General features: G+C 34.4%; 1 protein-coding gene and 1 long non-coding RNA gene across 2 annotated transcripts; one reads left to right on the top strand and one right to left on the bottom strand.

Annotated features, from left to right (window-relative positions):
- Positions 1 to 9,008: 9,008 nt before the first annotated feature.
- On the top strand, positions 9,009 to 32,581 carry LOC137391717 (uncharacterized). The gene is made up of 7 exons (XR_010978158.1): positions 9,009 to 9,117; positions 10,444 to 10,500; positions 13,862 to 13,918; positions 17,640 to 17,753; positions 22,274 to 22,424; positions 25,099 to 25,239; positions 32,207 to 32,581. It is a non-coding gene; the product is annotated as an uncharacterized lncRNA (long non-coding RNA).
- A 17,486-nt stretch (positions 32,582 to 50,067) lies between these two features.
- On the bottom strand, positions 50,068 to 51,701 carry LOC137390465 (uncharacterized). The gene is made up of 3 exons (XM_068076793.1): positions 51,393 to 51,701; positions 50,754 to 51,167; positions 50,068 to 50,490 (listed from the first exon to the last, which is right to left on the bottom strand). The coding sequence occupies exons 1-3, from the start codon at positions 51,699 to 51,701 to the stop codon at positions 50,068 to 50,070; spliced, it is 1,146 nt and encodes a 381-aa protein (XP_067932894.1).
- Between the last annotated feature and the right edge of the window lie 9,247 nt (positions 51,702 to 60,948).

Raw genomic sequence — 60,948 nt, 5'->3', positions numbered from 1 at the left:
TTATCTGTAGTAATTGGAGTGATTGAGACATTAATCAGCTAGCTTTTCTCATATCTCTCTGAGGGCAGTGCTCAACAGTTTTTCAAACAACTTAGAAAACAGTGCTGCTAAGAGCTAGATTTCTTATGAATACTGATGAATCTAAAATCAGTTAAAATAGTAGGATTTGCAGAAAGCACTTCTCCATAAGTTGTCACAATTATCTTCTCTTTCCTTAGTTTACAAACAAGAGCCCTCTTTATGTAATGGTCCATATCAGTGACTATACTCATATAGGTATACTTTATAGGAATATTTATGTCAAATTTTAAGGAAGACTCCTCAGTAGAAGGACTCGTTAAAGTCAAATTCCTCAAGCTAAGGCCTTGGCTCACCTACTACCAGCCACTCGGTTGTGAAGACAGTTTTTAGAATGATACTAAAAATATTAATAAAAGCCATGTCTGTCCATCTGTCTAAAGCTAAATATAGAGGTTAGGAAAAACATTGCACGGAGAATTGAACTCAAAATATTTGGCGGAGCAGCTGTGCACCCTAACAATGGCTCAGCTTAACCACCTTGCAGCTATGTGTAATAATTTTGCAAATTCAGCGTGCCAGACTGACAGGGTAGGCTACTAGTTTTCTGGTAATAACAGCCCTGGACCTCCTTGGTTCCAAGCCATGGTTGGAGGTTTGGGATAAACATTGCATAATAGGGAAGTCAAACCTACAACATGCAAACTGATTCCCAAGAATGCCGCTACCAGCGTCGACCATTCAGCTTCAATTGGTTTAAATTGTTTGCCTAGGCATACTCACTATACTTTATTGACACATCTGTTAGTGTAGGCTGTACTGGTATATATAAACAGTTTGGAAAAACTTGTTTGTTGATAATCTACTCATGACACACTTACATCTGCATAACATTACCATGGTTGACAGTTAGTTTTGAAGATAGCTTGCACATTACTTTCATAACAATATCGTTTACCAAAGATAAAGGGCAGATGTGCTTTGCTATTCTCAAGCAATTATCTGTGTCGCTTAAAAAATGATACTACTGAATAAATGGGCTGTTTGCTTAGTTTGTGTGACAAGCATGCAAAATTTAATAAAATTTTCTGTAATAGGTTAAGACTGAAAAGTTGCAACGCAAACATTATTTTTGAAAAATAAATTCCTGCTGTGATAATTTGCTGAGATATAGTTTTTAGAATTTGGCCCATTCATGAAACATTACTGCCAGAGACAGTTAAAAGAAAAACACAAGGATAATGAGAGCTTAGAAGATTAGGTCGTCACACTGACCAAGAACACTCCTAGCAATCTTGTACTATGGCTAGAAAATCAGCAAAGAGCAACAAAAATTTGTAAAAACTATTTAAAAGAACACTACCACTGATTAGTTTACACTCTCATCCATCTACAAATAGAACTGGTTGGAATTTGTATTGGGTGATGAAAAGGCTAATGAAAAGGCTGAGCTAATGAACTGCCTATACAAGCATCTAGGCATCTTGTTTGCAGCTTTTGCATATATGCAGGATGAGAAAACTTGTGCTCAGAGGCCACTTATGATGGATAGTCAAAGCTGCCATGATTTTTCGCAAGCTTTTTAAAAACGTGTGGTTCTCCTTGCTGTCTATTTCACGTTAATATAACTCTCGCTGTGCTTCCCGAAATGTCAGCAATTCTTATATGGTTTAAACAGTAATTAAGATGCTTGTGACATTTTAGTCTCAATTTTTATACATAGTTCATTTGCTTTAATATCTTTAAGGCAATTTTACCTGTCAAGTATTTGAAGAGTTAATCAAAAAGTATTGAAGTTTTTTTATCATATGGAATTTTGCTGGTGGTTTTCGGAGTTCGGACAAGCAGGATATTTTAAGATTAAAATTTGCGAAACTCAATTCCAGTTACAATGCTCACAAGAAAAGAAATGTGCCCAGACCTCAAAAATTACATCAATAGTCATGCTTGTTGTTTATCAAAATACACATACTGTCTCATTATCAATGATTCCTCATGTGTTCATACAGTAGTTAATGGAAAACAATGGGATTAATTCTAATCAACCTATCCTTAGAAAAATTTGAAACAGCTATAGCAATGTGTCTAAGTATAGGCCTATATTTTAATTTTCATTTAAACAACCATAAGCAAACGCAAAATAAGATGTATGTCAATAAAGATGCATAACACTGCAACTTGGCTGCAATAGCCGATGGCATCACGGGAGGAAAAAACAGGAAGTGCAACGATTGACATAATTTTTGGAGAAATCTTTTTCTTCTGAGCCTTATAATTGCACTTAAATGTTAACAATTTTAATTTTGAAACATCCCAGCAACCAAATCACATAAAACCACATGCAGAAATTCAACAAATTGAAAAATGCCAATAGTTTTTTAAAACACTTTTTAAAATTTTATGTAATGGACCCTTTCAAAATATTTGTTTCAAAAAGTTTATGGAAATTATTTGCCAAATAATGACATCAAGATTAGTTATGCGTTATACTCAATAAATAGTAGGTAAAAGTTGCAACAATTTACATGTAGATGATATCAACATTTTAATATTTTCATGAAAAACGCTTTGATAACTTTAATTAGCTCGTGTCATACATTAAACTCTGCTACAGAAAGCTAAATCTGACAAAAAGTGATTATTTTTAACGTCTGTGAATTTTTTTGGTGGACTGCATCACAACTGTTGTGTCATACATGAGAGCACATCACATATTACCCAACATATATAAAAAAGAGTCGTTGTTAGCTCATTTGTTTTTTAGGATATGATGCTACCTCGCAACGCTTGTAGGCTTATACTGTTTTCTGTTGGTAGGATTTTTACTGTTAAAAATGTGGTTGTGTCAAATTTGAGTTGATCCTAAAAGAAAGCATTTTTTTCTCTATCAGTTGATATGTTGTATGTTGTGTTAGGCAATCTCATTGCCAAGATATTTGAAGATTAAAATCGGAAAAATATGGTCGCCGTAAAAACGCTCAGGCCAAAAAAACATGCCCAGACTTGCCCAAAATGATGTCACAAGTGGATTTATCTGTCAATATATCTCGTATTCACATCGGCTATTTGCGATAAAAGTCTAGTCCTACGCGGCTCTATCGGCATATACTTTATTTTGTATTTGCTCATGTTGGTTAGAATAAAATATTAAACCCTACTACAGATACATTATTATGAATGTTTCAAAGGCCTCAAATAACAAAAATTAAAAATTAGTCTTGCTCACTTTTTCTAAATGCTGTGTAAACATTTGAGTACCGACTACCAATTCTACCGGTCTACGGTAATTCTGTCAAGTTAACTGTATAATAAGGTCTTTGTATCAGCACACTTCCGCCGCTACCCACACTAACGATATACAGCCCGTGTCGTATAGGGACATGTCCCTATACGACACTGTATACAGCCTCCCGAAAGCCCCGCCCACATTATGTCCGTCGCCTATCCTTGGTGCGGGGCCGTGTATCATTGCCAACACTGAAAACTAGTTTCTTACTACCTTTGAAAATAATATACATAGGGATAGAGTTTTAAGGATGAGAAGTCTGCTGCAAACTGGATTTGAACTCACATTCTCCAGCTCTGCGGACATCCATATACCGTATCCAATTCAATACAATATTCTGTAAATCATGTTTTGCATTATCGTCAACAATATAATGCTATTGTATAGTTTTTACAAGCAAAATATTTTCATCCCGGCATAAAGCTTTTATTAAAAATATTCATCAATTCGTGGCCACTCACATAGTTTTAGCTGTTACAATAAGACAAATTCATCTACTGCAAGAAACTTAAACAAAACATGGTTTATACAGCACACATTCAAGTCTCTCTTTTCCCTTTATGGCAGTTTCTATACTGACAAAGCTGCTTCGGATGGTGGGACGACATAAACATCCTGTAATCAGTAACACAAAGGCAATAAAAATATGTCATTCATAAATATGTCATTCTAAAGCGTATCTACTGAAAGCTTTCAAATTGGGAGTTTGATAGACTGCGAGTGTAATTTTAAAAACGAATAAACGTTTAACAAAGGCACAAGTATGCCAAGCCAACGATTCGGAGCTTCGGTTCTGGAAATTAAAGATTTGCATTGATCAATCGATTTTCTTCACTTTCTACAAGTGAAAAGTGAACATCTAAAGTCAAATCATGAATCTAATTTACTACATAAAACTGCCACAGAAAATTTGAAGCAAATGTAGCTAGGAGAACCGATAAAAAAACATAAAAAGATAATTAGTGATAGCAAAAATGTATAATTTTATTAATTAGTACATGTATTATTGAGTACTAAAATATTACCTTTAGTATATTCATCAATCTAAGCCATTGTATTGCTAGATGCTAAAGATTAGAAAGAAGCCATCAAAAATTCACTGTACATACGTATCTCGCACGCGCAGGAAATTACATTTCAGCCTCAAACAGGGAAATATAGTCTGAATGTAAACTCAACAGGAAACTTTATAGGAGAATCATAGTAAAAGATAAATTTATCTCCATTTTCCAATCTTCCTCCGTAGAACTTTTACTACCTGATGCCAAGAAAACTCACAGTCACCTTCGCAGCAATTTTTACAATCATGTTGTTCGCCAATAAAACGTGTCGATCGAGTAATTCATTAAAGTAACGATGTTAATTAATTTAGTAAATATCGATGTCCATGCGATTTAATAATATAGTAATATTCCTAAATTTGAGATCACAGCCAACGCGTCTTACGACTGACAACATTTGTTACGGCCTATATAAAAATTCTACGCTGATGATTGACTAAGGAAGCTACCTCATATTTATCGCTCGTGGTTTCTTTTCAGATATATTGCTTGTGACGTCACGAAAGAAGCACCCGCTGGAACGTGAGCTTTTTAAAAGCGGGCCCCACTTAAATGCATATAGGCCTATCTCTGAACAGGGTTGGTCTTCAAAGACAAAAATGGCATCAAATTGTAGCTGATGTTTCAGCCTTTTATGGGTCTTAATTTAATTAAATCAAATTTTTTGACGCAACCACATCTTTAAAGCCTTTGTAAGATATATAATTGGGGTCTGAAAAGTGAAAACATGACAAGCTACATCAAATTTACATACTTGAGCAGTAGCAACTGCTTTGCTTCAAGGAAAGCTTTTAGAAGTTAATTTCTTTTCAGCCTTTGAAGTTTTTCGTGACTCTGAGTTAGGAAAGAAAATTTTAGTTTACCAACGCAAGTGTGTTACTATGCTACATTGTTTTCATGATTGTTTATAAAAATAAAAAATCTCAGTGAGCCGCAGCACTACTAATGTAAGCATTGTTTATAAACTAGCTGAATGCATTTACTTGCCTAGGCATTCTCATTGCGCAAAACTAAAGATTACATTATCTCAAGGAGTATGAACATTGTTCAGAATTTTCTAACAACAGACTTTAAACCTACAGTGAAATGTTGATCACTTGCAACATTTTATTAATTTGCAGTTTTAATAATGTCTATTGAAACAATGCAACTTTTTGTGGTGTATACTTGTACTTTTAGATATAACACTAGACCCATTCAAACCAAGCTCTTGCTGATTAAACTCCGCTAAACAATTGTAATGCAATCAGACTGCTGATTTGTGTGAATGGTTCAGAGTTGTGATGCGTTAAATCTGTACAAACAGTAAACAGTAATTTTTCACCGCATTACAACTTTACAAGGCAAAATGGACATTTTCTGTTACTTAAACCGTGCTCCTACTGTAATTTTCCTACTTTCATCCACTGCCTATTTACTTTCATGACTCATTACCTAAAACCCAGCAATTCATACATAGTACTAATGCACATTCTTAAAAACTTGAAACTGCATGCGTACTGCAATTGTGAATTAGTATGAAAATGATACTGTGAACCAGCTGACACTACTGACTTTCTAAGCATCTGTACTGCTTTGTACAAGATCGTCCAATACTATTGTTAGCACTACTGAACTTGTCTAGTAAGTCCCATATCATATTCCAGATTCCAATCATATAAGCTACAATATGCTAGTGGTGATCAACTTGTTTGCCTAATTACATTCAAATTTTAATACCATCCACATCTTGCAATGGTGTTGCAATTTTCAACACTATACTTGATTTTGGAATGATATTTCATGAAAATGTACTGTGCATGTATGTACAATCAACCGTAATGCAGAGGTTTTTATTGCTTGTAACACTACGAAATGTACCTTAGCAACACTTCCACTGTATCTAGCATTGCACACTGTGCAGAAGGTAATACTGTCACTGAATCAATACTCATTAGTATGCATTATAAAATACTTGTACAGCATGTATAGTGCATACTACCCATAGTAAAAGTTTGTAATGCAATTATCCTGACAGCATCATGGCTGTGACACACTTACTAGTGCTACTGCACGGCTAATGCAAATATATAGATGTCTAGACTGGCAATTGTTGAAATTGCTATGAGTTTTATATCCAAGCACAAGTGAGGGCAGTGCTCATTAATGAGTAGTTATGTTTTCTCATAATGGTGACAACCCTGACCATGGTTTTATCTCAACTGTTAATCCGCTTAATCTGCAAGAATAACGTAATCCCCTACCAAAGCTAAGTGATTAGAATAACATAAAAATGTTTTGTGACCTTGTCTTTAAACCTTGCAGTTACATGATATTGACATGTTGGTATGAAGTTTATTTTACTGGCTAATGGAATAATTGGTAAAAGCAAGTGATGTTGTGTGGAAATAAAAGAAAAGAGCAATTATAATGACTCAAAAACTTAACAACTTTTAATAGCAAACCTTTTGTGAGATCAGGATATTTTGTGGCATCAAAGTTGCGGCATAGTATGCAGGATAGTCTGTTGACGTGCTTTAGACAACAGAGATTAAAAAAACCCGAGGTACATCGAGCCCAATTCTATACCTATCAAACATCATCAATCTGAAACAAAACTTGTGTAGTGTTTCTAGCTTTTCCATAGCTCTATCTAATAAATATGAAAAAAAATTAAATGAAACAGCAAGCAGTTGCAGTGAATAACTTTGTTATATATGCATAGGACATGATATGTTCTCATGATTGGCCTATGATTTACAGACTAGCTAGATAAAAGGGGTAGCGAGAGGGATTTTCTGTGTTATGAGTCATTGGTTTAACATTACATAACCAGGCTTCATAATTGGTAGCTAAATGAAAGCAGTGGATGTCATTTGGAAATGACCTAGATACTGACATTTCAGTAGATGCTGTAATGCTGAGATAGCATTTTACCAAATCTTTTACCTTGTATCAATGGTAGTGACAATTTGCCACTACACTGTGTCATCATAGCGCAGTAGCAAGTGATATTTCAGTGCAATCAAACTTTTAATATGAGTAGGCTTTTACTTTATAGGCTTTAACATATATGTAATAAATTTAAATACTTATATTATTTTTAGCCATTTCTTAAACATATTTCTAGCAAACATCAGCCCCAGACTTCTTTGTTTTCAAGGTGTAATAGATAATTACTTCAACAGATGTGTCCTGACTATATAACAGGTACATTTTTATTAAATACTAATAATCTTTCCAGTCTTTGGTTGTTGGGATGAATAAGATGGAGAGCTGCTGCTGCTTCTGCTGCGATTGGTGTGGCTGAGACTAGGACTATTTTAGGCACAGAGATGTGCACTAATTCTGTTTAGTTTTACGCATTCTCGGCTCATCTTGGTCTACTGTCTCCTCTAGACCTGGTCAGTAAAGCGGCAGTTGTTGTCCTGAGCAATATGGCTTAACAAGCTTACCCTATTGGTGATAAAGCTTTTAAGTTTATAAAGTTTTTTTTTTAAGTTTCAAAGTCTACAATATTTTCAATTTTATTCTACCAATACGAGCCACAGAAGGCAACAAGGCAATTTTTTCTCAATTATTTTGTGTATTTCATTTTTAGCAAACTGTTGAACTTTTACACACATTAATATTTGTTACATTCACTGCCTATTTCTGATTTCATGTTTATTTTACAATTTATGGCTAATTCTATTCACTTGAGCTGCCTCTAAAACATTTGCACCAATATGTATATTTTAATCTGTTAGAAGTATTTGCAACTGTTTTATATTGATTTACATGTCATGTAGTTCACAATGCAGACTTCACCTTGAGCCAGTTGGGTTAAATAGAGTCACATGAACCACAACTTCTCATCATTAAATCTAGCTCTCCATTATGGCTTGTTGCCCTAGATAGGGCATGTTGCTGCAATCACGTAATTAACTTCAAATTGACTGATTTGAAAAAAAAATTCATTGCCGCTTAATGTTAGTGTTTTTTAAACTTCTCTCATTGACAAGCAGTTAGTCATGATGCATTTCGCTTGCCAATAGCTTGTGAAATGTGTGCTGTTTTTTAAGCATTGCAAAAAGCCCTAAGATCTTCAAATAAATCCCATAGGCATACCAGATAGCAGAGATTAATAAAAGGAGTTGGCAAGGCATTAAAATCACTTGTATGGTTCAAACTTGTATGTCCTAGAACATGTTATACAATACAAAAATACTGTTTTTTAAAAATTGTGCTCAAATTTATGCACGCTTTCATCATTGCCTTTTAAACCAATAATTTGGCAAGTCTCTCCCAGCTATTGTTTTAAACATATATGTATATTGTCTATACATATTAGTGTACGTGCTGTAGCGTAGCGTATAAATTAAAACCATCAAAAATGTACAAGCCTGATAGTAAACTCTCTCTGTTATATTGAAATCATCAAAGAGTTACAATACTTTTTCTGCATAGGCTAAGGTAAGGCCTGCTTCAAACCTGCAGACAGCTGTGTAAACCCTGAGTCTTCATTTATCCAACAGCCAAAAATTAAACAAATTACGTAGCTGCGTATGGGCATACACCTAATTTAATTGTGCTGATAACCACATTTCTTTCTGTAGGATTTACTATCGCTTGCGTGAACTCGGAGTGCACTCGGGATCGAATCTAAGCTTCAAATCTAGCTCATTTAACTCATCTCATGTCAGCAACGCTTTTTAGTGCAAGTATTATCAATGGAGGACAACTGAGCTGGCAGAAGATCTATGTGGCTGCAAGTTTCTGATTTAGACCAACGTGAGTAGGATAAAACTGTATTTAAGAAATGAAACAGATAATGAAAGCAGCAGGTATGTGTGCTTTTGCTTAAGATTTTACTTTACCTTGAACTTTGGGGACTACATTGGGCTACAGGATTTGTTGTTGTCGCTCATCCAAAGTAACAAAAATATACGACTTTCAATGAAAGCTTGGATGACTGTAGCTTAACATTTGCTTCATACTCAAGTCAAGTCAAGCTCATATGTCAAGCGATTTTCAGGAATCGAGTGTTGCGATCATTGGTAGACATTGGTAGATATGCATCACTGAATAATTTTCCATTGCTAGCTGGTTGTCGGATGCATGCTTTACGTTATATCCTTAAAATCCCAAATTTTTCCAACTTCTCAAAAATTCAAGTGATTCAAAGATCTATAACAAAAGTTTAATTAAAAATGGTTTACAGAAAGAGTTTTTAATTGAATTCTGAAAGAATATATAATTTATATTGTAATACTCATACAAAAATTAGTTCCGTAGGCCTACTATATGCTAATCAAAGCTGCCGTTTCAAGGCAAAGGTTAGCAGTAGTTAACCTTTCGGTATAGAGATTCAAGACAAAAAAATTCATGTAAAATAAACGTTTTATAATGCTAGAAGCCTAGAACTAAGTGCCAGCAAAGCTTTGCTAGCAAAGCTTTGTGAAGCGTATTAGATACACATGGCATGAGGAAAATCTGTTGCTGCAGATGTTTATATTATTGATTGATATAATTAATGTGGTTATGTAAACATTGACTGTAGCATATATTCTTTAAGGGGAAATATATATTTTGCCATAAGCCTTGTTTTTTTTAAAACATTTTTTGAAGATTGACTAACCAAACATGAAACAGGTACATTAAAAATAATTAAGCTTTTCGTATACCCATTATTATGCTAGTTTGCAACAAATTTGCGTGTAGCCTATCATCAGAAAACTCAATGACCAAAATTTGCTTGATATTTCTCCAGTATCCTGCGGGACATGTACTGCCTCCAGCTAGCTTTAGCTTTCAGAGCCAGACATAGAACCCAGTTCAAGCAATAAAGGTCATAAACTAGTAACAAGCATTAATTAAACATCTCTTTGTATATAGCTTAGTGTATGGCATTATGTAATCTCATACCTGTTGGCTGTTTAGCTCAGAGAAAGAGCTAATCTCATCAATCACTGTCAACAGGGTGTCAACAATCACTGTCTCTGTTGGCTGGCACTGGCTACATGCATTACTTATGTGTCTTTGTGTAACTTGTGATGTACTCTCTAACTTGGTCCACATAAATGCATGCTAATAATCAAATGTCTTTTTTTCTTGTAGAGTGTGACATTGTGTTTCGTAATAATGCTATAATGCCTGGCTTGCTCTTGGTTGCAGGTATGTACTGACAAGATAAAACAATCTGACTTTTTTTAATTTTTTTTCCAGGCTTTCATTTATATGGTCTCTAATTTAGACAACAACTGCGACGACTTAGCCTTTAGCTTTGCACTTTTCTTGTTGTTTTGTTATCGTTACTTATGCCAACAGAAAATTTAATATTCACATTGTTTTTATATAGTAATGATAATAGCAAAAAGAGTACAATTTAAAATAGTTTTTCTCTGTAATTACCAAAAATCATTTAGCAACCGATATAGTTCTAGTCATAACATTGAAATGAATATTTTCATGGTGTAGTATCCTGGTTAGCCTCTGAACCTTGAGTTAAATGTATTCTGTTTTTGTCTAATTTAAAAGTTTTGAGCTATTGAGACATACACTGACCCTCGTATAGAGATAAACCCTGTCTTTAACAATGATGATTTCAGCCAGCTTTCAATAACCTAACCAACAGACCTTACCCATTCTGTGTTGTGCTGTCCTTGTATTGTGGTTGTTTTTTGTTAGTGCAGAGTAGGTGAGAAGTAGGATACTTGAGCCAATAAAAGAGTTACATTTTTAATATGAAATAACTAAGATTTTTTTGCGTTGTATTTATAATTTTGCATGCTCTTAGAGCTTGGTTAAGTGCATCGGTGAACATGGTTTTACTTTTGCTCTCTCAACTGCATTCAAATAATTTCATATAGTAAAGTCAATGGGCCATCTATCTTTGAAGAAAGATGCATGGGTCAGTATGGAGGATTCAGAGGCCACCACTTGAGGAAACTTGGGCATAAGGGCAAATTTCATGATCTTAGGCTATACATATAACTGAAAGCTTTTCATTTAATATCTTATTACAGCACTACCCATAACATTATTTGACGTATAGATTTTTGCTGCTTTCTTTTTATAAAACTATGGTATTGGCTAAAAGCGTAAATTGAATGGGTTATGATAAAATTATACTTGGCCGCTTGACCCATCTATCCGTTTTTGCGCTTGCATTGCAGTAGATTAGTTGGGCCAACTGGTCCAACTACCCTCATCCTTAATGGCCCATGTATACCCAGCTTATAACTTTTGTAAAGTGCCATAACTCTCAAGTTATTTACAGATTAGTTTTAAATCTTGTCTCAAATCGGTTAAAAGATGTTTATTTATGTTAAAAACAAAAATTTGAGTAAACGTCATTCATTTGCTGCATGTTAAACCTGCTAGAATATTAAGTAAATTTACGAAACAGTACTGATGAAAGGTAACTTACCTCCATGCTTGACATTTTCACTTTGACAGAAACTAAGATGGCAGCAGTGACCTATTTTTGGATTGGACAATATTATACAAGCAATAGAAAACTAAAATAAAGTAAACAATTTCTAATAATGGGATACCTATGTATCCCCTGTTTCCATATATCCCACTTCTCCCCTAATATTTGTCCTGAGTAATTATACTCACTGGAAATGTGAGTTTATCTTCTCTCAATTTTTGGCATTAGAAAGTTTGAGTATTTTTATCATGTTTGCTAGAATTTTGACTTCTGAGTTCGAGTTTGGCACATGAATTATTGAAGCACAATGAATAAATGTTGGGATTAGTCGCTTGAAAGATGTGCGATACTCAACAACTATGCCTGCTATGGACTAATGCATCTATGGAAATAATTATAATTGTATTTTAATATCACAATTACTATTCTGGTGTTATGGATTAAATTAGGCTGCTGAAATATAACACTGGATATCTAACATGTTTCAGTCAATGCTATTTGCTAAATTAAGTTTGAGCAGGGTAGTGTTTTTAAAAGTTTACTCTCTATTCTTTGGATTTAAGATTCAATGTTTTTGTAGTTGTACCTGCAAAATGATAGAAAATCATTTTCACCTGTAATTACAATTTAAGTATATGGAACAGTACTTGAATTGTTCCATATACTTGAAGAAAGAGATAGAGATAAAGTTATAGCGACCAAAAAAGGTAATTGACATGGTATGGCTAAATATGACAGGGTTGTTATTCACTGCTGCCACATTAAAGGCAAGGCCAATGTTTTCACTGCGGTTTATCTAGTATTTTGCAATATTATCACAGACTCATTATACACGCATTATGTGGCTCTCGGAGCGAATAAGAGTCAGGCTTATAGGGCAGAGCTAGCTAGAGAGTGGCAAAACACACCTGTGAATAATAAAACTTGATCGGAAACACTTACTAGAACCAACATCTTCGTACATACATAAAGCACTAAGCTGGGACAAGAAAACCTATATGCCAATATAACACGAATAAAACTTCATGAAAATGTTTCAAATAATAAAAATATGTTCAATAACTCTGTTCTTGACTTTTCAGATATCATAGACAGCTCTCAGAACCAATATGATCCTATCGAAACTGAAAGATAACGTCAGTCTGACTACAGCTGGCAGCGTGAAGAATGCATTTTTATTCGAGCATAACGATTCAAATTGGCAAAATTAAAAGTTAATAGAAACTTTGAAACATTAAAAATAATGTTTTAATTTGATTTATGCAGTCTTTCAGTGTCTTACCACTTTTTGATCTGCATATTTACTGCTGAAGTTGAAAAAAGATTATCACAAACGATAAAATTTCAAGTCAGCATGATGATTTCCGGTTTTGGTAGATATTGAGATAGGTGTACTAATCGGGTTATAACTTTTGTCGGAGATGTCACAGAAGCATATTTTAAAGTTTGTCTGATTGGCCAGAAATTTTTCTTTATAGTGAATTAAAAGTATTATTTTATAACTAAAAATAATGATGCAAAGAGTTGGTAAATTTCAGACGCGAGTAAACACGCGTTGAGTGCCTGACAATGTTATAAATACGCATGTTAACTTGCGTTAACTCGCGCATGGGTGCGAATGAGTTTATCTGGTTATGTAAACATTCACAGTAGCAGATATTATTTGAGAGAAAATGACTATTTTGACTTAGCCTTGCTTTTGTTTGTAAACATTTTGTTGAAGATTGTCTAACGAACCATGATACAGGTACATGCAAAATCGTGAAGCTCTTCGTATACACATTAATATGCTAGTTTGCCAGTTTTTGTCTCGAGCTTTAGCTTTCAGAGCCAAACATAGAACCCCGTTCAAGAAATAAACGTCTTAAACTAGTAAGAAGCATTATTTAAACACCCCTTTGTATATAGCTGAGTGTATGGCATTATGTAATCTCATACCTGTTTGCTGTTTAGTTCAGAGAAAGAGCTAATCTCATCAATCGCTGTAAACCACATGCTGGCACTGGTTACACTCATTACTCATGTCTTTGTCTAACTGGTGATGTACTGTCTAACTTGCCAACATAAATTGATGCTAATCAATTGTCGTTTTTCTTGTAGAGTCCGATATTGAGTTTCGTAATAATGCTACAATGCCTGGCTTGCTCTTGATTGCAGGTATGTACTGACCAGATAAAACGATCTAACTTTTTTCCATATTTTCTTTCCAGGTTTGCATTCATATGGTCTCGAATTTAGACAACAACTGCCAGGACTTAGCCATTAGCTGTGCGCCTTTCTTGTTGTTTTTTTTACTGTTACTTATGCCAACAAGAACTTTAAAATGGTATTGTTTCATATAACAATAATAACAACATAGAGTTACTACTTAGAATAGTTTTTCTCTGTTATTACAAAAAATCAAAATTTGCATTCAATATAGTTCTGGTGATAATATTAAAATGAGTATTTTTATGGTTTAGTCTCATGGTTAGCCTCTGAGCCTTGATCTCAATGTATTCTGGTTTTGCTAACTGGAAGGTTTTAAGCTATTGAGACATTCACTGACCCTCCAATGAAAATAAAGACTGGTTTTAACTCTTTCGCTACCGTAAGCCGATATATCAGCTTTAGTGGTAGTTCAAGTACAGGCCGTAAGCCACATATCAGCTTTAGTGGTAGTTCAAGTACAGGCCGTAAGCCATATATCAGCTTTAGTGGTAGTTCAAGTACAGGCCGTAAGCCATATATCAGCTTTAGTGGTAGTTCAAGTACAGGCCGTAAGCCATATATCAGCTTTAGTGGTAGTTCAAGTACAGGCCGTAAGCCATATATCGGCTTTAGTGGTAGTTCAAGTACAGGCCGTAAGCCATATATCAGCTTTAGTGGTAGTTCAAGTACAGGCCGTAAGCCATATATCAGCTTTAGTGGTAGTTCAAGTACAGGCCGTAAGCCATATATCGGCTTTAGTGGTAGTTCAAGTACAGGCCGTAAGCCATATATCGGCTTTAGTGGTAGTTCAAGTACAGGCCGTAAGCCATATATCATCTTTAGTGGTAGTTCAAGTACAGGCCGTAAGCCATATATCGGCTTTAGTGGTAGTTCAAGTACAGGCCGTAAGCCATATATCAGCTTTAGTGGTAGTTCAAGTACAGGCCGTAAGCCATATATCGGCTTTAGTGGTAGTTCAAGTACAGGCCGTAAGCCATATATCGGCTTTAGTGGTAGTTCAAGTACAGGCCGTAAGCCATATATCATCTTTAGTGGTAGTTCAAGTACAGACCGTAAGCCATATATCGGCTTTAGTGGTAGTTCAAGTACAGGCCGTAAGCCATATATCGGCTTTAGTGGTAGTTCAAGTACAGGCCGTAAGCCATATATCGGCTTTAGTGGTAGTTCAAGTACAGGCCGTAAGCCATATATCAGCTTTAGTGGTAGTTCAAGTACAGGCCGTAAGCCATATATCGGCTTTAGTGGTAGTTCAAGTACAGGCCGTAAGCCATATATCGGCTTTAGTGGTAGTTCAAGTACAGGCCGTAAGCCATATATCAGCTTTAGTGGTAGTTCAAGTACAGGCCGTAAGCCATATATCAGCTTTAGTGGTAGTTCAAGTACAGGCCGTAAGCCATATATCAGCTTTAGTGGTAGTTCAAGTACAGGCCGTAAGCCATATATCGGCTTTAGTGGTAGTTCAAGTACAGGCCGTAAGCCATATATCAGCTTTAGTGGTAGTTCAAGTACAGGCCGTAAGCCATATATCGGCTTTAGTGGTAGTTCAAGTACAGGCCGTTAGCCATATATCGGCTTTAGTGGTAGTTCAAGTACAGGCCGTAAGCCATATATCAGCTTTAGTGGTAGTTCAAGTACAGGCCGTAAGCCATATATCGGCTTTAGTGGTAGTTCAAGTACAGGCCGTAAGCCATATATCGGCTTTTCAATATGGTTTCACTTTTCTTTTAATTATGAAGCCTATAGAACAGCTAGACTAATCAAATTTTGTCTCCAGTGAAACAACCTTGTTGCCAACTACTTGCTATCAATGTAAATATTTTTAGCTAAATATTGTCAACAAATCGCGGTGATAAATGTAGTGACCGTAAAACGATATATCGGCTTATCAATAGGGTTTCACTTTTCTTTTCATTGCGAAGCCTACACATTAGCTAGACCAATCAAAATTTGTCTCCAGTGAAACAATTGTGTTGCCAATCACGTGCACCTAAAAAATTTTTGTTTCAACTAATCCATTTCTAATTATTTTTCAAAACGGTGAAACCAGATCGTTATCGTCATAGCAAGAAAAAACACACTGCGTTCGTTCAACACAAATAAAACGTTCGATATTGTACAAGAGTAAAAATCACCTTGTAATTATCTTGTAGAAAATTTTGTTTTGAATAGGATGCATTTTACAGTAAAGTGATATCTGCTTTTATTCTCGAGATATTGCTTAATTACTAGCGGTATATCAGCTTTTCAAAAAGTTGGTTCATTAATTTGGGCAGAATATTCATTCGGTAAGATTTTAATGTGGTAGTGAAAGAGTTAAAGGTTTACTTGAATCAAAATTTATATTACAGTTATTTAGTATGGAAAGATTAACCAAGTCTTACTTTGTTGTGTTGTAGGTGGAAAATATTTTACTAACTATATTTTTCCAGTATATTTTGAGTCATGAAATGATGATGAGCGTGTGCTGGATGGATATGATCTGTAAATTTTTTTACGAGTTTTTAAAATTGTACAAAAGTTTATAGTTTCAGCCCGAACAATGGTGAAATACCATTTTTTTCTGTTTGATGACATCGGTGGTAGGTTTTTTACTAGTGTTTGATCAAATATCGTTATACTATTCTTTGGATCGCTGAAAATATTGCCCAGGTTTACTGACACGCATTGATAAGATCGGCAAGGATCAAAGCGTTAAAACTTGACATATCATCAATTCATGAATTTTTACAAGTTTATATTTATATTTAACGACTATGGTATTATCTTATTGACATGGAATTACTTAATTTATTTGAAAATTTTAGCACTTTAACTACCAGAGGTGCGAACTGTCTACTGACACAGGCTTGGGTAATATTTCATAACAAAGGCTAGTACAAAGCCATTTGCCCAGCTGCTTGCATTGAAAGCTGCTCATCCATAACAGCTCATGTATTGCTTTCCAGTTGGCAAGCACTTTATGTATGCCTATATCAAATTTATCGGCATGTCCACCAACATATCAACTGGTCGTGGATCAGTAGTTTGTTATCTGTTTAGGCCTACGTAGTCATTAAAGTCATCTTTCCTGAGAGATGTTACAATGATGAACATATCTCAAATGCTAGTTCAACGCTTCTTCCCAGTCATTGGATGCGTAACCAACCTGATTTTCAAGGGCTGGTAGGTCATCCTTAACTAGTTCACTTAATAAGCTTTTTACTCAATGACCTCGCATAGACCTTTCAACACATTAGTTTCAACACTTGTTGCCATTTGTCTGTTGCTTTGAATTTATTTGCATAAAGTGAACCTTTTTGCGGTATAATTTTAATTTATTTTAGACTTGATCGATACCCCAAACTTTTTTTTTAACTTTTGATAAACGCGATAATAATACCTCAAAAAAATACTATAACGCATCTATTTTGATGCAACAACACTCTATCTTTCAGTCCTACTCCCATCCTTCAATAAAAAATGGCCCTCAATTTTTCAAACAATTGCTTTAAGTGGTCTCAAATAGCAGTACCATTAAAATAGAGTTAGCATTCAAATATAGGTTTAACGGTAGCCCACTTTCAACATGTCTGCAAATACCAAATTAAAGGTGGTCAGAGGCTCAATGCATAAAGTGGTCATCAACTTTCTTACTTAATATTATGTTACAAACATTTTACTTTTGTAGAAGTTGTTTGATCTGGAGAATAAAGATGAGCTCTCCACACCGAACTATAGTCCCTCGATCATTTCCTCATAGAACCAATCATATCGGTCTACAAGTTTTTAAAAAAGCTAAAGGGTGAGTTTATGAGCCCTTGTTTTTTTAGTCTTGATCTTTTGATGATTATAGTTGGCTCTGGAGACTGCAGTCATTAATTACCTTGGGCAGTTGGCTAAACCAAAATACCATAGCACTGGCAATCAAAAAAATAACTAAAACAATAGTTAGGATGCAAAATACTAATGTATGAAGTTGTATGTACAAATTATCCGTTTTTTATATTTATGTACAGTATTTCAACTATGTATAAATTTAGTATAAAGTTTATTAAAATATTATTATTAAATATTAATATTTAAATGTTAATATAAAAATATTAACCATTTTTGCAAAGTTTGACTGATTTTTTTAATGAGTTTAATTTGGGTTCTCAGAATTGAAACGTTTTAAAACACAAGCAGGTTTGTACGTAGTCCATTAACTGAGTGCATACAACAGGCTGTGCAGTGCAGCTCAGCACAACGTACGCGTTTAGCCAAGATCAATGTTCTATGGCTCTTACAAAGTTTTCCGTACAAAACACTTTTTTTAGTGAGTAGCTGATTAATTGATTAATTGATTAATGGATTACTGATTGCTTCCTATTTTATTAGCAAAAGAGGCCGAGAACACGGCCGAGCTCACACTGCAACACACTTTTAGCTTTTTGTTCGCATCTTTAGATGTAAAATTTTCTGTTGATTGATGTGTATATAAAAAATCTCATAGGCGGCGGGTTCAAAAATAGGGGCCATGCTAACCTGAGGGCACACTTCATTCATTGGTGAAAGTTAGGTCTTTAACAAAAGCCATTACATTTATGAGAATAGCGATTTGTATACCAAAATATGTTGTATTCTAATAAATAGTGTATTACGTTGTTCTATATAGAACGATATGGTAATGATGCTACCATATCACTACCAGGCACACTGGCTTTTTAGCTATAACTAAAAAACAACTTGTATTAACCGTTTTAGGCAACACTCTTGCTCACCTAAATTCTGGAGTTTTCTGTTCATGTAATAATATTATGTTTTCCAAACTATGATACAATTAAAAGTGCTCTTGTGAATCCTGGTCATCAAATGTTTTTAGCATTTTTTTATAACATCAAATGGCAATTAAATTTTCCTATTTAATAATAATAATTTATTGTGTTTTCCAAACTATGATACAATTAAAAGTGCTATTGTGAATTCTGGTCATCAAATACTTTTAGCAATTTTTTTATAACATCAAGTGGCAATTCAAATTTCCTATTTTCCAGCAAGATCAATAAATTTTTAACCCCTCTTAGCATTTTCAACATATTGAAGAGTGAAGTAATAATTTGTGGACATGATCCACAATAATCATGAACTTGTGGTATGACTCTTACTCTGTTTCTTACATCAAGCCTGCTTATAAACATGCTGTCAAAATGCAGTTGCATTTAAAGGTCGACTCGCAACAAAATTTACATTACAGTTATTTGGTATCAAAAAATTCACCATGTCTTACTCTACTGGGTTGTAGGTGCAGAATTTGTAGAATGGTAATTACAAGCTCTTAAAAGCTCAAAAATGAACAGTTAATCGCAGCCATCAGGAAAACATCGTAGGTTAGAATCCCTGTATTTTGATTACGTACTCAACTCAATGTAGTTATTGTTCTGACATGCAGTGTTATCACGTAAAATTAAAGGCCAATCACAGCCTCGGTATAAAACGTCTCGTAGCACTAGTTTATGACAAACACTTCGGGTTCTACCGGGAAGCTCTCATCAAATATACATGCTCAATTATAAATGCTCGCTACTTTACAATTTTTTCAGCTTGGTGTAATTTTTTTGTCGTAATTTGATCATGTGACCCATAATTCCTGTCAAAAAGCATGAACAATTTCTGCAGAATCCTTTGACTATCGCAGGTGACCAACAGGCTTCTCATGTCATCAGAGGATGGTATACATTCCTTCGAACTAAAGTTAAAAAATAAAATAATTTTTAGGCGAGGTTTTGAGATATCAGTGCTCAAAGTGACAGCATTACAATGATCAGGAAATAGTCACCTAAGGACAATAGACATGATTTATTGAATACATGAGGTAAATTTGTAAAAATATTTTGACAAATGAGGTTGCAAAAAAGTTTAAACAGAAGCCATCACTGCGCAACTTACACCCCATTTTAGCCGTTTCGTAAAGGGATTCCAACCTATGACGTTTTTGTGATGGCTGCGATTAACTGTTTGCTTTTGATCTTTTAAGATCTTGTGATCACTTTTCCCCATATTTTGCACTTACAACACAGCAGAGTAAGATACGGTAAATGGTTTGAGACTAAATAACTGTAATGTAAGTTTTGTTGCAAGCTCACCAATAATTTACGCATAAATTGTCTCAGTTATTTTTTTAATCATTTAAGAATTAAATTAGCTATAATAATAATTAGCTCGATTAATATTAAAAGCTTTGAAACCTCTGGTATTGTTTTTTTTTGAATTATACACGTATACAATATGATTCTCAAATACAGCAAAGCATGACGTAAAAGTAATACAAAGCAGATTTTACACTGATTGCTTCCGTTTTCTTTTGACGAAGCTGTTTCAGTGCGAATCAAATTGTTCAACTCCTGAGCTACTGTGAACCTAGTAGGACAGTAAAGATAGTCAAAGTGTTTTCGCATAACCAAGTGCTGCATGATGTGGCTTTGTCAAGCTTTTGTACGAATGGGTCGCAATCTCAAAAACCATGGTCAAGTCGCAAACCATGAAGTTGAGTTATCCGACTATAAAGCTGCACTAACTGAATAAGTAATACATTTTTTTTAGATATACAGCTATTTCTATGACAACCAGCTACAATCTGTTTAGATTTTTAACTTCAGCATAATTTTCAGGATATAAATTCAGAAATCTAGATAAATATCACAACATCTTGATTGATATTGGTTGCTATGACATTTTGAAATGTAAACACAATTGTGCATTAGTTTTTGTTTCTCAAACTTCAACACTTGTTTTCTCGGAACTATGTTTTGGCATTAATGGTTTCAGCATTCAGCATGCATTAATTACATGCATTCAGTTTATTGACCATAAAACCTGCTGTAATTGAGGTAGAATCAAAATTTTGTTTTGCAAAATAGCTGTGAACTCACTCCTTTTGATAGTAGTGTAGATAACTCCCAATCTCAAACCACTGATTTAACCATGGTTTCTGAGATCATGACCCAAATTGTTTATGATTAGTGAGTAATTGACAAATTACTTTACTGTATATATACCTGAATGAAAAAAGCAATTGTTTGTATATGTTGAACCAATAAAAATATGTTTACAACCCAAGTGTAGTTTCGCTTTGCGAATACTTGCTTTATGACAATTTCTTCTTAGAAATGACAGTCATGTCGGAGGCATAACAGCCACAAATTTTTACTAGTTTTAGTTCTATGGACTGGGTAATTTTATTGAGTAATAGTGCTGATGAGAGTAATTATTTTTATCAGTAATAATATATTGTAAACTAATAATATTCATGAATCATCTGACTCGAGTTTTATGCTCACCTCACGGTAATTTCAAAATGAACGAAAAGTGTTCCCTCTCATTCTGCAACACATTTTTTATAGTTATCGCGGCATCAACTAACGTATTATTATACTGATTAATTTGCTATAAAAAGACTGTTAATAGATCATGTGGTTTAAAGTTATAACCATTTATACAGACTCATTTTAGAAATTAGGTGTCACTAATTACTTATGTCGCAGTAAAGAAATTCCTTTCGTAGTAAAGGAGTTGACGTTAGTTTGTTAAATACATCATGTAGTTACCACACTGTTTAGAACAAATAGTGCTAATGTAAAACTACAATAAAAATATGTCATCGCTAACATAAATTTGCTACCAGTTTTAATTTTATATTATACTATATATTTTATATAGGTTTTGCATTTTCTATTAAAGGATTTTAAATGTTCCCAGGACAAAAAGAAGCCACTGCAACAGGCTTTTCATAGAAATGATTTTAAACTCTATCTTAGTATGATAGATATTTCTGTAACAAGTATTGATGTGGCTAATTGTGCCTAATACTTTTATACGCTTTTGACTAAGTCGAACAAATCTAGTTTGTTTCACTCTTACCACCTGCCTCAAGTCGGTGCACATGATCATCAAAAATTTGATTTCTTTGTGCCGCTAAAAATGGCACATTAAAGAAAATTTAGTTTGGTGAACACTCAAATATTGGTTAATTATTTGCCTTGCTAAAAACCGTAATAGACTCATCTGGATTACATGTACAACTTAGCTGCCTAGGTTGCTAACTCGTAGTTCTGTGGCTTGTTATCATTTTGCTTGTTAGGGAGTAGTAATCTTTTTAAAAAAATGAACCCGCTTTTTTTGTTGGAAACATACCATTCAAGCAGCAAATGTATGTCAGTGCTACTGCGCATTATGCTGGTTAATATTCTCAGCTTTGTTAATCATTCTTAGTATTGAATAAGTGTTGCTGCTTTTTGGTTAGTCTCTTTTTCCATATATATGTAACTATTATGTATGACTTTTTAGCTTCATGAAGGTGGTGCAGAGTTCTTACTAACCCTTTAGTGACCGCGGGCTTACGGCTGGAATTCCCCCAGCGCACCAGAGCATTTACTATGGTTATTTGAGCCTTCGATACCACTGCGTAAAAACTGCATCAACTTTCATCAAAATTGAGGTAGATACATAAATTAACATGCACAAGAATGCTGAGAAATTTCTCTACAAGCTGATTTTTTTTATGTAGCTAGCTTGCATTTGCTTTCCTGCAAAACTCTCAATTCGTTGAAGCGACGAGTTTTTTTATTTTTGTCGGTCATTTTCAATTGTTTTTATATTTACTAAAAGCAATTTTGCAATGTTGTATAAATAATTCCTGCATGGATTTATATGTTCACAACAATTTAAAAAAAAATAGTCGTCCAAGAGCATTGAAAGTGGAGTTATGAGCTCCAATGTATAGCGGGAGCGCCACTGGAAATGCTCAAGACGCCTTGTCCATAAGCAGCGCAAGACAGTCACCCGACAAGGTTGCTCCAACTTTTGTGCAAATTGGCACAAAACTGTGAATAAATATGCATCTGGAAGCTGAGAAATTTTCCTGCAGAATGAGATTTTTTCCTCCACACAGCTTGCAAAAACTTGGCAGCTAGACATATATAATTATATGCAGTTACGATTTTTTGCTCTAGTTTTTATGCATTTCTTGAGACTATAGATTTATGTAAAAGTTTTGCATATAAAGTCAATGCACAGGTTCATATTTGCTGCAGCAAACATTAACCGGTTGTGTGCAAGAAGAATTAAGTCGTGAGCCTATATTCACACATTTGGTGAAGCAGCAAAAAACATGAAGTAACATTTATTATGAGCAGAAACAGCAAATCATGGACTACTAGATTGTAAAACAATATGAGAACAGAACTTTTTGATTAGACCGCTGCTCTGAAGATGAAAGTGTGCAACAAATACAGCACACCAATGCACAACTAATACAATAGATTAGCAAATTTATGTAAAAATGCTAGCAATACAAAGCAGTGAAGCATTTGCGGAAACAATAAAATACCATTTGTAAATAAATTTAGTTAGCATGGTAAAGATCAAAACATGACTTGCACAAATATATTCCACTTGTGACTCCGCTGCCAGTGCATTCAGCTTGATCGTCAACAATGTATACAGACAACTGGTGCACATAGCCAGAGACAGCAACGGAAAGCAAATAACTTAATTCCAAATTTAGATCTGTTAGATGGAATATACTGTCTGAAGTTGAGCCATCCTTTCCATGCCAGCAAGCTTTCATCTACAGATATAAATTTATCAGATAGAAAAACAGGATAGAACCAGTCGCATGTCATGGCAAATTTTTTTTCTAACTTGAACATTTTATTGCCAGTAGGGTCTTCAAAATTGTCAATAAAGTGTAAGCTTGCTTCTAATTTTCTTTCAATTTTTAAATTGATTAAAAATCAGCGTAGATAATAAAGGAATGTCACAGTGGACCAGTAAGGCAGCATAGTAGGCTTTTTGAGAATACCTAAATGCAAAACTAAACAAACAACTCGCCAAATCTTTATCATCAACAGGCTCCGACGCATCGCAATGTTTTTGAAGGCCATATTTATTTGTTTCGTTCAAAATAATATTTATAGTGACCGATGTTTAAAAAGCTTTGAATAATAAAAAACACCTACCTGTTTAAGAATTCAAACTTATACTCCTGCCAAACTGTTAGCAAAATGTAATTATTTTGGTTTTAAATCAGCTCCTCTTTGATATCCGTCATTATTAGCCGTTTCAACACCGGCCGTTTCAGTCTCACTTTCGCAATCCCATTCATTTTGTTGATTCTCTTTTTTACTTTCATCGGCTTCCTCACATTTTTTGGTCTAAAATCCCCTTCTTCACTTTCAAACCTGTCGTTATCTTCCTGTAAACAAATCTTTTTAATAGCGCTTCAAATATCGCATCCGTTCATGATGATCAGCTTTCCATAAAGACCGTTCAACTTCTAACAAAGTGTTCTTTTTGCACATGCGTAGAAGGGAGTAATTACAGCCTCAAAACAGTAGTATGATATCTTTTAAATCTCCTTAAAATATTAATGAAAAATGTTAGTGCCATTTTTAAAATAAATAAATGAATTTAAAAATACCTATCGAAGACTCAGATCTGATGGCAATTACGGGTTTGGTGCGCTGAGACTGCGCTCTCAGCCCATAAGATTAACGGGAACGGTGTGGAAAAGGTTAACAATAATTCGGTTGAACGTCAGGTTCTGGTTATTATGTTTTACAAATTGGACTATGCCCTGTGAATAACTGCTTAATTTCAATTATGTACACAGCTCCTATTCACCCTTGCATGTTTATAGTTGTCGTGTTCTTGCATTCCTGTTACCTGTTTACCGGCGATAGCACTTGTACAAACTATAGGTTAGCGTAGCGTCTGAGACAGGAACAGAAACTTGCAGTTAACACCCATGGTGACGAGCTCTAAACTTTACCTTACAATAATATCTAGAAGCCAAGTCCAAATCAAGGTCAGACAACTGACAATCGATTTCATGACTTGGTGATCGCTTTTGAAATTTTGTTCACATTGCTTAAGTCATGCTCTTCTAATGCCTAAAGACTACACCGGTGAGGAATATAAAAGCTGTGATTGAATGTCAGGGCTAGAATACCAAATACACTTCTACTTGCTCAGTTTTTGTTTTTTCTGCAGCAATCAATGAACTTGCAAACGATTTGCTGTAAACGTATGTTGAAAACAGTTAATGTAAATCGGAAAAGGTTATATTAAAAAAAAACTTGTTATTTCTATTTTGTTATGAATCATTGCAGAGTGCTGCCATAACATGTCCTGCATCCTCTTTGATGCTAGTCAAGTTATCTACAGAACTGGCAATTTAAGGTTCAAACAGCTTACATACATCTTTGGGATGTTTCTGGTCAGAAGAGAGTGGACACAAGAACTTAGTGAAGGTAAATCACGGTGTTTATAGACCAAAATATTGAGAAACGTAGAATGAGCTTTAGTGAAAAAAAATTTTTTTTTTAGAGGTATTTTACAATTATAGAGATAAAAAATCACTTCTAGTCTTAAAAATTCAATTATATTATTTTTGGCAAATACATTTAACACTTTCGCTATCACATCAATTTCTGACCAAACAAAATTAATTCAAACAAATTTTCAAAAAACTGATATACAGCTAGTATTTAAGTAATATCACAAAAATCAAAACCTACCGTTTCACTGTTAAATGCATCTTTTTCAAAAAAATTCTACAAAATAACTATGAAACTGTTTAGTGAGTCCCAATCTCACAAATGTTCTGACGCTTTCTTTGCGTTGAATGAACGCTGTGTGTTTCTTATTGCCATGACGATAATGATCTGGTTTTTCTGTTTTGATAATAAGTAGAAATGAAACTGTTAGGCTAAAAATTATTCTATTGGTTGCGGGTGATTGGCAACCAAATTGTTTTGGTAGAGACAGAGTTTGATTTGTCTAGCTAATGTGTGTGCTCCGTAATGAAAAGAAAAGTGAAACCCTCATGATAAGCCAATACATCGGCTTATGGTCTGTACTTATATTACCTCGGAAGCCGTGACATCGGCTTATGGTAGCGAAAGAGTTAATAATTTGCCCCATGCTATACCCTTTATAACTTTCAATGGCATTCATGTTGGTTAATAGATTGACTCGCATATTAGTATTACTTACAATCTGTTTGTGATAAATCCAATTTTTGCTCAAAATCCCGTTCTGCTTGTCATAGCTATCTTTTGCAGTTATCCTTCATTTTTCGTGATACACAGGGACATTGGTTCTTTGTGAAAAGTGAAATCGCAAAATAAAAAGTAGTTTTTTATGTACTATATATACATGTACATGGCTCAAACTTTTTTTGTTAAAACACTTGCATTTTTCTCTAAACATAATGTATTTGTTTCCTGTATGATAAATAAATTGAAGTTCTCTTGATTGACTGTTATGTCGTATTTCAATTTCAATCCCAGTATGGTAATTCAAAGAATGAACTTCAAGTGTATGGGCATAGTTTGGACTTTATCTGGTTGGAATATCTGTCCAGTAAATGCTCTTATAATGCATTCCTCTTATAACGGGAACTCCACCTAAAAATAATTTATGTAAAGCTTTTGTTTGATGCAACATAAATACTTTCACATGAAGTAAAGTGTCAAGTTGGTGCAAATTCTCAAATTCAATGACGAGAATTTTATAGCTGGCTTTAAAAATATAGTTTACATTCTTGCCGAACTGGAGCAATAAGAGTATGTATAGGGTTCGCTATTATAGATTTTAGTACATTGTTAACTCTTTTGCCACCGCAAGCCTATGCATCAGCTTATCAATAGGGTTTCACTTTTTTTATTAGGAAGCCCACACATTAGCTAGACACATCAAATTATGCCTCCAATTAAAGAAATTTGTTTCCAAGCAGGTGCAACCAATATAATTCGTTTGCAGTTCAACCATTCTAACATTTCACAGTAATTTAAGTACAGACAGTAAGCCGGTGTATTGACGTTTCAATAGGGTTTCACTTTGCTTTTCATTACGAAACCTACACATTAGCTAGACTAATAAAGTCTGGTCTCGCACGAGACCACCTTGTTGCTAGTCAGGTGCAACCAATATACATTATTTTTGTTCAACTATTCAATTTCCAATCATTTTTTCAAAACGGCAAAACCAGATCGTTATCGCAAACAAAGCGTCAGAAAAATTGTGAGAGTGAGATTCACCAAACAATTCTAAGCTTACCTTGTAGAGAACATTCTTTTAAATAAGATGCATTTTACAGTAAAATAATATCTGTTTTCATTCTTGAGTTATTGCTTAAATACTAGCGGTATATCGCTTATTTTCGAAAAACCGTTTGAATTAATTTGGGAAGGTTAATCATTCGGTCAGAATTTTATGCAGTAGCAAAAGAGTTAAACTAGTTTGCCATTAGAAGATGTCAGTTGTGTCAAAAAATAGAAAAAATGACTAGCCTTTCATAAACTCCCAAAAATTGGAAAGCTACCTATTGGTGCAAGCATTGGAGTATTGATATACCCAGATGAATGTTATGAGCTCTAGTCTCATCAAAAATATATACTTTTCCTAACTGTATCCCGACGATGGATAAATGAAAAGTCAGACAGACACCGCTTTCACCTTGTTAGTTAGCAACAACAAGTATCAATCAGTCTTTTGTTGCTTTTATTTACTTCACCTTCTTGTTTGTCTCCAAATTCATGTCTACTGCCAATTAACCAGAATGTTTTTAATTGTTTAATCGGTTGATATGAGCATTAAAGTTGAAATTTTAGCTGAGCTAGTAATTATTTCAGTTTTCTTGAATAGTGTTACAAAAACGAACTGTAACAAACAGGCGCAGTGGCACTTGCATGCCAATGGCAGAGTAACTTTATTGTAAAAGCACATGCCATAATCGTGTAAACCAAGGCTGAAAATCTGTTCTACTAGAAACTTCTGAGCTATTTAAAGGACTTTAATAATGTCTATATAATCTCAAATTTTTTGAATTTTTTTAAAGTGCTCGAAAGGGCAACTTCATGTTTTTTTTGTCCCAGCATTGAACCTTCTTCAAATAGATTACAATTTTTGGAGAAAAGCCGTCTGCACAGCAATTGAAGGCTCGTGTTGTTCGTTGGAGCTTAGGACATATTATTTTAGTGTTAATTGTGTTTTAGTTGTATCATGCGTATTTTGGAAGAAAACATTAAACCTAGAAAGAGTAATTCAAAGTGGTCTAAAAACATGCGAGTTATAAAGCAAGCTGACTTATTTTTAATAATCCTAGCTTAGACAACTGAAAAAATTATTTCTGTAAGAAATGACATCTTGAAGCATATTTGTTAAAAAAATTATTTGCTTGCAAAATCTGTTGGTCTAAACTTTTCTTGATTTTGCTGGACTTGCTGGACGTACTATTTTAGTGTTAACCCTTTGGCAGAGAAACGACTAAAATGTCGTTTACCGGTTGCGTGAAGAAACAAAATTTATGTCGCTTTCGGTAGACGTTTATAAAACTGTCGCCTAGTAACGTTAAACAAAGGATATGAACACTAGTAAGTTTTAAATATCATCAACAATATATCGGTTGATGATTTACAATATGAAATGATTATCTGAGAGGCTTTGATTTGTGCTAAAAACTAAACAAATTGCCTCTCCTTGAAAAAGAATAAAATTTGGAAAAAACAGTCAACATCAGCTCGACTTTCAAAACGGTAAAATAAAAGATTATTTGATCCTGCGATCATTAGTGACTTTTTGTTTGATCAGAATCAAAATAATTCAAATAATAGAAGTGATGTAAACTTTTTGGATTTTTAATAAACTTGGAAAATATAGGGAAAACGATCGTTGTGGTGTCAAATGCCTTCCAACGCTAAGTCGGTTAATATGCATCTGCAATGTGAGATTTCAAAATTTGATCACTGGCCATTTAAGAAGAACTAAATAGTTTTAGTGTAATCAGTATTAATAATACAAATAAAATCCGCATTGATCGAAAAGTGTGCGTGAGGATCTTGTCTGTTTGTATTTGCCTCCAGTGTCACCTGCCTACAATAAATGATTTTAGTTTACATAAAACCTGTTGTTATTCAATAAAAGCACTGATTCAACTTATGCTACTTCTATTTCAGCTCATCAAAAATTGGTAAACTTGCAATGAATCTATGTACTTATTTTATATATTTAGCTCTTCATCTTAAGCTTTCTTAAATTGCAATTGAGGTCCGTAAAAGTCGACGATAATTTTTTGCGATAGATGTAAGAAATAGAGTAGTAGTCATACCACAAGTTCATGATTTTTGAACAATTTATTACTTCATTCTTTAATAAGTTGAAAATGCTAAGACGGATTAAAAAAAATATTGATCTTGTTGGAAGAGAGGAAATTTGAATTGCCATTTGATGTTATAAAAAATTGCTAAAACATTTGATGACCAGGATTCACAAGAGCACTTTTAATTGTATCATAGTTTGGAAAACATAATATTATTACAGGAGCAGACAACTCAAGAATTTAAGTGAGCAAGAGTGTTGCCTAAAACGGTTAATACAAATGGTTGTTTAGTTATAGCTAAAAGGCCAATGTGCCTGGTAGTGGTAGCATCATTACCATATCAATCTATATAGAACAACGTAATACACTTTTTATTAGAATACAACATATTTTGTTATACAAATCGCTATTCTCATAAATGTAATGGCTTTTGTTAAAGACCTAACTTTTACCAATGAATGTGTGTGCCCTCAGGTTAGAATGGCCCCTATTTTTGAACCAAACCGCCTATGAGATTTTTATAAACATATCAATCAACAGAACTTATTACATATAATGATGCAAAGAAAAAGCTAAAAGTGTGTTGCAGTGTGAGCTCGGTCGTGTTCTCAGCCTTTTCCGCTAATAACATAGGAAGCAATCAGTAATCCAATTTCAAAAGTCTATTGATTGCCCATTTCTGAAACCTTGGTAACTTTAAAGGTCTGACACGGCTGGTTAAGTAACCAGCCGTGTCAGACCTTTAAAGTTACCAAGGTTTTTTTACTACACTTGTAGTAAAAAACGAAATTGCGAGAACAAAAATATGTGCTCCCAAAAAACGGAAAATCCCAGGTCGGTGAGGGTTGTTAACATGTTTTCTATTGGTTCAATGCAGGCAGATGATTCTTTTCTTTCAAATAGGTACACGTATGACAGGCTAATTAATCAGCTACTCAATAAAAATGTGTTTTGTACAAACATATTTGTAAGAGCCATAGAACATTGATCTTGGCTATATGCGTATGTTGTGCCGAGCTGCACTGCCTGTTGTATGTAAATGTTGTTTCAGCCTGTTGCAAGTAAATATGGTTTCTTTTTTTAGATCAGCTGTCTCAATGAAGTTCTGCTTGGCTTTTAAATTGGCATCCCACTGTGTGGTCATGTTTCAGTCAGTGTTTTTCACCTCCGTGTTTCAGGTCGCAAGCAGAATTTCGCGATAGTAAAAGTACTTAGATGATACACCCTAAGATGCATTCAAAACAGTATTGTACGATAGCTTAGTGCTATAGACTACAACCCTATTCTGGTGTTTCAAACTATTGCCAGTTAGGAGTGTGGTAAGTAGCAGCTAAAGCTAAATGTCTTTATTATATAAAATACCTAAATACTGGCAAGGCAGAAGCGCATGGAAAACATGTAACTATAGAAACTGTTCATAGCAAGATATCCCTTTTGCTGCCATATGCGCATTTATGCAAAGTGTATGGCCAACTGTCATATGCACACTATAGCAAATTTTCAAGCAGTCGCATAGTAACTTAATTTTATTACTTGTTGATAACATAACCAACGACCTTTAGTACTTTTATAGTATTGACAGTGTTGTCTAAATATTTTTCTATGAAAGTTGCATAAATTCGCAAGTCTGTTTTAAGTCTTTGTTTGGAAAATTTCAACTCGGAAACGCTCATCTTTTTTTCAACATTTGAACTATTTAGCGTTATTATGGCCTTCGCAAGTTCCTCGCGACTTAAAAAACAAAGAGTTACATATGTTGATGAAATTGCAGCCAATTCAAAATCTGGCTTAGTAATTAGAAAGATAATGAAAGACGCAGCACTAACTCTGACGGTAATCTGCTAAGTTCTGACGGAAATAATAGTTTTGTAAGTGTAAGTAAAATTGGAGATGATCATTTTAGTTTCATTGCGATCACAGCTTTACATAGGTTTAGTAATGCACAAAGCATAAACATGTCGATTTGGTGCATAGCTCTGGTAACACGTTTGCAAAATAAAATGTTACAAAAATGTTTTAGAGTTTGAAGTTTAAAAAACCCGTGAACATACCATGAAGTAAAATCACGATCTTTCAGTAAAATGACTGACAGTAAGCCGATGCTTAATTGGTACATGGATGGCAGCAATAGGCATATCTAAACACACCAACCTTAGAGTGTTAAAGGCCAACTGAATAATAAGGGATTTTTATACAATTAAATAGTCAATCTGTGCATGAAAAAACATTGACTGTTAGACAGTTAATAATTTTATTCAGCTCAAGAGTTGGACTAAACTTGGTTTGTACTAAAAATACCATGGCAGTCTAGAGTGCGGTAAAATATTGTCAGTTGCAATAATTAAACATTCAATTATTGCAAACTATTGCAAGAAGGTCAATTAGCACAATTGTTATTGTGTCAGTCTAACGCGTTGAATCTTGCAAGTTTAAATCCTATGTGACACAATTTTTTTTTTCTGATTTCCAACTGTGGCTTTAGATGGACATATACTGTTCTCATAATAGTACAGGCTGAATGTGTACAATGTTGTTGATTTTTGTGCGTTTTGCTTAGAAGGGAAAGGAACAGTACCGCTGTAATTGTTGGTTTGTAAAATAGAGCTTTTCTTAATCCAACTATTTATTACATATTATATTTCAATGATACCATTCTTAACTAAGATTTGAACAAAGAAGCATTAGCTTGAAATAAATCACTGATGATAATCATTGTTTTTAATTTTACTGAGCGAAATGATTTGTGTTAACCACAACATTAAAACAAACTTTTTCAAAGAAAAGCTTATTGATTAAAGTTTTATTGTTAGGTGGAACATCAGCATACTTAGAATTGCAATATCTTTAGGAGAAATGTAATTATGCAGTTTCAGTAGGAAGACATCTTCTGTGCCACACCTACATGTAGTAGTGCTGCCAAAGTAACCCGCTGCAAGAGCTTCCTTTTAAAGTTCAGGTCCATTTCCTAAGTATTTTGAAACAACGTGATGGAACACACTTTTTAGTAATTAATGTTAGAAAACCTCCTTGATATTTTGGGAAAGTCTGTAAAATGGGTAGGGTTCAAAATTCTCCTAATTTTTAACTATACAACTTACTAAATGGTTTCTTTGCAGGAAGAGCAGCAACTCTACCCGTTGAAGCATAGTGGTCTAGAATGCCTGACCTTCAAACGACAGGTTGTTGTTCAATTTCCAAAAAGGTCTCCAGTGACAGGAAAGACATCCAAGCTTGAAGTTCTTTCTGCAACTGGGCGTGTCTGCAATCAGCAAAGTTCCCTTGCCAATTACTTTAGAGATGTCTTGCTAGAATATTATTGTAAAAAATTGTGCCTAGCCGTTGGTTACACTAACCATAACATATTGCACTATACTCAACATGCAAGGGACTGCTCACACAAATCGCAGGACAATTATTGTAGCAGCAGTGTTTTGAAGCTCTAAAACTTTATTTGACAGAAATAAATCAGATAATCCATTTTTGTTGACAAAAGGTTTGATGCTATGCTTTGTAAATCTTTCAATTTTCAATATTTTGGTATTGCAACAACTGTTTGGGCTGCTTTTGATGGTTGGTTCCATTTTCACAAAAGACCTTTAGGTTCATACAAACTCATTGTTTGTAATAATATTGTCTTTGTCATTGTTGCACTCAATTAAACTATTTGTTTGACACGCCTATATTAAGCTTATAACATCTCTAAACTCTACTCCCCAAAGGGGCCGCTTATGAATTCATTTTTTTCTTTTGACTAAGAATGATATTTTGAAATGAAAGTGTTGACCAATGTTGATAAATGCGAGATGAATATCTATGTAATCTTCACAGTGTGTTCAAAGTTACTCCTTGGTTTCATCGAAGGCTCCAATCGTAAATTTTTTTATAATTCAAAGGCCACCACATGCTATCTTTTCCAATTTGTCTGCTAGTAGCAATGATTGGATTTGATGAACATGTTTCAGTAACGAAAGTGGTCACAGTTCATGTTTGAAATTTATGTTTTGAACATTTTAGCTCTGTGAATGTAACGGGCATATTTGCAGCATGCTTGAATATATGCGATGCTTTAATATATGATCACAAAGTGTATTTGTTTCTATGTGAAAACTATGATGATCTCGATACCAATCCGATCATTATTGCAACTTGTTTAAAACTAACAAAATGCTAGTTCTTGTGTTGCTTAACACGAACAAGCTATAAAGGGTGAAATAAAATTTTCATGTGGATAAACAATATGACAAACATTTGATCAAAGCACAAAAATATTTGCCAATAAGTCTTTTTTTTGGCATTAGTTGACCAAAGTCCTGAAAACCGAATTAGTTGGCTTTTGCAACCTATTATTAAAACATTTTATCTAATAATCAAGGTTCATTGCAACTAAAATCCTTAAAATTAAATATCATATGGAATTTAGCTAAATTCATATAAAAAGAAGTAATGTAGACCTTGACACTAAGACTATCTAATGCTAGACATAAAAAACCTAATAGGAGTCCATGAAATTAAAGAGAAGATAATTGCTTGTGCAAAAGAGAAAACAACTCCAAATTTTGTATAAAAAAATTCAATTTATGCGCTAATGGGAGGCCCTCCAATTCATACTACAGAGCCTCCCAACCTGCAAAATTTTCCAAAATGTTGCATTCTCCGGCAAAATTTTTGCAAAGTGCAAAATAGATACGTATGCGATCAGCATGACGAGTAGAGTTGTTTTAGCATGTTTTTAGCGAAGCCTCCTATCAGAAGCCTCCTATTATCCAAAAGCCCTATATCGTGGATATATTTTCCAAAGTGGCCTCCTATTCACTACAATTTGACTATATATATATATATTTATATATATATATATAGAACCAGGACAAGGCAGTGGAAAATGGGCTACTGGCTCAAAATGGATGAAATGGACTCGAACTGATAACATGGACCTCATGCGGTGCTACTTTGTGAGTGAACCTCAAAAGTGGGGCTATATGGGAAGGATGCGTCAACTGTGGATAAACATGCGCCCTGAATTGCCACTAACCGCTAAGCAACTTGTAGCCCAGAGAAGTAACATAATCAAGCGGCACCTCATATCAGAACTTGAGGTAGATGAAATTATATAATTTTATATAATTTATATAAAATTTCTTATATATATATATATAAGGTTGGCTGAGAAATATATATATATATATATATATATATATAGAACTATATTTCCCAACTAGGAGGCTTCTATCAATATATAATCCATGTTAGGAGGCTCTGAAAAATTAGGAGGCGTCCAGGGAGCCTCCTAATTCTAGCAGTGTTTATAGTGCTTAACAACCCTATAGAAGTATTTTAAACATGATTCCCATAATCGCCTTATATATCTATATTCATATATATGGAAAAGAGGAGACAACTCCAACAAAAATGTGTAATTTTCTATCAATAAATTATAAACCCTAGGAGGCTCTTATATATGGAACTAGGAGGCATATATCAAATTTAAAACATTCTTACTTTTAACTGTTTTGGTATCGTTTCAGTTAATAGCACAATCTATTTAAAAACATATTGCAATAAGTTTATGACTAAGCATCAGCAAATACAAAGAATTAGCAGCTATGTCGGATACAGTCAGTTTTGCTAATATTCATGATAGCTTTATTAGATTTGAGAAATAAAGTTGTATATTAACAAACTACAATACATTACAATTTATTTGCTGACCCTCTTTATAGTTTTCAAGACTGCCATTTAAGCACTCCCTTTTTTTGCAAGGTTTCTCATTGATCTGCTCTTTTTTGTGAAAATTCACAATAATTGCACATTATGGTTTCAACTGATGTTTAAGCATGGCTGTAGTAAAAGTTTAAATAAGTCTATAATCAGTGCAATTCATATTTTCGATGCCGTTGCATCCAGCCACAAAATAAATCTTTTTTTGAAACTTTGCATCCAAACGCAATACCTGAGAGATGGTTTTTTAGTCGAAGAATTGATTTTTTAAATTTATTGAAGTAAAGTGGCAAAAGTATAACCACAGTATATAACAGCTAGAGAGATGTGGCTGTTATAATGTTGCTGTGGCTGTTAGGACTATTAGTTCTTCACCCATGTAGTCTACTAGAGCTTGGTAGCAGCAGAATGACTACATGTAAGGGAGCAAGTCACATTCGGTAAGTTGTTCATGCTATTTTAGTCAATTTACAGTTTATTTACTTGAAACATACAGTTGTAGAAAAGCAGTATATATTTTATTTAATATTGAAATAGGACTAGCGTGAAAAAAGTATGTTTCAATTATTATAATTTTTAAGGAATGTAGCACAGAACACGTTTGATATATTTTTTACATCCGTTTATGTCATCCAACTGCTGATATTGTTCTGCATAGAAAAGTCAAGAAAGGTCAGCATTATATTACCAAAAAGGAAAAAATCAAAACTTTTTGTAAAGTCCTAATTTTTGACTTTATTAATGTTACACGAATGTTCAGTTTTGTAACATCAACACAGACACGCCAGCTGACAATTAATAGTTATTTTAGTGAATCAGTTAATTCTCCAACTTTAATCTATTTTCAGTTATTATTATTATAATTTTTGATGTTTTTTTATAATGATAAGTAACGTTATTAATTTGGTTCTACCAACAGTCAAAACTGTTATTAGAATAACATGATCATAAAGTAATTGTATTATTGTTATCATGAATAGTGAGAGTTTGCGTATTTCAGTTATGATTTTGTAAGTAATAGTAGTACATGCATAGGCATAAGCAAGTAAGTGGGTATATGCAGCCTTTGAATTTTGAAACTTTTAGTATTTAGTTTGAATCTTGTGTAGTAATTGTGTAGTAATTAAGAGCTTAGCTGTTTTATAGAGCTTCAGTAGTAGGAGGCAGACATTCAAGTTTGCCAAAAAAACCTAACCAGTGAACTAAAATGTGTATTTTGCATTCATTTTGGTTTGTATATCTGTTTATGCTACTTGAATTATCTTTTCACTTTTGTAGAAACTTGGTAAGCATTATTGCCAAGATGGCATATTTATCAGATGGCAGAGAATATTAGACAAAGTTGGATGTTCTTTTCTAGAAAAGGTATGTTGCTAATTACACGTTGGTTTGCATAAAAAATATGTCAAAATAATCAAGGTTTCATCTACCAAAATTTATAATATTTTTTAACATATACATAATTATAGATTACAAACTATAAAACATTATATCAGTAAGGTTGTATTTTGAAATGTAGTAAAGTTTGACGTTTTGGCAAAGTCACTATGATAAGCAAAACTTTAAATTCACCAACACAAAATATACTGTACAAAGTTTTACTGTAACTAGCAAATGTATACCTGACGTAAGAATGTAACAGCATGCCCAAAAGTAGTTTTTCTTTGCATAGTTGCAAATAATCAATGACGCTTTAGTTATAGATAACAGCTGGATGAGAAGCATTGATGGCCCACACCAAAGACTGATTTGCAGACATCAAATTAAAGGTATGCGATATTGCAATAAGTTGCTGTAAAATAGCACATTATACATGCGAGCCAAAAATTAGTGTAATAATTTGATATAGCCATAGCTTCAGTAAGAAAAGTTGTTAATTTTTACAGGCATTGTATTATTTAAACGCTTACATAAACCACTATGCCACTTTTGTGTTCTATTCATCTATTATTGGCAGATTACATAATATAAATAGCGCAAACCAATCAAAGGAATGTAGCATAGCAAAGAGATTTAGTATTGCTCTTTTTAGTATTTATGAGTCATGGTTGCAATTGCTGAGCAATTGCATAATTATATAAAATGAATAGTTTTCCATGGTTACTCATTACCACTTTTAGTTACTCAGTCAACACTGAGAGTAATTATCAGATTTGAGATATCATGTTTAGAGGCAGGAGATTGACAAATATTTTGTTGGTTTTTACTCTTACCCTGCCGTATGCGAATTTATGCTAAATCTATCAGCAACTGCCGTATGCACATTTTTGCGAATTTTCCAACAATTGCGTGGTCACCTAATTTTATTATCCATTAAAAACATAACGGATGATTTTAAAACTTTGATGGTATTGTCAGTGTGGTTCGAATATTTCTCTAATAGATTAGTCTAAGATAACCAAGCAGTTTCAAATTTTTTTTTGAGAATTTCCAAAATAAAAATGGACATTTTTTGTGTAAGTTTTGTTAAGTATCGCGCAAGTCAGAAAACATATAATTACTTACATGTATGTTGATGACACTATAGTCAATTCAAATTCAGATTTTTGTGATTACACAGATAATTAAATTAGCAGCAGTGACTCTGATGATAGTGAAAATAATGGTTTTTTTAAGTGTAAGGGACATTGTAGAGCATCGTTTTAGCTTCGAAGCGATTGTAGCGTCACATAGCTTTAGCAATGCACAAAGTGAAGGTACATTGATTTTTGCATAGCACTATATGTTAACATTTTAGCAAAATAAAATATATTACAAAAAGTTTATAGATAAACTTTGAAGTTGAAACAAAATAGTATACATGCTTCATGTACATATCATGAAGCTAAATTGGCAATTTTCGGTGAAATGGCTGGCGGTAGGCCGGTAGCTTAGTTTGTACATGGGTGGCAGTAAAAGGGTAAAGCTATAAAAGAATTAGAGATACAAGTGTATATATTTCCTTTTGAATGATTTAGTGAACTTTGATGATTCGAGACAATGAGTTTGGCGAATGATATATATATATATATATATAAGATGCTGCTGAAGTTGCGCAATTCAACTCATGGCTTTTAATTATTACCTCAAAATGTTGAAAACACGCGATAGGAAGGGCCAGAACACTACTAAAACTCATAGTTACTCAAACCTGAAATACAGTAGGTTTTATACAAATTGCTGTACAATAACAAAACTGCAAAACTATTGGTTAAAATATAAATAGCAATATATATTATTATTTTTGGCCTTCGGTATCGGGCAGCATGTATGCAGTTTGTTTGCTGATGTTAACAAAAGTTTTACTAATAAGCTACATAATTTGCTCAATTATTTGTGTCAACTTTAAAATTTAAAACAAATGTAGTGTTAGCACTTTTAGAATATACTACAAACAATGCAGAGGAACTTTTTGTGGCATATGACTTGAATTTAAAAGTTCTCTGAAAATGCAACTTGTATTTGGCCATTTTAATACTTTAAAATGTCAAAGGGAGCTCATAATGAAAGCAACTTTAATATAATTTCAAGATGCTCAAAGCGGTACGGATGTTATGTTGACAAACATTAAAAGGTCACTCTGTACTATGGTGCTCGTAGCAAATATAATTTCAGTACAATTTGCATCAATAAAGTTATTATTACTTGTTTGTAAAGTATTTGGAGCAAAACAATATTTTATGTGCACAGCAAACATTTTTGCTGCAAGCTTACCAAAACAAAATAAAACGTTTATTTTTATGTTACATTTTAATTAAACATCATGTTCTATTCAGTTATTGCTGTCAGTACTATGCAGTTATTGCTGTCAATGTTCTTTGTGCATTCTTGGCACACTTTTATGTTAAACTTCCAATGCATTAAACACTTTAGAAATAAAGTGTCCAAACAAGGATGCATAACATGAGATTTGTCACTGGCTTGTTTTGACCTATATCTAGCACTCTTTAGCCAAAGGTGTCTAGCTTTACTAAAATATTTGGTAGTGAAATTGTACATTAATTCATTGCCTGCATACACATCAATCATGATGCCTATGCTCTTATTATGTGTGTTCTACTATTGCCTGCTTAGCTAATTCACTTTCTACTTCTCAATAGCCTCAGCCTCCGAATGAAAGCTATTGTTGTTATTCCTATTCTTTGTAACTTTATAATGAAGGAGGTTGTGGTTGGGCAGCTCATTTGCTTTTCACTCTATTAGAAATATTGCAGCACAAGTATAACTGCAGTAATAAAATCTTCACAGAGTTGCATAATGTGGTCTTATTCTCCAAGGTCTTCTCACTAGCAGAAATGACCTATGTACTTATGCAATTGTGGTTTGTGCTTAAAGTGACTCATTCTCCTAATGTGGCATGGCTTGCTATCTTCTTGCATGCTAGTCAATTGATTAAATAGATTGTAAGAAACAAGCCAACCTCTCATTCCTACACAACCTAAAGACTTATCACATAAGTTCAACCTTCTAGCGAGATTGTAGCCGCTAAACATTTTGCTTTTTTCACGCGTCTAGCCATTTAGGGTTTTGCAGCAGCAGAAGAACAGACTAATCATGTCACAATTGGTATATTTGTTTGTCACAATTGTTTTATATTACTTTTGCCAATTTTGTCATTGAATTAATTGTACCATATTATGGTGAAAAGGCATCATGAAAAAGTATTTTACTTCGCCTCAATACCAATGCGAAAGGTTAGACCGGTAGTGGCCATTTTTGACCTTTAGGGCGAGCCACTTTAAATACTATATCTAAGCAACTTACTCATGTCATCAAATTGCGACGGCAAACAACAATGCATAGGTTTTCGCAGCTAATTTGGATTTGGATTTTACTGCTTTAATTGCAAGATCGTAATATTGTCAAGTTAAAAAGGTCAAGAAACCTCAACTTTATAATGCTAAAAGAATGAAATTATTACTAATTTTCATAAAATGATAACTTTGTAATTATACACAAGGGTAGCTTTGTGAGATTAACCGACACACATTAAAATAGTTATGGTAACATATAGCACAGTAGCCAGCAATTGATGAATATCTGTGACTCTGTCGATGCTCCTAACTTTTGTAACTTTTTAAAAAGCATTAAAATAATTATGGATGCTTTTTATTCTGATTAGTAGTGTTAGCTGATTGATAGCACCAAACAGGCAGAATTATTAGTAGCCTATACTATACGGCCCTGAGCAAGCAAAACGCTGTATCTTGATATTTGTAAATTGTTCAGCACAAGCACAAACGCGTTTTGGTCAAGCCTGGCATCAGTATTAGCAGTATTTTAGTTGTTTTTTTTTATTTATTATGGTGAGATATCCAACAATCTTTACTGAATTTTCTTTTCGTGAAACTTTAAAATCAAAGGAGTTATTTCACTTAGGGCATTTTGTTTGCTTAAATTGACAATTTACTAAGCTGGCACTAGGCAATCAAAACGCCCTATCACTGCAGATAGGGCCTTTTGATTGCTTAATTGGACTGGTTTCTCATTGTTAGTTTGCCACAAGACCATTTGCCATGACTGGATTATCAAAGGATTACAAGTTTAAATTCTGATATTAACCCGCAATTAGTCAACAAAATGATATATGTTGCAATTCCTATTACTCATCCAGTCAACACATGGATTAAAACCCTGTAATAGCCATATTTAGCTCAAAAGTTAAGAGATGCTCAAAGATCTAGGTATCCTTCAAACCAGATGTCATGAAATGAAAGGAATAAGTAAAATAGTAGTTTAAAAAAGATCAAATGCTTTTATTAAAAATAATTTAAAGCAAACAACTGAGTGCAATAATGTCAGTATTTTAAAAAAGCAAAACCTTCCAATGGACATGTAATTAAAACAAATTTTTCATCAAATCTCTGAGTCGGATCTTTAAATCGAGACTTTTGTCACTTAGATATCGTCTTGTCATAATAAATATATTATGATAAAAAATATAGCAATAAGATTGAGCACTCAGAAGTGCACTAGCTTGTATGAGCTGCCTTGAAACAACCAAATATATATGCTTCAGTTTCGCTTCCCTTTGTTTATATACTCTTTGATGACATAATGCTGCTCATAATGTCCAACTTTGTGTATGTTCAGGCCAATCAAAACGCTGTATCTGCAGATAGAGCGCTTTGATTGCCACTTTGTGTGGTAAATGTGGATAGGGCGTTTTGCACATTGTGAAAAGTGCTATTTCTGGTGGTCTCAGATATATGAAATTTCGAGACATCTTAGATCTCAACCTAAATTACATTTAAGCACAAAAAAGTGAATTTTGAAAAACTTTTCAGATAGGGAGTTTTGCTTGCTTAGGGCATTATAAAGTTATGATAATGTATTATTTTCATTGTAATTAACAAGTTGATGCATTTTAGTCTTAATTTGATACGGATTTAAACTAGAGGCTGAGTCATAAGTAAGTGACTGGAGTAAATGAAATCCTTTAAATTGTTGAAGCTTTAAAACCTATGTTTCAATTTTTGTAGAAGAATATCGCATGAGATAAAATATTACAGCTTCATAGAATTTTAGTAATGGGAGGTAGGAACACGGGTTTGCTGAAAAACCTAAAAACAACAGGCATATTTTGCATCACTTTTTAATCTGCATAACATCTGTTTGGGCTATTAAAATTGTTTTGCTTATTTTGGTAGAAACCTGGTCACCGCATCCAAGCACTATATCCACCAGATGGAAAATGGTACGAAGCACAGCTGGACGCTTTCTTGAAGGGGGTATGTTGCTGATTAACGGTTAGTTTCCACAAGAGCGTGCCACATTAATAAAAGTTTTATTTCAAAAAATTTATAAGAAATAATATTACTATAAAATCTATGTTTTAATGCCATGGCACTGCATTTTTTAACCCTTCCAATTATAGTGGCAAAAATTGTCGATGGTGGTTCATAATATATGTTCAATCTTTATTAGCTTCAACTCTATATAAAACCTTTTTGTTATAGATTTTATTTTTCCAACACGTTAAAAAATAGTACTATTCAAAAAACTTAATGCATTCCTACTTTGTGCATTGCTAATGCTATGTGAAGCTACGATCCCTTCGAATCTCAAAAAACAATGCTCTACCATGTTCCTTACTCTTACAAAAACTATTACTTTGACCACCATTGGAGTCACTATTGGAGCTGCTACTTTAATTATATGTGTAATCACTAAAATCTTAATCCGTCAGTCATCAACAATCATCAATAATGTTATCAACATAAGTAATTATCTGTTTTCAATTCTGGATGTACTTGCGAAAGCTATAATAGCACTAAATATTTCGAAAATCAGGAAGAACAAATGTTTCTTTTTATGTTGAAAAGTCCTAAACAAAAATTTAAAATTGCTTCGTGAGTTTAGGGTAATTTTACAGGGAAACTTTTGGACAACACCGTCAATACCATAAAAAGTCTTAAAGACTGTTAGTTATGTTGTCAACGAATAATAAAATTAAGTTACTACGCAATTGCCAGGAAATTCGCAACATGCACATATGCCGGTCGTCCATTGATTTCGCCTAAATGCGCATGCAGCGGTGAAAGGGTTAATAAAATATTATGTAATCTCTAATTGAATCCCCATTCATTTAAACGCCCCTCTACTAGACCTGTACTATAATAGATGACGGTTAAAGATAGAACGCCGCCGTTCAAGTGAACGTTACTTCTTTTCAAAAAACACATAAAAAACTATATAACACACAAACTAAGCTGTGATTCAGTGATAACAGATACACTGGGCGTTGAGCTTGCAAAATGCCATCGTTAACTGCTTATTCTAATGCTGTAGCATGTGCAAGAAATTTTAGCCTCAAATAGTAGTACAGATTTCATCATATTTGCTAAACCGTTTTTTCATATATGCCGAACTATCAAGGCCGCTTAAACAATAAAATTATTATCAGCCTGATAGAGTTATTAATTATTTCCATGGTGCTGCTTTCAAAGCTTTAACGAAAACACTGTAAAGCTTAGAAGTTAGAAAACTCGCTTCAATATGCATTGACAAAAGTATTAATTGCTATTGTTGTAACTGAGTCATTGTTAGTAGAAATTTGTCAACATTTGTCTATCCATCCTGTCCAAAATCGGATCCAAAGATCAAAGAATGTTGAAGTCGCAGTCAGCTGGATGTGGTTGTCAATTAAAGGGTGACACTCTAGCTTTCAACACTTCTAGAATAGCACTCGAATGAACATGGCCTTCAAATTAAGATTCTACCTTATGTCAATTTAGCTGTATTTCAGAATATACATTGGTTAAGTATTATATTACTAAATGAGAAATGACACTAAGGAGCATTAATGTCCTTATTGTTCACTTGTATCTTAGAAACCATCAATTCTGTTTTGACTTGCAGCACGTAAACCAGCTTATTTAACTTTTGAATGGAGCTGAGCAATGATATGTGATTCATCAAAGCCATAGCTTATCAGATTTTTATAAATGATAATTCACATTATTTACTATTTCAGTCAGCAGAAAACGGTAAAGTGCAGAGGAAATAACAGAATTTGACAAGTACTGGACTGAAAAATCAGGCAAACTGTCAACAAGATCAGTGTTGGATGCTAAACACTCAACGCTGCCTAACAGAAGTGTTACAGTGATTCGGGCTCGAGCCAACAACTTGCTAAAGAAGGCTGCGAGAAAAAATGCCAGCTGAATTTTTTATGTTGTTGAACCTTCTTATTATCATTGCGTTGTATTTGTCAATAAATGTGCTCTTTTTGAAGACTAAAAGAGACCAACTCCGCAGTAATACACTTGTATAGTTATTTTGTATCAAGCAGTCTTAGCTATTATTTTATGTACAGAAAATGTGCATAAAACAATGACTATGATAGATAATACAATACCGACAATAGATATTATCTGTTGTACTGCACTGTGCACTATGATGTATTATTCAAGAATCAAGCTCTAAGATAAATTATAATAATTCTTTTAAAGAAAAACTAAATATAAGGAAATACGCCGCAGCAGCCAGTCTACTGACAACTTACTGTCAAACCGACAAGCCCAAAAAATTACTTAGAACGCTGTGCTTGACTAAAAACAATCAGAAATTCACTACACAATGAGAAATATATATTTTTGGGTCACTTTCCAAATTTAAGTGAATGTGTCTGAGTAGAATGTTCTATCAATTTCTTGACATTTCAGGGCATTATTATTACTGGTAAAATGTGAATAATAGCACTCAGTATTACTATTGATCAATAAAACCACCCAAAGTCAAGAGATCTAAAGTTAGAAAAAATTTGGTACTGTGCTGGGTCCAGCCCGACTGATCATTGCTAACAATAAATTGCAGTAAGAAAGAAGTTTTGAAAAGCGAAAATGCCCTCAAGATGGAATGTTATTGTATTTTTATTGGCTCTCTATGTGACATTAAGTTTTTCCCTGGGTTCTACATAGGCACAATGGGCTTGTTTGGAATCTACCCAATTTATGGTGCTGTGGTATTGCGCAGGTTTTGCAACCTGACACTCCATTCCCGAGTGGGGAAATGTTTTTACTTAACGTTCTAAGAGTGGCTTAAGATGAATAGAAAGACATTGCTGTTATTGTATGTTAGATTGAGTAACTAAGTATGTTGTGCAAGTAATTCATATTATTACTGTAGATAATATGCACAGCAAGCAAAAATGTGTGTGTTTCATTTTAGCAATCACAGTAACTGAGTTGGGTCCATGCATTGTTACCAACTAATTTTTTTTAAGTTTTTGTATGCAGTGCAGCAGCGATATGTGACTGAATAAGAAACTATAACATAGACCATATTTACAAATATTGAGTTACATTATTCGTTTATATTAGTGAGCAGAAAGTTATGCAGCCTAAAAGAAAATTGAGAGTTCAAAAAACCATGATCGGAAGATTGAGGCAAACTACCAAAAATGCCAGAGCTGTATACTGTTAAAAGAAATTGGTGTTTGAAAATTATAATGATGACTTATGCCCGAGCCCACAACTTACTCAAGAAGCTGCAAAATTAAACTGGCAGCAGGGTCTTCTTGTTGTTGAGGCTTTTGTAATATCGCATTAAACTTGACGTCTGAATAAATTTACTCCGTTTGGTGACTAAGCAACGACCATTCTATGGTAATTGACTAGTTGAATTTTTTAGTATCAAGCATGGTGGCTGTTGTTGTTTTAAATACAAATTTATTGATTCCTACGTTAAAGTTTAACATACTATACAATATGTAGGTTCTAACAACAATTATTGTTGTTTTATACAGATTGTTGTTTTATTGTACAGATTATAGCAGACTCTTAGTTGATCTATAAGTGATAGCAACATCCCAAATTATATGTAAGCCATGGTACCTCTGCATTGATATGTAAGTTATAGCAACCTCCTAAATGATATATAAATAACAGCAGCTTCCTCATTACTATATAATTCATTGCAGCCTCCTAACTGATATATAAATAGTAGCTACCAACTATATAAAATTCAAATTATAGTAAACTATTTTGTGATTTATAAGTCATAGCAACATCCTAAATTCTATGTAACCCATAGCAACCACTGCAATGATATGTAAGTTATAGCAACCTCCTAAATGATATATAAATAGCAGCAGCCACCTAGTTAATATATAATTCATAGCAGTCTCCTAACTGATATATAAATAGTACTGTAGCTACCAACTATATGAAATTCAAATTATAGCAAACTCTCAGGCGATCTATAAGTGATAGCAGCATCCTAAATTATATGTAACCCATAGCAGCCTCTGCAATGATATGTAAGTTATAGAAACCTCTTAAATGATATATAAATAGCAGCAGCCTCCTAATTAATATATAATTCATTGCAGCCTCCTAACTGATATATAAATAGTAGCTACCAACTATATGAAATTAAAATTATAGTAAACTCTTATGTCATCTATAAGTCATAGCAGCATCCTAAATTCTATGTAACTCATAGCAACCTCTGCAATGATATGTAAGTTATCGCAACCTCCTAAATAATGTAAAAATAGCAGCAGCCTCCTAATTTATATATAATTCATTGCAGCCTACTAAATGATATATAGATAATATCTATCAACTATGGAAAAACCAAATTATAGCAAGGTCTTAGGTGATCTATAAGTGATAGCAACATCCTAAATTATATGTAACCCATAGCAGCCTCTGCAATGATATGTAAGTTATAGCAACCTCCTAATTGATATATGAATAGCAGCAGCCTCCTAATTAATATATAATTCATAGCAGCCTCTTAACTGATATATAAATAGTAGCTACCAACTATATGAAATTCAAATTGTAGTAAACTCTTATGTGATCTATAAGTCATAGCAACATCCTAAATTCTATGTAACTCATAGCAACCTCTGCAATGATATGTAAGATATAGCAACCTCCTAAATGATATATAAATATCAGCAGCCTCCTAATTAATATATAATTCATAGCAGCCTCTTAACTGATATATAAATAGTACTGTAGCTACCAACTATATGAAATTCAAATTATAGCAGACTCTTAGTTGATCTATAAGTGATAGCAACATCCCAAATTATGTGTAACACATGGCACTTCTGCAATGATATGTGAATTATAGCAACCTCTTAAATGATATACAAATAGCACCAGCTTTCTAAGTAATATATAATTCATTGCAGCCTCCTAACTGATATATAAATAGTAGCTACCAACTATATGAAATTCAAATTGTAGTAAACTCTTATGTGATCTATAAGTCATAGCAACATCCTAAATTCTATGTAACTCATAGCAACCTCTGCAATGATATGTAAGATATAGCAACCTCCTAAATGATATATAAATATCAGCAGCCTCCTAATTAATATATAATCCATAGCAGCCTCCTAACTGATATATAAATAATAGCTATCAACTATGGAAAATTCAAATTATAGCAAGGTCTTAGGTGATCTATAAGTGACAGCATCATCCTAAATCATATGTAACTCATACCAGCCTCTGCAATGATGTGTAAGTTATAGCAACCTCCTAAATGATATATAAATAGCAGCAGCCTCCTAATTAATATATAATTCATAGCAGCCTACTAACTGATATATAAATAACTGCTATCAACTATGGAAAATTCAAATTATAGCAAGGTCTTAGGTGATCTATAAGTCATAGCAACATCCTAAATTCTATGTAACCCATAGCAACCTCTGCAATAATATGTAAGTTATAGCAACCTCCTAAATGATATATAAATAGCAGCAGCCTCCTAATTAATATATAATCCATAGCAGCCTCCTAACTGATATATAAATAATAGCTATCAACTATGGAAAATTCAAATTATAGCAAGGTCTTAGGTGATCTATAAGTGATAGCATCATCCTAAATTATATGAAACTCATAACAGCCTCTGCAATGATATGTAAGTTATAGAAACCTCCTAAATGATATATAAATATCAGCAGCCTCCTAATTAATATGTAATTCATAGCAGTCTCCTAACTGATATAGAAATAATAGCTATCAACGATGGAAAATTCAAAATATAGCAAGGTCTTAGGTGATCTATAAGTGATAGCATCATCCTAAATTATATGAAACTCATAACAGCTTCTGCAATGATATGTAAGTTATAGCAACCTCCTAAATGATATATAAATATCAGCAGCCTCCTAATTAATATATAATCCATAGCAGCCTCCTAACTGATATATAAATAATAGCTATCAACTGTGGAAAATTCAAATTATAGCAAGGTCTTAGGTGATCTATAAGTGATAGCATCATCCTAAATTATATGTAACTCATCGCAGCCTCTGCAATGATATGTAAGTTATAGCAACCTCCTAAATGATATATAAATATCAGCAGCCTCCTAATTAATATATAATCCATAGCAGCCTCCTAACTGATATATAAATAATAGCTATCAACTATGAAAAATTCAAAATATAGCAAGGTCTTAGGTGATCTATAAGTGATAGCATCATCCTAAATTATATGTAACTCATCGCAGCCTCTGCAATGATATGTAAGTTATAGCAACCTCCTAAATGATATATAAATATCAGCAGCCTCCTAATTAATATATAATCCATAGCAGCCTCCTAACTGATATATAAATAATAGCTATCAACTATGAAAAATTCAAAGTATAGCAAGGTCTTAGGTGATCTATAAGTGATAGCGTCATCCTAAATTATATGTAACTTATAGCAGCCTCTGCAATGATATGTAAGTTATAGCAACCTCCTAAATGATATATAAATATCAGCAGCCTCCTAATTAATATATAATCCATAGCAGCCTCCTAACTGATATATAAATAATAGCTATCAACTATGGAAAATTCAAATTATAGCAAGGTCTTAGGTGATCTACAAGTGATAGCAACATCCTAAATTATATGTAACTCATAGCAGCCTCTGCAATGATATGTAAGTTATAGCAACCTCCTAAATGATATATAAATATCAGCAGCCTCCTAATTAATATATAATCCATAGCAGCCTCCTAACTGATATATAGATAATTGCTACCAACTATGTGAAATTCAAATTATATCAATTTCTCAAATGATCTATAAGTTATAGCAACATACTTTATTATATGTAAATCAGAGCAGCTTCTAAAAGAAACAAGTTATAGCAAACTCCTAAATGATATAAGTTACGGCATCTTACTAAAGGGTATGTAAGCTATGCCAAGCTATGTAATGTTTCCATTGTAACTATTACATAAGTTACAATGGTAACATTCTAATTTTTTGTGTAATTTGTAGCAATCTGCTACTGGTAATCATTATTTTTGCTTACTCATTGAGGTATGAATTATTTTACCTTCAAATTGATATGTAATTTACAACAACCATCTAGACATTCTCCAAGTTTTGACAGTTTTTCTAGTATGCATATATACAAAGTATGATAAGGCGATGAATATATATTGTATGATACCATATTCTCCTAAAATTTCCATAAAAATATATAATAATTAGGAGGTGAATAAATATATATATATCTACAATGTAGATAAATTAGACCATATAGGAGGCTTACCCATATATATTTGCGTTAACTCCTAATCCCTTATATTCCGCAACCTCCTAACTGGTATATATTTATTCAACTCCTAACTCGGAAATATGGGTATATATATATATATATATATATATATATATATATAATGGCTGGCTGAAATATATATATATTTTTTATATATATATTAAGTTTTATATAATTTTATATATATATATATACATATATATATATATGTTATAAATATTATATATAAGTTATTATCGTATGATGCTCTCTATTTTCTAACTGCTTTTTCAGACGGATAAACAAATGACAACGGCACTTATTATAGTAAAGATTTCATTTCGTAAATTTGTCATAATACAAGTGTGAAAATGAATGGAATTTGTTTCTGAAACTCTAGTGAGTCAGATACCAGCTAAGTAGTATTACAACTAGGTTTTAACTTTTCTAAAAAACATGAAAACGATAGATTCTCAATCCTAAAACAGAATTAGATTGGCACATTAAAAAAGGTTTTATGTTCCCCGACACGCAACTGAACAAAGCTCTTTGCTAGAAGTTATTTCAAAGTAAAGGATTTAACATTGTTGACATACATGGGCAATGAACCTAACGTAAATTTTTTTTATTCAATCTAAATGGACTGAGTCCCCTTCTCAGCCAGTTCTTCAGTTTGTGGTACTGGCGGTACTTATTGTGCATTCTGTGGAGCTGAGATTAAAAATCTGCCTTCTGCTGAGAAGACATACCGATATGTTATTTATGAGAACAAAGCTTTGGCTCACTATAACCGCCTTCATTATGGTAAGTAGGTCACATAAAAACCTGTCCAGGTTAACTATACTAACTAGGTCGCACCCAAATTTATCTATGTCAACTATGTCCAATAGGTTGTGTACAAATTTGTTTAGATAAATTTTATTAAGTAGTGGAGCTGAATACTCATTTTTAATCTCTGTCGCGTAAACAAACTATAGCTGGTACAAAAGATTAGTTGACGAAAACAGAGTTACACTTTTAGTTTAAAAACTGTAGCTTCTAATTTCATTGGCCTCAAATAACAGCTACATGTAGGTCAATAAGTAATTTTTTTGAACATATATACTAATATATACATATACTTTTTGTATATAAAAAAATGGTTTCCTCACCCCAGATATCCCGTATGGGTGGTAACTTCTGCTCTCTAACTCGGTCTCTTATCAGAGACCTGGGAGTTTGAGCACTCGCCTCAAGATCTTAGCTGTTCCCAATAGCACACTTCTCTGCAACTCACCTGAGTTTTATTGATGTTGGTATTTCGGCAAGCCACATTTTATGCGCTGGTGTTATTGCGCCCAGTGCCCCAATGACTACTGGAATTACAGTTGTTCTTACATTCCAGCATTTTTCAATTTCTTCTCCAAGAGAGAGATATTTCTCTACTTTTTCTTTTTTTTTGCTGGATATATTGTAGTAGTTGGGTACTGCTATCTCTATTATAGTAGCTCTCTTGTTCTCCTTGTCCACCACCACTCTATCTGGTTGGTTTGCTAGGACATGCTTGTCAGTTCGGATGTAGAAGTTCCAGAGAATCTTAGCAAGGTCATTTTTATTCACCTTACCAGGAGATTCCCACCAGTGTAGTGGTTTATACAGGCCGGAACTGGAGGCTAATAGAGTGGGTTGTACAGGCCATACTCGTCCCACGGATTTCTATACACAACACCTGCGACATGATTATGCCGCTCAGTGTTTGCGTTTCCTGCTAGCTGCTTGCATCCACTGATGATGTGTAGGATGGTCTCAGGTGCATCTTTGCACAGTCTGCATCTAGAATCGTCGCTAGTGTAATAGATTTTTGTTTGGAGTTGCCTTGTTGGGAGCATTTGCTCTTGGGCTGCCATGATTAGCGACTTTGTATTGGCCGTTAGGTTTCCTTTGTTCAGTCACATATATGTCTGGTGAAGATCGCCAACCTTAGATATTTGTCGGTGGTAACCACCATGAAAAGGTTTCGTATGCCAGTCAATTTCCTCATCGTCAGGGCGTAGGTTCATTGTAAGAGCAGCTGATTGAAATTCAACTAGCAACTTATCGGAAGTGGCCATGAAGGCTGCATATGCTCTGATGTGTTGCTCCTCTTCTTTCACTCTCTGCTGTACACTTAGGAGTCCCTTGCCACCATCTTTCCTATCAATATACAATTTAGTAGTGTCAGATTTTGGGTGGAGTGCTCCATGCATGGTCAGCAGCTTACGAGTTGCTATATCTGCTCCCTTGATGGCCTCCTCAGTCCACTTTATTATGCTTGCTGGATATCTTATTACTGGCAGTGCATATGTATTTATTGCCATGACATGGTTCTTGGCATTGAGCTGGCTCCGTAGAACCTGCCAAAGGCATTTCTTGTATTCGGTAATGGCTTTGTAACGTACCTCGGCTTCGTGGTTGATGTTGCTTTGCATAATCTCCAAGTACTTGTAGCCTTATTTTATATATTTGATGGTACCATTTGGCATTCTTAGGCCATCTGTGAGCATAGAATGGTCTTTCTTAAGAATTAGCCTTCCACATTTATCGATACCGAAAGTCATTCCGATGTCTTTGCTGTGTACCTGAGTGAGGTGTATTAACGAATCAATGTCCCTTTCTTTGTTAGCATACAGCTTGATGTCATCTATGTAGAAGAGGTGGCTTATCTTGGTGCCACTCTTAAACTGGTACCCATATTGAGTCTCCTCTAGCATATTGCTTAGCATGTTAAGGCATATGCAGAAGAGCAGCGGTGATAAAGAGTCACCTTGATAGATGCCTCGCTTAATTTTTACACTCACCAGCTTTTTTCTATTAGCATCCAGTTCCGTCTTCCATTTGGTCATTGACACCTTGATGAATGTCACAAGAGCAGAGTGAACATTGTACATACTGAGGCACTCAAGTATCCAACTATGGGGAATTGAGTCAGAGGCCTTTTTGTAGTCGATTCAAGCCATGGCAAGATTGGTATGCTTTCTTCTGCTGTCTTGACAGACCCTCCGATCCACCAGTAACTGATATTTGGCCCCTCGGGTGTTGCGCTCAATTACTTTCTCAGCACTGGTCATATAGTGACTCATGTGCTCTTCCAGTGTGTCTGCAACTATTCCTGAGAGCAGTTTTTAGGTGGTGGGCGAGCACCTTATTGGTCGACAGTTCTTGGGAATCAGCCCCTGCTTTGGATCTTTTATCAGAAGTACAGTTCGTCCTTTGGTCAGCCATTTTGGATGACCACCTTGTTCTATTAGGCGTTCCACCTGCTTAGCCATTCTAGTGTGAAGTGATGTTAATTTCTTCAACCAGAAGGCTTGAATCATGTCATGGCCAGGCGCTGGCCACTTTTTCAAACGCTGCACTCTGCACTTGATGTCCACTTCGCTGATTGTGAGTCTTTGCTGAGCCACAGTGTGTTGATGGCTCTCTTTAAGCCTCTTCAGCCAATTTGCAGTGGTGTCATGAGTAGTCTCTTTCTCCCAGATGTCTTTCCAGAACTTTGAAGCGCTAGATTAGGGAGGCTCTGACATTGGCCTCTGCAGTTCACATTTGAACTGGGAATACACTCTAGATAGATTATTGATGAACAGTTTGTTCATTCTTTTGTTATCCCGCTCTTTGGTGTACCGCTTCAGTCGTGTCGAAAGTGCTACTAGCTGCTGTTTTGCAGATTCTAGAGCTTCTATTGTGGCTTCCCTTTTTGGATGCTCCAAACTGTGGTTAGATCTCTTATTGAGCCTACTAACTTTCTTGCGCAAGGCCTTGATCTTATTCTGTAGCTTCAGCTGCCAGGATGGAATGCACATGTACTTGCTATATATATATATATATATACAGTAGATGCAGTATGAACAGTCTCTTGCATGAAAGTGCTCAATATTAAAATAGAGCGATGTAAAATTGGGTAAAAATGAAAGTTAAAGTTAAGTTTAAAACAACTTTATTACTAATAGTTTCATATTGCCATGCAATAATCATCAGATAAAATTGTTAGCACTGAAAACGACTTATATATAGATGGAAATAAAAGCGTAGGTCTTAAAATACCTAAATACACCACTGATACGTAGGATTAAAATTAGCAAGCAACACGATTTAAAGCCTCAACAAAGCAGAAGTTTAAAAGTTAAGTCTTAAAATTGCTTAAAAGGAATCTGCCAGCATGTCTATATGTTGAAACTAGTTCGCAGCGTTTGTTTAAGGTAGCAATGTTAGGATTGTATATAATATAAAATTTCTCATACAGACATAGATTGCATCTGCCTGTGGTCTTGTTGTATGATGTAGCTCTTTTGACTATGCTCCACTTGATGTTATATTCTATGCCTTGGTCTTTTAAGGTCCATATGTGCTTACTGAGCTCGGTGCTTGATCTTTTCTCTACATTTCTAAAGGTTGTCATATGATTGTAATAGCGTTGTTTGAATGTGGTGTCAGTCAATCCCATGTAATGTTCGTCCGCAGATTGATCATTGGTGGTGACTGTCGCCTTATATATAATTGACTTGCTCAGGCACTTTCCTTGTAGTGGGCAGTCATTCTTATGTCGGCAGTTGCATTCTCTTGGTTCTGTAGTTATAGGGGTCCTCATTGTGATGCTGCAGCAATCTGTATTATGAGCGCTAATGATACTGCTCACATTGTTCATACAGCTGTAGCTTAATTTCACAAAGTTTCTATTGAAGATCTTACGAAGAGCGTGTGATTTAGGGAATAGCTTCGATAGAAACTTTGTGAAATTAAGCTACAGCTGTATGAACAATGTGAGCAGTATCATTAGCGCTCATAATACCAGATTGCTGCAGCATCACAATGAGACCCCTATAACTACAGAACCAAGAGAATGCAACTGCCGACATAAGAATGGCTGCCCACTACAAGGAAAGTGCCTGAGCAAGTCAATTATATATAAGGCGACAGTCACCACCAATGATCAATCTGCGGACGAACATTACATAGGATTATCTGACACCACATTCAAACAACGCTATTACAATCATATGACAACCTTTAGAAATGTAGAGAAAAGATCAAGCACCGAGCTCAGTAAGCACATATGGACCTTAAAAGACCAAGGCATAGAATATAACATCAGGTGGAGCATAGTCAAAAGAGCTACATCATACAACAAGACCACAGGCAGATGCAATCTATGTCTGTATGAGAAATTTTATATTATATACAATCCTAACATTGCTACCTTAAACAAACGCTGCGAACTAGTTTCAACATGTAGACATGCTGGCAAATTCCTTTTAAGCAATTTTAAGACTTAACTTTTAAACTTCTGCTTTGTTGAGGCTTTAAATCGTGTTGCTTGCTAATTTTAATCCTACGTATCAGTGGTGTATTTAGGTATTTTAAGACCTACGCTTTTATTTCCATCTATATATAAGTCGTTTTCAGTGCTAACAATTTTATCTGATGATTATTGCATGGCAATATGAAACTATTAGTAATAAAGTTGTTTTAAACTTAACTTTAACTTTCATTTTTACCCAATTTTATATATATATATATATATATATATATGTATATGTATATGTATATATATACATATATATAAATATATATATATATAACAATTACATGTAAATGTAGACATTTTCAAACATTCTGATATCATCTCACAGAGTGTTCTTCTGATGAATCGAGTAAAACATTGCTTTAATGTATTGAACATAACCTTCCCACAACATTTCTTCTCAATTTTGAATGACCTGCCACAAACAATGCAGATTAAAAATACAAAGATCATAATTAAGTTGTTACTAAAATAATATTTGTTGATATCTCGATAGTTACAGTATGGTTTTGATGCTGTATATTTTGGTATTAGTATATGGTATATTTCTAATAGTAGTAAAGTATAATAACAAAAGCAATAATATAAAACCCAATAAAAGCATAGCTATAAAATGACTAAACTTTGTACACTATACGTTATTGTAATCAAAAGATGGCATAAAAAAGAATAACCTTTACACCAGAAAAAACTATATATCAAATATTCACAGATGCAAAAAAACAAAACTACGAACATATTTGTGAATATTATTATGGTGTAACCAATGCCTTACTAAATAGGTCAGAAGTTATTCTATCTAGACCATCATTCGATTGTGGTGGCAAATGGTGTTCTTTCATCCAGCTAGTCAGATGGCAGTACAATGCTGTTAGACCTGAAATAAGAAGATGCATTTATACATATATTAACCGATGAAAACTGATAAAGAGCACAGAGTACAGAATAAATACTAGACTTGATGTACCACATCACAGTGTCACTTGCTAGATACATGAAACCACTTCTGCAATACTTTTATTTTCTTTATTATCACTATTTGTGGTCATTCTATACTATAGTAATATTGACCCCTCATTAAATTTTATGGAATCATGATTCTTCAGAATAGGCAGAGCCAAATACGAGAGTGCACAACTACAATCCTTTCTAAAATATATCATAATCAGTTTTTATCTATCATAACAGCTTTTCTGATACGGCTTCAATTGCGTTTTGGCGTATAATAAAAATGCACAGTTGTATCACATTTAGGGTTGTGTTGATAGGAGGTTTTTTAGAGGGTTTGTTCTTTACGTGTCCTAAATGCAATGGAAATTAAAAGAAAGTTTTGTTCAAGAATATCAATGCCGTAAACCAATTCATAAAATTCATGAAGCAAAAAACATGAACTACGGATTTATCCATTGAAAAATAACTACAAATCGTAGGCTAACAACTCTGGTTTAGTTCTGAGTGGTTCACTTGGAGTAAACCTTTTTGATGATGTTTTGGTAAACAGCTATGCAAGTAAATGAAAAACACTAATAACTCTACAGTAGGTTGTTCTGAAGCTATGAGAAATGCAAAGTGCAGATATGTAATAAAAATTAATTTTAAACAAGAAGATTTTGTAACTTTTAGATGGTCTAGAAATATGGCAGCAGCCTGTTATTTCAATATTTTCATATAGGCTTGTTTAAATTAGCACATGCAGCTGTTGTAATAATACAAAGTAAGTCTCTTTTTAAGACTTGAATACTTATATGAAAGGCTAAAGAAAACAAATCAAAATTAGGTTGCTGTACGAATGTGAAAGTGAAATAGTCGTAGCCTCTTGAACATTGTCACATTTTAAACTCATACCTATTTTAAATTATAATAAACAACAAAATTGGAATTATAAGTTAAGAATCAAACATTACTACTCTCAACCTAACATGCTTATTACCATATCTAATTATTGTAACAGAAACTCTTTTGGAGTTGCTTCTTTAATAATGTACATGTGTGCATGACTCTTTGATATTCTATGCTTGCTTTGCCTAAAACTTTGCGGCGCTAAATAGCTTGTAGCTAAAAGTGCTTTCAACCTGCTAAAAATATTTACATTTTGAACTAAAGCATTCCTAAGTTTTAAACTATTTTTCCAATTTTGAATAACAAAAACCAAAGTTAAATGAAGAGTAGCTATAAATCCACTGCTAATTCTAGCAGACAAGTCAACACCTGAGTGTAACCTGAAGTACCATACCAAGTGTAACCTGAGCTCTGAGGTTTTGTTTACAAATTGATGTTTTGACAGGTACCTGACACAGTCTTTTTGGGCCCTGTCTTTTGCATATATATATATATATATATATATATATATATATATATATATATATATATATATATATATATATATATATATATATATATATATATATATATATATACATGTATATATACATGTAACTGTTTCCTCACTCCGGTTAACCTGTATGGGTGGTAGTATCTGCTCTAACTCGAATATCTTACTAGTGACCTGGGAGTTTGAGCACTCGCCTCAATATCTTAGCTGTTCCCAGTAGGGAACTTTTCTGTAACTCACCTGAGTTGATGGCTGTTGGTACATGTATTTGGGCAAGCCACATTTTATGCGCCGGTATTATTGCGCCCAGTGCCCAGATGAACACTAGGATTACAGTTGTTTTTACATCCCAGCACTTTTCAACCTCTTCTCCAAGAGGGAGATGTTTCTCTACCTTTTCTTTTTTTTTGCTGTCTACATTGTAGTCATTGGGTACAGCTATATCCATTATAGTAGCTTTTGTTCTCCTTGTCTACCACCACTCCATGTGGTTGGTTTGCCAGAACATGCTTGTCAGTCCGGATGTAGAAGTCCCAGAAGATCTTAGCGCGATTATTTTCATTGACCTTTCCAGGAGTTTCCCACCAGTGTTGCGGTTTATTAAGGCCATACTCGTCACATAGACTTCTATACTCAACACCTGTGACATGATTATGCCACTCAGTGTATGCATTTCCTGCTAGCTGCTTGGATCCACTGATGATGTGTTGGATGGTCTCAGGTGCATCATTGCACAGTCTGCATCTAGGATCGTCTTTAGTGTGATAGATCTTTGTTTGGAGTTGCCTTGTTGGGATCACTTGCTCCTGGGCTGCCAAGATTAGCGACTCTGTATTGGTCGTTAGGTTTCCTTTGTTCAGTCACATATATGTCTGGTGAAGATCGCCAACCTTAGATATTTGTCGGTGGTAAGCACCACGAAGAGGTTTGGTGTGCCAGTCAATTTCCTCAACATCAGGGCGAAGGTCCATTGTAAGAGCAGCAGATTGAAATTCAGCTAGCAACTTATTTGAAGTGGCCATAGAGGCTGCATAGGTTTTAATGCTTTGCTTTTCCTCCTTTACTGTCTGCTGTACACTTTTGAGTCCCCTACCACCATCTTTCCTATCGAGATACAATCTAGTAGTTTCAGATTTTGGGTGGAGTGCTCCATGCATGGTCAGCAGTTTACGAGTTGCTATATCTGTTTCCTTGATGGCTTCCTCAGTCCACTTTATTATGCCTGCTGGATATCTTATTACTGGCAGTGCGTAGGTATTTATTGCCATGACTTGGTTTTTGGAATTGAGCGGGCTCTGTAGGACCTGACGAAGGCGTTTCTTGTATTCAGTAATGGCTTTGTGACGTACCTCGGCTTCTTCGTTGATGTTGCTTTGCATAATCCCCAAGTACTTGTAGCCTTATTTTATATATTTGATGGTACCATTTGGCATTCTTAGGCCATCTGTGAGCATAGAATGGTTTTTCTTAAGAACTAACCTTCCACATTTCTCAATACCGAAGATCTTTCCGATGTCTTTGCTGTATACCTGAAAGAGGTGTATTAGCAAATCAATGTCCCTTTTTTTGTTAGCATACAGCTTGATGTCATCCATGTAGAAGAGGTGGCTTATCTTGGTGCCACTCTTAAACTTGTAACCATAGTGAGTCTTCTCCAGCATATAGCTTAGAGGGTTTAGGCATATGCAGAAGAGCAGCGGTGATAAGAAGTCACCTTGATAGATGCCTCGCTTAATTTTTACATCCGCCAGCGTTTTGCCATTAGCCTCCAGTTCCGTCTTCCATTTGGTCATTTACATCTTGCTGAATGCCACAAGAGCAGGGTGAACGTTGTACATACTGAGACACTCAAGTATCCAACTATGTGGAATTGAGTCATAGGCCTTTTTGTAGTCGATCCAAGCCATGGCAAGATTGGTATGCTTTCTCCTGCTGTCTTGACAGACCGTCCGATCCACCAGTAACTGATGTTTGGCTCCTCGGGTGTTGCGCCCAATTCCTCTCTGAGCACTGGTCATATAGTGACTCATGTGCTCTTCCAGTTTGTCTGCAACTATTCCTGAGAGCAGTTTCCAGGTGGTGGGCAAGCACATTATTGGTCGATAGTTCTTGGGAATCGGCCCATGCTTTGGATCTTTTATCAGAAGTACAGTTCGTCCTTTGGTCAGCCATTCTGGGTGGTCACCTTGTTCTATTAGGCATTCCATCTGCTTAGCCATTCTAGTGTGAAGTGATGTCAATTTCTTCAACCAGAAGGCTTGAATCGTGTCATGGCCAGGTGCTGCCCAGTTCTTCATACGCTGCACTCTGCACTTGATGTCCACTTTGTTGATGGTGAGTCCTTGCTGAGCCACATTGTGTTGGTGACTCTCTTTAAGCCTCTTCAGCCAATTAGCAGTGGTGTTATGAGTAGTCTCTTTTTCCTAGATGTCGTTCCAGAACTTTGAAGTGCTGGATCGGGGAGGATCTGACATTGGCCTCCGCAGTTCACATTTGAACTGAGAATACACTTTAGATGAATCATTGATGAACAGTTTAGTTTGTTTATTCTTTTGTTATCCCGCTCTTTGGTGTACCACTTCAGTCGTGCCGAGAGTGCTACTAGCTGCTGTTTGGCTGGTTCTAGAGCTTCTATTGTGGCTTCCCTTTTTGGACGCTCCAAACTGTGGTTAGATCTTTCACTGAGCCTACTAACTTTCTTGCGCAAGTCCTTGATCTTACTTTGTAGCCTCAGCTGCCAAGATGGAATGACTTCAAGCCTTGTTGACAGTGGCTTAATGCCCTTCTCCGCCAAGACGACGGTTGCCGTACTGTAGATTACGTGACATATGCGTCACATTGGGCATTAAACGATATTTCATCGATCTGTGATGTATATACTGTACTTTTTTCATTTATTGCTTACAAATTATATACAATCAGAATTATAAAAAACTTGAATGTCATCATATTACTGAAGCAGGCTGATCAAATTGCATTTCAGCTATATAAGTTCATGAAATAATTTCTATCGTCAACAAAACATAGGCGAACAACACATTTGCTACACATTGTGGTGGTTGCATTAACTTCACAAAGTTGACACCTTCCACGCTTTGCCACTCTGGTTGGCTAGTGATTTACTTCATCTTTTCAAATATCAATGCATGGCAGGTATCGTAATTTCTCGTTTTGATAATGGCAGTGAAGACGAGGTAGGAAGACTTCTTTTTTGCTTGCGTTGACAAGAACTAATGCTTAGGCTATGTAACTCTGAAATTTACGCTGTGGCAAAAACTCATTTTTTTAGCTTTCACAGTTTGTCTCTTCTGTGCATTAGCCATGCATTTACAAGACCAACAGAAAGCATGTGTCAAAACAAGTAGATGTACCACCTTCTTGAGTTTATGCAAAACATCTAATTTTGCAAAGAATGAATCTAGCAAGTCTACACCGCCCCGTGTGTTGGTTATAGTCTCTAATCACAGCTGGCATGACTACATCCAACTCCTTTTTCCGCTTCTTGTTCCATCTCTTAGTTGTTTGTGTTGGATTCATAGATATAGTAAACCCTAGATTGGCGAATAGCTATCAATACAATGAAGCAAAAGTGAGGCCTATAATTGGCTGTTGTTTTCACGACGTTACGTCGTAGTGATGTGCATCACAGCATCAAAGCCTTCAATTGAGCAATAAGTTTAGTAGTGGAAGCACGCTTGGCATGCTAGTTTTCAAGTCATAAACATAACAATAAGACCAAATTCTTAGTGAAATGTCATCAGAAGAGACCACAACACCCCAGGTATATCCTGAATTGCTCATAACAAAACAGAACTTCAACTCAAAACGAGAAGTTCTCAACAATATCATAAGCTATCTATGCCGATTATAGACACCAAGCTGGAAGCTGCTAGTGAAAAATAATAGGAAAATCATCATCATTTCATCATTGGTTTTTAGTCAGCAGCCAAATCTGTACATGACATTGCTCAATATCTTTTCAGCAACTACCCTTACATCAACTACTTCCTAACCTTTAAGATCAACCAGGATCACATTGAGATTCTGTTTTCCACAATACGATCTAAGGGTGGCTATAACAATAACCCGGATGTGCAGTGCTTTAGATCTGCACTTCGAGCACTGTTCATAAAAGCAGATATCACACCAAATCCCAATGTTAACTGTATTGGTCTGGATGTGAGCAGGACTGAAAAAACTGGCCAACTCTTGCTACATTCTCTGGCTAGAAAGAAAAAGAAAGAAGAGACAAAGCTGAGGAAGATGAAGATGAGGAGTTCGGTGATGAGGATTTTTTCTAACTCAAATGTGATGAGCGTATCAAGTTCTTGACCGATGTCGAAGTAGTGCAAAGTAGCAGTAGTGATGACATAACCCTAATCTCAGTTAAAAACAGAGGAGGATTGGCGACCAGATTGATAGGCCGAATATGAATTGCTGCAGAAAAGTGCCTACGTTCACACATGGAGAGCTGTGGTATCACACAGAGAGCTTTTAAACAAGT

Source organism: Watersipora subatra, chromosome 3, assembly GCF_963576615.1.
Source record: "Watersipora subatra chromosome 3, tzWatSuba1.1, whole genome shotgun sequence".
NCBI classification, from domain to species: Eukaryota; Metazoa; Bryozoa; class Gymnolaemata; order Cheilostomatida; family Watersiporidae; genus Watersipora; species Watersipora subatra.
This window is presented reverse-complemented; position numbering and strand designations above follow the sequence as displayed.

Coding starts and splice junctions, on each gene's coding strand:
- LOC137390465 (XM_068076793.1), bottom strand. CDS start 51,701: ATGTACAATGTTCACTCTGCTCTTGTGACATTCATCAAGGTGTCAATG. Junction 51,168..51,392: donor CGTTAATACACCTCACTCAG/GTACACAGCAAA, acceptor TGCCTTTGGCAG/GTTCTACGGAGCCAGCTCAA. Junction 50,491..50,753: donor ACCACCGACAAATATCTAAG/GTTGGCGATCTT, acceptor TGTTGTGTATAG/AAATCCGTGGGACGAGTATG.